This window comes from Coenobita brevimanus, chromosome 92, assembly GCF_032717465.1.
Source record: "Coenobita brevimanus isolate Jiangsu-jjx chromosome 92, ASM3271746v2, whole genome shotgun sequence".
NCBI lineage: Eukaryota > Metazoa > Arthropoda > Malacostraca > Decapoda > Coenobitidae > Coenobita > Coenobita brevimanus.
Window position 1 is genome coordinate 19,158,109 of NC_137045.1, and position 72,089 is coordinate 19,230,197.

Here is a 72,089-nt window from a genome sequence, read left to right on the forward strand (position 1 = left end):
CAGCCCTGGACAAGAACGGAAGCCCCTGCGTGTTATCCCGTGCCCTCTGAGTACGGAGGCCCCTAGTGGTGCTCAGCACCATCAGTATCGGAGCTGTGCCGCCCCTCCGCCCGCACCCCTGGCGCCAGATTCAACGGGAGTGACAATAATCGTGCAATGATAGTGATCAAGAAGGGACAAGGCAGTATAGTGAATTGACAGGATAGTCCCAAAGTGTTGGAGAGAAGAATAGACACAGTGAACAGTGTACGGAACAATTCAGTAATAGCATAAGTATCAAAGCGGTGGAATAAGTGATAATAATTGGTTAAAAGCAAAATACGAGTGGAGGGTAACAAAGTAAATACGCTACCATCAGAAATTATCTCGTACCACTATAATCATAATCAGACCCCAGTGCCTTACACAATCCTCCCCAGTGTGAACTAACCACACGCATAGAAACCCTGGACTTCCCTAATTAAGGGCGCTCTGCCTCAAATACTATTCACTGTGACTCAAAACAGTATCCTGCGAGATACTACTAACCATATCTAGACCTAAGAGTTTATAATCGCACAGTATACTTGTGTTTGTAACATCTACTGATTCTCCTGTCCAACTAAGCAATACACGTGTAGGGTTGTTGCCTGGAGTTTTTATGTTCTGCCTCTCTCTCTTATTTGTCTAAGACCCGGTCTTGAAAGAGAGCCCCACTATACGCTACGCGTTTACGGAATGGGAAGCCGAACCAAAAACACCTAGCATTACAGTAATGGCAGAAAGGGAAAAGATAATGTGGTATTAACGCTGAAATGAGTGATGTTGAAGCTCTTTTACGTCGAAGTTATGGTATTGAAATGGTGTGGGAAGTCCTTAGACTACCCATGTCATGAAACCAAATATCCAGATTTATAAAGGCCGGAACATGGAAATATCTACAAGACAGTGTGACAAGAAGAGAAAAGGACATGAAGAGAAAGACTAGAGATAAATGGGCCCCTTTTAGTAGCCTCATTCATGCGGGGATACTGGAAAAGAATCTTCCTGCCCCACCCATTGGGGCAGTAGCGACAAGACGTATTTCTTGCTTGTGAAATGTAACGCTATCTCTCTTCGATGAACTTCTGTGCCCATTTTTTGTATTCGTAAACTGCACAGTGGACCATGGCACTATACTTTCCGGAATCATCAGCTGCTTTCAAAAACTCACAGAGCAGCTCATTACAAAAACGTGGGCATCAGGCGTGGTGTAACATGGCTGCCGCTACACCAGCGCCTCCCTGGCAACGGCTACATGTACCTTACTCGGTGCTACCCATGGGAAAGCCTCTCCATACTATAGAGCTCAGTGGTCACTGTCAGTGTTTGCAAAATTGCACTGTTCTATGCTCTGTCATTGGCCAGTGGACACAGAGTCAAACTCCACGTAACGAGTAGTATTTTGTTTATTTTCAAATTGTTATGCTGGGTGTTTTTATAGGTCGGCTTCCCGTCCTAGAAACACCTGGCGTGTAGTGGGGTCCTTTTCCAGACCGGGGCTAGAACACAAATGTTATGCAGGATGTTTTTAGGCCGACTTCTCGTCCTAAAGACACGAGCGACTAAACGGGCTCCTCTTTCTAGACCGGAACTAGAACACCTAAACAGAGGAACAGGGCATAAAAACTCGGCAGGCTACCTTAACACATGTACTGCCTTAATTCAACCTTCTTACAATATACATACAATAGTATACAATACAGGGCATGTGGACGGGACAGACTTATTAGTGCGAGTATTTATAGTACACTCTACATACAGTGGGAATACCGTAGGTCAGTTACAGACACCAATAATATAAATGTTTCAGAGATATAGTACGTAGAGTCCTTTCTCTCAGTCCTTGCATATTATTCCCGTTCCTGAACTTAGGTAATTCACACTGTATTTTTAGTTTATAGGCACAGTCACTATTAATTTTCACTGTAACACTGTTCTGGGTTGTAATACTCTATATTGATATGGTCAGTCTATATTCCCGGATTGACACTGGCGTACACTAGAGAAATTCTTAGACAGCTGATCCTGGGTCTTAGTTGAGATGGCGCCCGGGCGTAGTGGGGCGGCCCCGGGGCGTGCCCTCACGTAGGAGGCACGGGACTACTACCGGGGGCGTGGAGGCCCAGGCGTGGTCCTGGTTGGGGGTGCAGGGAGGCTCCCTCCTGGCAGAGCCTCTGCCTGGTGAGTGGCCCTCGGGGCTGGGACCAAATAGGGCCAGGAGTCGTTCCCGGCGCCTTCTGTTCCCGGTGGAGGGCTGGTGTCAGGCAAAGCTGGGAAGATCCCGCCCTGGGGTCTGAGGAGCGTCTCTGGAAGCCTGGGGACTGCGGTCGCCACAAGACTGGGGTGCCATGAGTGGTTGGCTGCGGCTTCCCCTCCGGGTAGCATCTGTCAGGTCCGATTTCCAGCCAGGGGTGATCCGTAGGGCATGGATCCCCTCCCCAGCAATCGGGCCCTGCCACCACTCCTCCAATGGCAGCTCCTCCGGGAGTCCACACCTGGAGGGAGAGGGGAGAGAATGTCCTGCGTGATCCCTGGGTAAAGGGTGGGCCGCGCCAGGGACTTTCTCTGATGGGGAAGCTCTAGAGACTCTGGGCGAAGGGCGGATGGTGGCCAATCCTTCCCCGACCCAGACGGTGACCGAGGTCGCGGTCCCCAAGTCCCCAAGGGCAGCAGCTGAAGGGCGGACGGTGGCTGACTCTTCCCCGGTCCAGACAGTGGCCGAGACCATGGTGCTGACTGGGACTGTGAGTTCACAAGTCCCACCCCGATCCTGATGAGGGCTTGCTCGGGCGAGAAGTAGTTGCCCATCCCTGCTATGGTGGAGTTCGTCGCGTTGAGGACAAGAGGGGCATAACGTAGTGACATCCCGGGGCCCGTCTGGCTCGGACCCGGTGTGAACCCCACTGAGGTGTTGTCCTGCGGTGGGGGTTGGGTGGCAGCTCCATCCTGGTGAGGGGGACTCCGCAGGGGTTCCCGCAGGAGTGTGTATTTCAACAAACGTAAGAGGAACAGGGCATAAAAACTCTGGGCAACAACCTACACGTGTATTCACCATTTCTAAATTACAGGAATGGCAGACAATCTCAATGTTTATGTTACATCAATCTTTGGACTGCAGATCAGTTTGAGCATATCGTGCAGGATACGAGAGACACAATTGGTATAATTATATCAAGGTGAGTGCATGTGTGGATAGCTCACTGTCTCTAACTCAGTGCCGTATGCTGGGGGGGGAGTTTAGATCTAGATATTCCCCCACACAGGGTCTCGCTTTGGTGGCTCCCAGTTCTGTGGGAGTTCCTTGATTCACTGTTAAGCACTCATTCTAAGTGTCTTACCGAGTGTGAGTCAGGTCACTGGGGGGGGGGAGAGCTAGGTTGCACAATAGGTTGGCACAGTCACAAATGGGGAAGGGGGAAAAAGAGAGATCACAGATGGCTTGTCACTATTCCACTGAATAGGAGTTCTTACGTCTTTCCACTTGGCACTGTACGGCACTATAAGTCACTTATTCACATGCACACACCTGAGTCACTTAGTCCTGGCCAAAGGTGAGGGTCGTGTTCTTCGGGTTGGGCGTGGTGAGGGGCCCCTCGTATTGGGGGCGGTGGACAGAGGTCTGGCCCACAGGATACGGGCCAAATAGGCGTTCCCATATATGCCTGGTGGGAGAGCAACGTAGTTTGGGGCGGGAACTGGGGAGGCCTTGCCCCAGGGTGCTGGGGGCGCCGTTGAGATCCTGGAGACTGTGGTCACCTTCCTGGTGCCCCTTCGTCAGGGCAGGGCTGTGGCGTTGTCCGGGGGAAGGGTCACGTCAGCGGCAGGTCATCTTCAGGCACCAGTTGCAGGGAGAACAGCCCTGCAGATAATACAAGGCCTTGCCACCAGTCCACGATCGGGTCACTCTCCATCTGGGGGCTGCCACACTCGACTCTGCTACAGCTGTAGGGGGAGAGACGTTGTGAAGTCACAGGGGTTGATGGGCTTTGTAGCTACCCTCCCTGGTGTGGCAGCAGGCAGTCATTGAGGTCCCTTGGGCAACAGGAGGAGGGCGGCTGGAGGCCGCCCCAACCCCGTTGGCAAGGCAGGAGGCCGTCGCTGTGGCCCGACTTCCTGACACGACTGCAGACGGGGCGCGGCTGGAGGCAGTTGCTTGCCTATGGGCGTGGCTGGAGGCCATCGCCTGAGTCCCGTATGAAGGGTGACGTGTGGGCATGGAGCAGCTGGAGGCCGTCTCCCGTCTGCAGGCGTAGCAGGAGGCCGTCCCCGGAGTCATGCTTTCCATGTCTCCTGCAGGTGGAAAGAGGACGTACTCTTCTTCCCCTGTGTGCAGCTTGAGGCCATCGCAGGCCCTGCAGGTGGAGTGTGTGGTCCATGTGGAGCGGCTGGAGGCCATATCGTGGTATGAGTGGTAGGAGGCCGCCTCTAAGGGGGAGCAGCTGGAGGCCATCTCTGGGGCTCTGTATGGAGTGTAAGGTTCAGCTTCACCCTGACCTTTATGCAAGCCGGGCTGGCGAGAGGGTAATGCACCCGGACTGAGGTGTTCAGGTTGGGCTGGTTCCGCGGAGTAGGGGTGCGTGGCTACTAGGGACTTCTGCCCATATAGCGCGGATGTCTCGCTCGCTCCGACTAACCCTCCATTGTCACCTCCTGGGGGTGTCATGCTGCTGCTGGCTGTTGCCATTTCACCACCATCGGGGTGGGAAAAGTCACGTCCCCGTGCTTGGAGGTAGTACGTTTTAGTGGTGTTGGTGTCGGGAGCAGGCGTCAGGTGTTGCAGTATGGTGGTCCAGTGCTCGGTCATTCTGTCTTCGTTTCTGTGTTGGGCGCAGGTGAGGAAGAGGGTGGATGATTGGGCAGCCGTTTGGAGGATCTTGAGTAGGTGATGTGGTCCGTGGATGCGGTGCTTCTCCCCGAATGCTGGTGCCCAGGTGGGGTGCCTTAGTTTCATGGTTAGGTGTTGCCGTCTTGTTAGGAGCCTCGGCTGAATGCTGGCGAGTGAGGAGGTGGTGGTGGTGGTTTTATGCCGGGGCATCGTGCATAGTGTTGAGGATAGAGATAGTAGAGCGTTGAGCCTGATGTATCATGAGGGTGATAGGAGTTGTGTTAGGAGTGGGAGAGCTGGCGGTGGTTAGATGTTGTGGTGGAGGTTAGGATGGGGGGATGAGGGATGAGGTGGCGATGTATCTGGCGGGAGGCCATGAAGTGCGGCCCGAGCAGGTGACTGTGATTCTGAGGGTGAGTGTGGGCGGTGATGCGGGCATGTGATTTTGGGTTGCTCTGGTCAGGCGTGGTGGGGTGTGGGGGGTGGTGGGGATGGGTGGGAGAGTTTGGGGTGATGGCGGGGAGGCAGTGTGTGTGTAGTCGAGGGCGTCGTGATCTTGGGTGGTGTGGGTGTTGTGGGGGTTGGCGGGCGGGGGGTGGGTGAAGTGGCGGGGGAGGGAGGCAGTGGCAGGGTGGGGTATTTTTGCAGCACTGGTAAGGGTGGCAGTGAGGTGTGATGCCACATGATCAGGGGAGGCGTTAGCGATGATGGGGAGGGGGAGGAGGGGAGGGAGGAGGAAGGGGTGACATAGCAATGGTATGAATCAGGAGGGGGGCCAGGGGTGGCACGGGAGGGTGGGGAGGTGTTGGGGAGAGTGGGATGAATGGGGGAAAAGGCGGGGGCACGGAACGGGCGGACATGACGGTTTCTGTAAGTTTGGGGAGTGTGGTTGTAGTCTATGGTCACCTGGTAGGGGTTGGGAACGTGGGTGACTGTGTAGGGGCCCATGAAGCACGGGGCAAGCTTGTGGGGAACTGGTAGTTTCGCCACCATCACAGTGTCAACTGGCTTGTAGGGGTTGGAGAGGGCAGCATCAGGTTGGAGGTCTGGGCCGCGTTGGAGGTGGTGGAGTCGCCTCTTGAGATGGTGGAGGGGATTGGATGCGGAAGGGGTGGAGGGTGGCTGCAGGTGTCGTCATAGGGGAAGGAGGAGGGGCACTTCCCCAAACATGCGCTCGTGTGGGGAGATGCTGTCTTCCCTGGGGCAGGAGTTCATACCCCATTCCACGATTTTAATGTGGGCCGGCCAGTTTTCATTTTTTGTTTCTTCGATTCGGGCCGGTACTTGATTCGTAAGGGTATGGTGGCTCCTTTCACAAATTCTGTTTCCTTGTGGCCAATACAGGGAGGAATGGGAGAGGCGACAGCTGAAAAGGTCGGCTAGCTCCTTCCAGATGGCGCTGGTGAATTCTAGGGCATAGTCTGAGTTCAGGGCCTGAGGGATCCCCAAATAGGGGAAAACGTGGTGGACTAGGGCGTCAGCCACGGCCACGATGTGGTGTTCCTTGGCTGGGCATGCGATGAGGAACTTGGAGTAGGTATCGATAAAGGTGATGATATATCGATAGCCCGCCTCAGGTGACAAGAGCCGTACTATGTCCACGGACAGCAACTGCCAGGGTTGTGGGCAGTAATGCTCCCTGAAGGTCCGGAGGTGCGGGTGATGTCCTTACCCAGTGCACACGCCTGACAGAATTGGGTGATCTGCTTGACCAGTTGGGAGGGGTTGGGGGTCCAATAAATTTCACTGAAAATTTGGAGAAACCTTTTCATCCCGAGGTGGATCCCATTGTCTGCATGGACATGTTTCATGGCGTCTAGGGCAGTGTCGGGGGCGAAGATGATGTGCCCTGACAGGGTGAACAAATGGTCACCCTGTTGTTGGAGTTTGGTGAACAAATGGGGTGGGATCCAAGGGGGCTGGTCTTTGTTGTGCCACCAGGTGAGGAGTTCCGATCAGGGTTGGGGTGCGTGGATGGGGAGACAGGAGAGCGCGTTGGTGTTAGTGTGGAGTTTGCTCGGGCAGTAGGAAATCTCATACTCGAATTCCTCTAAGGTCTCCCTCCATCTGATGAGCTGGGCTTTGTGAGTGTCGGACTGGCAGAGCCATTGGAGCGACTGGTGATCAGTGATAATCATGACGTGGGTCCCGGAAAGATAGGCCCGGAAATGCTCCAGAGCCCAGACAATGCCCAGGCACTCCCGTTTGGTGGCGGCATACGAGCAATTCCACTCTGCCCGATTTAGGGTGCAGCTGGTGCAGGCAATGATGTGCCCTCGCCCTTCTTGCAGTTGTGCGAAGACGGCACCAATGGTTATCAGGAATACATCTGTATATAGCCAGAAGGGTAGGGTGTAGTCAGGGAAGGTGACGATCGAGGCGGTGGTGAGCTAGTGCTTCAGTTCCTGAAACGCTTCCTGTCATTCTTTGGTCCAAGTAAAAGGTTCCCTATTTCGGGTCAGATTGTGGAGAGGTTTGGCAATATCGGCGAATCCCATAACGAAATGTAGGTAATACAAGGTAACGCTTAGGAAGGCCTGGACTTTGTGGTCGTCCTGGGGTCGGGGAATATCAGCGATGGTGTGCAATTTGTTTGGGTCGGGTGCGATTCCGTCTCATGAGATTACATGCCCCAGGAAGGAGACGGTCCAGGCGGCCAGGAGGCACTTGGAGGGGCATAGTTTCAGGCTGGCCTGATGGATATGTTGGGAGACCCTCCTGAAGAGTTGGAGGTGATTGGCCTATGTCTTGCTGAAAATAATGACGTCCAAGTACACCAGACAAATTTCCCAGGTAAGGCCGCTGAAGATGGACTCCATCAACCGGGAGAAGGTGGTGGGGGCGTTGCAGAGGCTGAAGGGCAGGACGTTGAGTTCACAGAGTTTTCCGTTGCTGGTGGAAAATGCAGTCTTCTGTCTGTCCTCCGGGTGCACTGGGACTTGCCAGTACCCTAGTTGGAGGTTCTGTGTGGAGAACAAGGAGGCACCGTACAGGGAGTTGAGGGAATTGTCGATCCTGGGAAGTGGGAGGGCGTCTTTGATGGTCACGTCGTTTAGGTGGTGGTATCCCACGCAGAATCGCTCGGTGTCGTCCTTTTTCTTTATGAGGACGACGGGGGAGGACCAAGGGCTGGTGGAGGGTGAGATCACACCGGCATTGAGCATTTCCTGGACCTGCCAGTCTTCCTCCACCCGTTGTTTCGAGTTTTTCCGTCAGGATGGTTGGCGGATCGGTGGTCCTGCGATGTGTATCTGATGCGTCAGGTAGGTGGTGTAGCCAATGTCAGAGGGGCCTGATGCAAAGAGGTCCTGAAAGTCCAGGAGGAGGTGGCGGAGAGCGTCAGTCTGGTGGGGTGAGAGGTGCTTGGGTAGAGGGACAGGGGGGTGGGGGTAGAGGGGGTAGTGGTGGGGCAAGGCTCCGCTTCTTCCATTTCTCCCACTACGAGTCCCTTTGGTAGCGTGAGAGGGGTCGTGGTGATTTTGGCAATCTTGACTGCCGTAATGTGTGGGGGGAGGAAGGTGGGGGGCAGGAGACAGGCCGAAAGTGTCCCAGGTGGCAGGTCAGGGGAGAATAGGACTGATGTTCTGGTAGGCCTGTTCAATGGGAGACAAGTTTCGTGATGTATGGGAATCGCTGTGGTGGGGGCATTGACGGCGGGGAAGGTGGGGGAGGGGGTCAGGAGGGGTGGAGGAGGGGTGGGGGAGGGGGGTGCATGTGCATACTGATTCTGGAGGGTTGGGGGCAGGGGTTGGGGAAGGGGGAGGGGGGTGCAGGTGCACACTGATTGTGGAGGATCGGGGGCAAGGGCTGGCGACCTCCTGAACTGGAGTTGCCGCTTGTGGCAAACTATGGTGGTTCGTAGTTTTTGCAGGAGGTCCAACCCCAGGTATCCATCATAGTTGTGACAGGTGGAATCAGAGATAATAAACTTATGTTGAGTAGAGGTGCGCTGGTGGGTGTCAGTGTGTAGGGTCCAGGTTTCCCCATGGATGGGCAGGGGGCCATCCCTGGCGTCTACAAGATGAGTCGACATAGGGAAAAGTGGGCTGAAAGCCAACTTGGACAGGAGTAAAAGTGGTTGTACAGGGGAGATCTGGCTGCTCCCGTGTCGACCAACAGCCTCGCCTTTACCCCGCTCAGTCTCATCTTGTCGTAGACTGGGGGGTGGTACTTGTAAGAAGTGGCCCCCACCACCGTGGGGAGGTGCGGGGGCGGGCCTAAAAATCCAGCTACTGGGGAATTTCCTCTTCCTCTGGCTCCAGTTCCCCTGGGTAGGTGTTCTCAGCAGGTGAGGTGTTGTTCTTAGGGCCCTTATCCTCCAGAGATGACACTTGGCGTTGGTCTGGAGTGCCTAGTTTCCGCCTGGCAGCCTTAAGTTGCTCCCGTATGTGGTGGAGCAGGCTTCAGTGGCTACACGTGGAGAACTCCCAGGAGTTGATTGAGATGAGGTTTTGGCTGTCTTTCTGGCTGGGGCATTTGCTCTGGGGGTAAGCCCTAGGTACATGGGATGCCGGTGTGGGGCTGATGCGGGCTGGGAGCGGTCGGGTCTTGCCGTGCAGTGCTGGTTTGTTGGTCGGGAACTTGCTAACTGCATTGATTGGTGGGGGGGGGGGCGGAGCAGGAGGTCAGGAGCCGTCGTATTAGCTGGATGTCCCTGTCTAGATCCCCATTTGGGCTGTGTATGGTGAAGTACTCCTTGACCATGCTGGGGAGGACTCAGATCAGGGTATTGAAAGTATGTTGATCCCGGGTCTCTGTGTCTGCTTCCGAGTATGTAGCGGTGACGAACCACCTTGCCTGGATCAGTGTGTCGTCCAGGCTGCCATCGTATGTTAAATCCAAATGCGACAGTGCCACTACTTTTCCCAAAGAGGGTGTGATAGCTTGTGTTACTATCTTTGTGAAATTTACGCATGTTAATTCGGTGATGACTGGGCGCAATGTTGCGCTGTTGCCTTGCCCAGCAGGGGTAGGGTTACCGATATTTTCTATCATCCTCATGCCCGATATCGAGCAGTAGTTTGATGATGGATGAATATGTATGGATGTCATACTGTTCCTGATTGAACTTGGGTAACTGAACGTGTGGTTTTGTTGTCATTTTGATATTTTCCCTGTTTTGTTCCTCTTTCAGTATTAATTCTGCCCAGGTCAAGAACCACCGCTGTCCACCAGTGTTAAGGCTCTCTCCCACTTCGGCGTAAATAGGCACGATGAAGCCACGATGAAAATCGTGGCCGAAGTCGGTGATGTGTCGACGATTCTGACCAAGAATCGTGGTGTCGGCGTAATACCGGCGACACCAGTACAACAAAACGCCGAAACCTCGGCGGAGTATACGATATAACTGGCGACTAGTAGCCGACATATTGCCGATATGTCGGCGTAATGCACAAGCATTTTTCTAAATTCAAATTTTAACGTTTTTTTTTAATGGCGACTCAACGGCGATACAGGTACAACGGCGGCGTGCTGTCGACGATGTATCGTTGATGTGTCCGCGAATGCATCGCACGCACCTCACAGACAAAACGCCGAGGCCATCGCAGGTGCCTTGCCGTCATCGGCGTATTTAAGGCGATTAATCGACGGTTCATCCGCGAAATGTCGGCGATATATCACCGACATTCATAAGATGAAATATTACTGTCGCACAACCCGGTACATATCGTACGGTTTACGTAGGCTATGTCGTATTAACCTCACCGATGCATCGCCGATACATTGCCGACACTTCGCTGTATGACCATATGACATCTCAACGTTTTTTTTTCACTGCCGACGCCTCGCCGATGTCGGCAATCATACGCAGTTTATATGCCGGGTAATCGCCGACGTCGCCGAGGTGTCGCCTTGTTGTTTACGACTAATCTGCGAAATTTTACAAAACCGTGGAGGGCCACGACGTTTTCGTGCAGCATGAAAACGTCGTGGTCCCCCACGACAAATTTCCACCTCGTGTGACGTATCGGCGCCATACCACGAATGGACAAGATTTTGATCACGAATACCCACGATTAGGGATTTTTGACACATCGTGACTTTATCTTCCACACTTTCGCTGAAGTGGGAGAGGGCCTTTATGCTGTGTGTTTTTAGGTCGACTTCCCGTCCTAGAAACACCTGGGGTGTAGTGGGGTCCATTTCTAGACAGGGGCTAGAACACAAACATAAGAGGAACAGTGTATAAAAACTCCGGGCAACAACCTACACGTGTATTCACCAATTCTAAATTACAGGAACGGCAGAAAATCTCACAATGTTTGTGTTACATCAATCCTTGGACTGCTGATCAGTTTGAGCGTATCGCGCAGGATACGAGAGACACAATTGGTACTATTATATCAGGGTGAGTGCGTGTGGGGATAGCTCACTGTCTCTAACTCAGTGCCGTATGCTGAGGGGGGTGTTTAGATCTAGATATTCCCTCGCACACAGTCTCTCGCTTCGGTGGCTCCTGGTTCTGTGGAAATTCCTTGATTCACTGTTAAACACTCGTTCTAAGAGTCTTACCGAGTGTGAGTCTGGTCACTCGGGTGGGGGTGGGAGAGCTAAGTTGCACAATAGGTTGGCACAAGGGGGAAAGAGAGAGATCACAGATGGCTTGTCACTATTGTACTGAATGGGAGTTCTCACGTCTTTCCACTTGGTACTGTACGGCACCATGAGTCACTTATTCACATGTACACACCTGAGTCACTAGTCCTGGGCAAGGGTGAGGGTCGTCTCCTTCGGGTTGGGCGTGGTGAGGGGCCCCTCATGTTGGGGGTGGTGGATAGAGGTCTGGCCCACAGGACACAGGCCAAACAGCTTCTCCAGGCGTTCCCATATATACCTGGTGGGATAGCGACGTCGTCTGGGGCGGGAACTGGGGAGGCCTCGCCCCAGGGTGCTGGGGGAGCCGTTGGGATCCTGGAGACTGTGGTCCCCTTCCTGGTGTCCCTCCATCAGGGCAGAGCTGCGGCGTTGTCCCGGGAAGGGGTCCGTCAGGGGCAGATCGTATTCAGGTACTGGTTGCAAGGAGAACAGCCCTGGGGATAATACAGGGCCTTGCCACCAGTCCATGATTGGGTCACTCTCCTTCTAGGGGCTGCCAGACTCGACTCTGCTGCAGCTGTAGGGGGAAGGACGTTGTGAAGTCACAGTGGACGAGGGGCTTTGGTAGCTACCCTCCCTGGTGCAGCAGGAGGCAATCGCCGAGGTCCCTTGGGCAACAGGAGGAGGGCGGCTGGAGGCCATTGCCAGGGCCCGACTTCATGACGGGACTGCAGACGGTGTGCAGCTGGAGGCTGTCGCCTGAGTCCTGTATAAAGGGTGACGTGTGGGCATGGAGTGGCTGGAGGACGTCTTCCATTTGTAGGCGCGGCTGGAGGCTGTCGCCAGTGTCGTGCCCTCCATGTCTCCTACGTACAGGTGGAAAGGGGACGTACCCTTCATCTTCCATGTGCGGCAGGAGGCCATCACAGGCCCTTCAGTGTGTGGTCCAGGTGGATCGGCTGGAGGCCGTCTCCTGGTGTGAGCGGCTGGAGGCCGTCTCTGGGGCGCTGTATGGAGTGTATAAGGTTCAGCTCCACCTCGATCCTGACGCAGGCCGGGCTGGCGAGGGTAATGCGCCCGGGCTGAGGTGTTCGGGTCGGGCCGGTTCCGGTGTCATATGCACGAAGTGACTTTATGCTGGAAGTTACCGTTCCCTTCTCTATTAAGCCTAAATTAACCTAACCTAACCAAACCTAACCTAACCTTACCTTAACCTAACCTTATCCTAAATCAACCTATCTTAAATAAACCTAAATTAAACTAATTTTGATTCACGAAATGACTCATTTCACAATCTGCCTGTAACATACATATATATCTTTAGTTATATATATCCATATATCGACCTATAGTTACCTACAGGTCGATAAGACATGCAACGATCTTCCTGACACATGTATTTCATACAATGTTGTTGATAAATGGCACAAAATTTGAGATAACATGCAGATATTTTCAAAATAGAAGCTAAACGGCCACTCGGCGCATGCGCACTGAGCGGAACGGTAACTTTCAGCATAAGTCACTCCGTGCATAGGACACCCTGGGGAGCAAGATCGAGAAAAAAACCCGGGGAGTAGAGGCGCGCGGCTACTAGGGACTTGCGCCCATATAGCACGGATGTCCTGCTCGCTCCGACTAACCCTCCGTTGTCGTCTCCTAGGGGTGTCGTGCTGCTGCTGGATGTTGTCATTTCACAAATGTATTGGAATAAAAGTATTTGAAAACCATACCTTATCCCATCTGCAGGTGGGAAAAAGAGGCGGGGTGACGTGACACTTTACAGTGGTATGAATGACTACATGAGAAAGAACTTTACAGAACACCAATAAGAAGGAACTTTGTACTACAGTTAGTAGCTGTAACTTAAAAAGATGATATGGTTAAATTATACACAAATATCTCCCACAAAATTCATGGTTGGTTAAAATGTTTTTAAATTGATAAATTCAGATTTGCTGATGTTTTTATTTGCCGAATATAGTTTACATTTCTCCCTATTAAAAAGACTTTATTTGTATATCTGTCTATCTATCTAGCTATCTATAAAATTAAAAGAAAACACTTGCCCCAGAGAGTCAGAGTGCGCATACTGACCGGCACTTGTTTTTCTCGTCTTCGGCCAGGTCAACACAAACGCTGAGTAATTCCTGTCAAGGGGCTGTTGGAAAGGCAATATCCCCGAAATATCAACTAAACGGAACTCGACATCGGTGTTCATCTCGCTGTAGTTACAGAGGTCATAATGGTAAGGAGTTTAGTGATAACGCATTTAGGGCAGTTGTAGAGTACCACATCTGAACAGTGATTAAGAAGTACCATGTTTCTGCTGGGCAATATTTAAATGACAAATTTCTGATGTCTTAAACTGTTTATAAGATTTTGTTATGTATACCTCACTGATTTTTACCAGAATTCAATTTTGAGTTTTTTTTTCATGTTTTTCAGACTGTCTACACTTGCCAAATCGGTAATCTTAAACATGGGGCCACCTCAAATATTACACACACACACAACCGTACCGAGTGTTGCCCCTCTCTTCTGACGTTAGTGGGACTGGTGGGGAATTGGGGATTTTGGGTGGGGTAGCATGGCTTTGGGTCATTTTACAAGAAAATGGTAGTAGAAGTAGATTGAATCACAACAAGAACAAAACCATGTAATTTTTCAGAAATACATATAACAAACGGATACTGAAATTAATATACCATAAACTGGGGTAAATTCAGATATTATTGCAATAAGAAGTGGTAAATTTTTATGAGTGGACAGTACACCCCCCAGGTAGTGCAATATATTTTTCTGGTAGTTTTTGATGCGATTCGAATGTTTTTGACCTTCATTTTTGTCGGAAATGCCTTATTTCCGCTCTTTTCCCATCATGAACTTTGAATGGACAAGTAGGTGAAATCAAACATTTTCCGAAAAAAAATGAAGTAAAAAACAACTCAAATTGCATCAAAAACCACCAGAAAAATATATTGCACCACCGGTTAACATAACGAAACAGACGAAACCTAACCAAACAGACGTAATGTAACCTCACCAAATGCACTAAACCTAACCAAATGTAACCCAACATACGTAACCTATCCTAGGGGAATATGTAACGTAACCTCACCAAACACACTAAACCTAACCATACCTAACCTATCCTGGGGGAATACGTAACGTAACCTCACCAAACACACTAAACCTAACCAAACCAACCCCAGCATACCTAACCTATCCTAGGGGAATGCTTACCTTAGAGATATGATTGTCCAGGACGAGGGTCGTCTGTCAATAACCTTGTGGTTCCAGAACCTTTGAATCCAGTGGTTTATGAACTTATAATTTGCCAAGCCAGAAGGTGTGTGTTGTCCAAAAAAGTTCCTTTGTAGTCAGAAACACAAAAACTACACTGTACCCATTTCTTGGTTTTTGCGTACTTTTTGTACCGACCACAGTACCACTGATGTCTGTCTTTTCTAAATTTACACGGTTCCTGACAGTCTGGGCAATAAACTTCCGAAGGTAATACACCATGTCTTCTAAGAAACTCAATAGCCTTCTCAGATTCCAAGTGAAAACACTCATCACTTGTAAATAATCAATATCACACCCGGGATACACAGCACATTTTTCTTCTTCAGAGACCATACTGAGAAGGATTTGAATTTTTCCATATACAAGAAATCAAAGACTACAATTCAAATTCATTGGTAGAATACCATCACGTGACCTAAAGTAGGTCTACGAGTGGGTGATACAGACCAACGAGACGCATGCAGTCGATGGGAAGAGAAGCACACGTACAAATGCACGTATTTTTAACACGGACTGGCTGAGTGAAGATCCAAGGTTTGTACTTTTTGGAATTTTAAATTAAAATAATTATCTCTGAAAATATCAATTTCCGAATGGGGTTATGAGAGTTCATTATGATCCTTAGGGAATGCACTATACGTTAATGGTGCTAAAATTCCTGAACTGCGTATTGTCCACTTGTAAAATAATACCTAAAATGTTATTTAAATTAAAAAGCAACGTTGGGTCTGGTTAGTACTTGGATGGGTGACCGCCTGGGAACACCAGATGCTGTTGGCATCCCTACGTGTCAAGTGGGGTTGGTGGAGGATTAGTGCCCCTCCCTGTAAAACAATTAACTCTAAGCCCTTGGCCACCCCGTTTGGGATACATGGCGTCTGGCAATGAATGAATGAATGAAAAATTAATGAATAAACATATTAGAAACCTGTTTGCACCCAATTGTAATTCTTTATTGTACTTTTGTGTATAAAGATCTTTAACCCCTAAAGCGCGGCCATGAACAGTCGACCCCCCCCCCCCGAGTGGTGGGGTTGTATCGCGGTCTGAGTACCTGTAGGAAAATATTAGCCAAAAATCAGAGATTAACCCTAGAACATTATACTTGGTATGGCAGATAGTACTTACATTCAGCTTTCTCCAGAGACAGGTGTTGAGCCTTCGTGGACTACCCAAAGACTTGTGGAAACTTGCAAAGTTGGGTAACCAATTCTTCACTTTCACACCTCCAGCAACCCGGTTTCCCCTCTACCACAGCCTCATTCTGTCACAGTAAACTTTATACTACAACGTACAGGTAGTTTGGAATCTGTATTTGTACAATAAGCACTGAAAATAAGGCTAAAATCAACAGAGCGTACGGCCGACATGCAGCGCGGCGGCGGTCTTCCCGTCACTCAACAAACATTTCCATTTTCACAGCTAAAAACATGTATACCACATTATTTTCAATCATATTACTTCCCAAAAGATCACCGCTCATCATTTTGACTTTTTATTTTCTTTGTTTTCTTTTTTTGAACATCATCATCATCATCATCATTGCCAGATGCCATGTATCCCAAACAGGGTGGCCAAGGGCTTAGAGTTAATTGTTTTACAGGGAGGGGCACTAATCCTCCACCAACCCCACTAGACACGTATGGATGCCAACAGCATCTGGTGTTCACAGGCGATCACCCATCCAAGTACTAACCAGACCCAACGTTGCTTAACTTCGCTGATCGGACGGGAAGCGGTGTACTCAACGTGGTATGGCCGTTTACAATGAAGTACAACTGTTCAGCATTAAAATGACACTAAAACTAGAATTCTATCATGAGAACTATATTAACACAACCCAATCAAATAAAAAGATCGGTAAGTGAATATACGGCTGAGAATAATACAAAATTGTGCATTTTTTTTCTTTCATTTTACTGCGCTGTAACATACATAAATTGCCATAAACTATATATCATTATAAAGGTAATTTATTGTAGTTTTGCATGGTGTAAATCAGATTTATATGCTGTATTAAATCTTTATTATTTTTTTTTTTTTTCCAAATATTTTTGTACGACAAGGTATCAAATTTTTTATTTTTGCCTAACTTCAACTTGTCGTTTTGATTTTTTTTTTTCTTTTACTGTTTTTCTTTTATTAACATTCTGTGATAAAGTACAACTACCAGTATTCAGCTTCAGTATAACACCACAATCAGCATCCTATCGTAAAAATCGTACAGGTATACCTCGATGTATGATACCCCGGCATGACAGTGAGGGTAGAAATACCACCTGATGATGGCCAAACTCTAGTTTAATAATGGATTTTGATTTTTTACCAATTTTGATTACATTTAGAGTAAAATTGTGTGTTTAGGTTGATGTATGAACTGTTTTTAGACTTAGATTAATGTGTTTTAGCCATAGATGAAGTGAACATTGTCATTTTGGGGTATAGATTACTAAGCTTGGTTCTTTTAAGACTTATATTTGACGATTTTCAGATTTTATTTGTGGTTTTAGTGAGTTATTTACGGTTGTTAGGCTTATGTTAGCTTCCTTTATTGCTGTTAGGCCATTTGGGTGGGTTATGGACTTGGTTGGGGGAAACCCAAGGCTGAAACACACATCCCATTGTTTTACATGTTAAATCTAGTATCTACCCTGATATACAATACCCCGCCTAATGATGGGTTTATACCTAACCAATTGCATTGTTAAACTGGGATATACCTGTACAGTAATCCCTTATTTATCCAGACATAATAGAGCCAAAGGCATGTCCGGATAGTGGCAGCATCCGGATAATGAACTCTATTCCCCTACCATACCCAGACCCTACCTATGCCCACCTCCAACCTATACCTAAGTTTTTACAGTATCTCTGCATAATTTGGCAGTGACTTCTGGTCATTTAAACATATTTAGACATCAGAACACATATAGGAATATCCAGAATAATACTAAACACCAAGAAAACCATGGAAAAAAAAATGAAAGCCAAAAAACACCGTACCTATACACCACTGTATGTGCACTCGCACCAAAAAGTATCGCGCAGGTAAGGCACGATGATATCTGAAATGACCATGATATCTCATGAATTCTCGGTAAGATTTATTTGTAACTACAGTACTTTGCTATACATACAGTAACAATACGGACTAGAAAATGACATAAACAAGCTATATATTGCATCCCTGAGAGCAAGTTTATCAGCATGGGGAAAAAAATCGTTGTTCAGTTCCCAGTAGCCGTCGTCCGTGTCTCAAATTGCTTTGCGTCATGTGCACCAATACTTTTTGGTGTGAGTGTACAGTACCCCTCCTAATTTTTGGCACTGTTTTCAGGTCAATCTGCCACATTTAGACATCAAAACACACATAGGAATATCCAAAGTAATGCTAAACACCAAGAAAACCATAAAAGAAAACCACTGAAAACCAAAAAACACTCTACCTATAACACGACCGTATGTACAGTACCCCTCTTAATTTTGGCACTGTTTTCAGTTCAGTCACCCTCATTTAGACATCAAAACACACAGGAATATCCAAAGTAATGCTAAACACCAAGAAAACCATGGGGAAAAAATGAAGACCAAAAAACACCTACCCATGCACGACTGTATGTACAGTACCCCTCCTAATCTTGGCACTGTTTTCAGGTCAGTCTGCTATATTTAGACATCAAAACACACATAGGAACATCCAAAGTAATGCTGAACACCATGAAAACCATGAGAAAAAGCCCCTGAAAACCAAAAAACACCCGACTTGTACACAACTGCATGTACAATACCCCTCCTAATTTTGGTACTGTTTTCAGGTCAATCTGCCATTTTTAGACATCAAAACACACATGATTATCCATATTAATGCTAAACATCATGAAAACAATTCGTATACAACAAAAATCCACAAAAAAAAAAAACTGACAACGTTTTGAAAATCTGTTATCTGTGACGAGTGATTGCTCCCGGGACTCAAAAAAAAAAAATCCACGGCTAAATATTCCACCGGAAATTAGTTATATTGGTATAAATCGTATACCGTCATCTTTGCTGGTGTTTATACAATAATGTAAGCTAGTAAAAACACATGAAACTGACAAGTAAGAGTACGAAATTCAAGCAGGAATAAAGTGTTGAAGAGTATAACTTCATGTAACTTCCCATCATCCTATTTCAAAATTTTTCCAGCATCTTCCAAGAGTTAGGCATATGTCTAGATGCAGAATTTCATGAGCTTTCATGTGGACACCACGGAATTTCCATATGACCTTTAATAGTCGAATAAATTGCAAAAAACTTCAAAAACTCGCAAGCCAATGCTATCACCATGGAAGAGGATAAAGACAGAGGGAATGAGGGGGAGCTGGGAGGGTATGGAGGAGGGAAGGGAGGGAGGGGGAGAGGCGAGGCTGTGGGCAGGATACTCCCCCTTCTGTCAACAGGCGGACGGGCACTTTTGTTGCACATTAACTTGTGGCTTGTGGTCTGTTAGACTCCGAATGGCCACGTGGAAACACAACACATCAAGACCGGGGGACTTTCGACCTTTGATAGAGAGGCAGATGGCCGCTGTCGCCGAATATGTACTCTTGGCTTGTTGTCTGTGTTTGATGGAGGTGGTGGTTGGGAAAGACTTAGCCCCCATGGCCGAGCAATATTAGACATTCGGTTGGGAATGTGCTCGTATGTTTTGACACTGCTTGCAGGTTACAGTTGTATTACTCGTGTGTTGGAGGTTCGTTGGGAGTGATAGGACGAGCGCATAATTTTGACCATTGAGTCCAGGGTCAGACTGACATTTTATCTCTGGTTATGGGGTACAGACTACTTCCCGATCACGGCTCGAGCCCAGCGGCCACGGTACCAAATGCTTGGACATGCCGGCTGGCCGGCCGAAATTCTCGGGTACTTTTATGTCTGGGTAATAGCAAGTAAATTCAGATAATGGTTTAACAGAGCCAAGACCCAGTGTCCGGATACTGAATTTGGATAATGAACGTCTGGATAATTGAGGGTCACTTTACACTGACCAGTCAAAGAAAAAGATTGTGAAGCGAATATTCGGCCAAGAATTTAAAAAAATTTGTGCTTCTTTTTACTTTCGCTTTACCACACAGTAAAATGCAGAAATAACCATAATCTATACCGTATCATTTTAAAGGTAATTTATTTTAATTTTGCATGGTTTAAACCAGGTTTATGTATCCATGATTTATTTATTTTTTTATTTTTTTCAAATTAATATCTACAGCAAGGTGTAAAATTTTTGGTTTTCACCTAACTTCAACTTGTCTATCTATCTATCTATCTATTGCCAGACGCCTCAATCCCGTTTGGGGTGGCCACAAACAAATCGCCTCCAAGTCGCCCTGTCCCCCGCCATTTCACTCCCCTGCTCCCAACTCACACCCCCCTCTCTCATATACCTCTCCACCCCATCCCTCCATCTCATCCTCGGCCTCCCCCTCCCTCTTTCCCCCTCCACCTCACTCATATACACTCTCTTCGTCAGTCTTTCACCCTCCATCCTCTCCACATGGCCAAACCACCTCAGTGTATTCCTCATAACGCTTCCTATCACATCCACATCCACACCACAACGTTCCTTTATATCCTCATTCGTCAGCCTGTCTCTCCACGTGACTCCACAGGCTCCTCTTAAATAACTCATTTCCACTGCTCTCACTCTTGACTTGTGTCCTTCCAACAATGTCCAAGCTTCACTTCCGTACGTTAGAGTTGGTATCACAATACTGTCATGTAGTAACTTTTTCACTTCCATGCTCACTTCCCTGTTTCTTATCACTGCTTTCAAGGAACCAGCAACCTTTCTTCCTTGCTGTACCCTTTCAAGCACTTCACCCTCCAAACCTCCATCCTTACTCATCACACTACCCAAATACTTAAACGTACTCACATTTTCCAATTCCTCACCATCCAACCTCGCTGTACATTCACTAACTTCACCTCTCTCAAAGACCATCACTTTACTCTTCCCTACATTCACCTTTAGGTTCCGTTTCTCACACACTCTCTCAAACTCATCCACCAAGCCTTGCAGCTCCCCTTCGTCTTCACTCAACAACACAGTATCATCTGCAAATAACAGTACAGGGAGTTTCCAAACACTATCTTCTCTTACCAGGGCCACTCCAACATCCACTACCCTACCTTGTACCTCTTTTATTACCCCATCCATGTACAGATTGAACAACCATGGAGACATGACACATCCCTGTTTCAACCCAACTTTCAAAGAGAAAAATTCACTTAGTTCACCATCCACACGCACTGCAGCCTTCGCACCATCGTACATACTCTTCACAGCATTCAACAACTTCCCGTCTACTCCATATATTCTTAACACTTTCCACAATCCTTGTCTATCCACCCTGTCATATGCTTTCTCCAAATCCATGAAAGCCGCATACAACTTCTTTCCCTTCTCTAGAAACTTTTCCACTAAAGATCTAAGAATGAATATCTGATCTACACAACCTCTTCCCTTTATTTATTTTTTTATTTTTTTCAAATTAATATCTACAGCAAGGTGTAAAATTTTTGGTTTTCACCTAACTTCAACTTGTCATTTTGACTTTTTCTATTTCTTTGTTTTCCATTTTTGAACATATAGTACTATGATAAAGTACAACTTTTCAGCTTTAAAATGAAACCAAAGTCAACATTCTGTCATGAAAAGTGTATTTACACAGTGATCAAAGATAAATATCACAGCACGAAGATGTGGGTCAGCCCTAGAACAGCTGACCCTAGCACAGACATAATATGCCTGGCCCATAAACCTGATAGGGTTAATACTGGATAAGGCTATAGCTGCATTGTCTTCTTTGAAAAATTTCTTCACAAACATCCAATAATTGTAAGAACAGTCACTACATCAGCCAGCTATTTTTGAACTGTTTTAACCCGTACAATCTTGCTGTTGGCATGGTGCCGACAGTACAAAATGTCTCGATTAATCCCAGTGACGTGATGGTGCCGACGGTAAAATTCAAGAGCTGTAGCACGTCTCAAACTGCTTTAATCTGGCTAATTTTTTGCTAAGGAGTAGCTTAATGTATTGGCAACACTGTGTCCAAGCAGTTGTAGTACTGAGTTTGGTTCTGCGTGGATGGGTAACATCAGTGTGCCACTGTCTGTCATAGCGTCATGATGTCGCGAAAATCACGCCATTTTTCCCCCTCATTGGGCTGGAGGAGGCTGTTGAAATTGTCGCATGGACCCTTCTGTCCCTTCATTTAGTGATTTTTCAGACGAAAAGACCTGGATGACTGTTCTGGGGAGGAATATGAGCCAATGGAGGACCCTGAGAAAGGGGAATCCCCCATTCTCTCCCCCCCCCCGTTCTCTCTCATCCCGCCCAGCTGGGTGGGAAAACGTTGCTCACGGCTTGGGAAATTGGGCTAAAAACACGACGGACAGCCAGCCTGCCCATATTTCTCCTATGAGGAGTACTTTTTTTTTTTTTTTTCCTTGATTTATATGTCCTTTTGGATTGTTTGTAGATTGGCCTGTGAGGAAGGTAGAGTCCCGAAGGATTGGAAGTCAGGTATAATTATTCCCTTCCACAAAGGAAGAGGGGAAAAAGAAGTGTGTGGTAATCATAGGGGCATTTGTCTTCTTAGTATAATAGGAAAAGTGTATGGTACGATACTTATTGACAGAGTTAGAGAAAGAACAGAGGAATTAGTTGGAGAAGAACAGGGAGGCTTTAGGAAGGGAAGAGGTTGTGTAGATCAGATATTCATTCTTAGATCTTTAGTGGAGAAGTTTCTAGAGAAGAGAAAGAAGTTGTATGCGGCTTTCATGGATTTGGAGAAAGCATATGACAGGGTGGATAGACAAGGATTGTGGAAAGTATTAAGAATATATGGAGTAGATGGGAAGTTGTTGAATGCTGTGAAGAGTATGTATGATGGTGCTAAGGCTGCAGTAAGTGTGGATGGTGAACTAAGTGAATTTTCCTCTTTGAAGGTTGGGTTGAAACAGGGATGTGTCATGTCTCCATGGTTGTTCGAATCTGTACATGGATGGGGTAATAAAAGAAGTACAAGGTAGGGTAGTAGATGTTGGAGTGGCCCTGGTGAGAGAGGACAGTGTTTGGAAACTCCCTGTACTGTTGTTTGCAGATGATACTGTGTTGTTGATTGAAGACGAAGGGGAGCTTCAAGGCTTGGTGGATGAGTTTGGGAGAGTGTGTAAGAAACGGAATCTAAAGATGAATGTAGGGAAGAGTAAAGTGATGGTCTTTGAGAGAGGTGAAGTCAGTGAATGTACAGCGAGGTTGGATGGTGAGGAATTGGAAAATGTGAGTACGTTTAAGTACTTGGGTAGTGTAATGAGTAAGGATGGAGGTTTGGAGGGTGAAGTGCTTGAAAGGGTACAGCAAGGAAGAAAGGTTGCTGGTTCTTTGAAAGCAGTGATAAGAAACAGGGAAGTGAGCATGGAAGTGAAAAAGTTATTACGTGACAGTATTGTGATACCAACTCTAACGTATGGAAGTGAAGCTTGGACGTTGTTGGAAGGACACAAGTCAAGAGTGAGAGCAGTGGAAATTAGTTATTTACGAGAAGCCTGTGGAGTCACATGGAGAGACAGGCTGACGAATGAGGATATAAAGGAGCGTTGTGGTGTTGATGTGGATGTGATAGGAAGCGTTATGAGGAACACACTGAGGTGGTTTGGCCATGTGGAGAGGATGGAGGGTGAAAGACTGACGAAGAGAGTGTATGTGAGTGAGGTGGAGGGGGGAAGAGGGAGGGGGAGGGCGAGGATGAGATGGAGGGATGGGGTGGAGAGACATATGAGAGAGGGGGGTGTGAGTTGGGAGCAGGGCGGTGAAATGGCGGGGGACAGGGCGATGTGAAGGCGATTTGTTTGTGACCGCCCCAAACGGGATTGAGGCGTCTGGCAATAGATAGATAGATAGAATTTTTTTTCCGTTTTTCATCTGGGATTGGGTGGGTATAAAATTTCAAAAATGCCTCGGATGGTACAGCTTAAATCCAGTGTTGAGGAGGTTCTGCTGCTTACGTGTGCGTGTTACTGATTATGGTTAGAAGTTCATTTGCCACAAATGCTTGCATTGGAAAAAAGTCAGTAGAAGTTGACAAAAGAAAATTTCTTAATTTTGTGGTTGTCTGATATGAAAAATTTTCCAAAATATTTTGGTATTGTGTTTTCGTTACATCGCCTGTTTTTTTTGGGGGGGAGGGGGGATAATTTGCCATTTTGAACATCCACAGAATTAGGAAATTTTCTTTTGACAGTTTATAGCAGGGTTGGCTTTTTTTTTTTTTTTTTTTTTTTTTTTTTTTAAATAACAAACCCTCCCAGGATTTTTAGAATAAAACCCAGGATTTCTGCAAACTGGGATTTTTATACATTAAATATTCTTATTTCTTTTAAACAATATATTGTACAAAATATATTTTATAGTAGAATACCATACTGTCCTGTAGTACAATGGCAGAAAGATAAATAGACTACAGTGCTGCGAAGAAGTATACAAGGGCAGGGTAAGTTATCCCATCAGTTTTATGTACAATTCATTCTCCATAAATGTGACAAATTATACCTGTGAGGGTGTGTGTGAAGTCAAGAACATTTTAATAAAATAAGAGTTTGTGGGTGATAATTAAATAGAGGCTGTGACTGTGTCAGCCATTGAACTCCCCCCCCCCCACCATTTCCCCCCCCCCCTCCGTGGCCGCTAGCGTCAGATAATGTTTCAGCATAGCACGGCTGCCGGCGTCAATTCAGCGTGGCTTCTAAAAAATGGTGAAATTTATTGGGAAGTGAAAGAATGTTTTGAATGTCATGAGACTGACATACACTACAGTGCTCGTCAGAAGTATTCAGCGATGTCCGCCGGGCGCGCAATACTTATGGCCCAAAAAGAATCACCCCATTTTTGGGGGTAAGAATTGAGCCACAAGTTTGAGCTCCGAGCATGACGTCACGGTAGCCTGAGGCCTTCTGACGCGCTGGTTGGTTCCCGCCTCAGTTGCCCACGGGCTGCCTGAGAGAGAGGAACTCCGCCGAGTGTCCCTCTCAAATTGCGCCATTTTTTACCGAGTGTCCCGCAGTGTTTTGGCCTTCAAAACTTTGTTATGGCACCTATCCGTGAACTATCGAGTGAAATCATATCCCAGATCATTGCTCTAAAGGAGGCAGGCCACCAGACAAAGGAAATTAGTGAATTGGTTGGTGTGGGACGATCGACAGTGCGTCGTTGGTGTGCGCGGTTTCGGGAGGAAAACAGTGGTGAAGTTCCCACAAAGAAACCGAGGTCTGGTAGGCCTAGGAAAACTTCCCCAAGGTCTGTTAATGTTTTAAAACGTGCAGTGGAGTTTAATCCTTGTGTGAGTGCAAGGAAAATTAAGGAGAGCAACCCAGAAGTGTTTGGTGAGGTGTCAGTGAGAACAGTGTCTCGTAGGGTGCATGAGCTTGGTTACACAAGTCACAGGGCTGTGAAAAAGCCTCTTCTCTCTAGCAGCCAGAGAATTCGTAGGCTTGCCTTTGCTAATAAATATCTAAACTGGGGTGAGGAGCAATGGTTGTCAGTGTTGTGGTCTGATGAGGCAACGTTTAGTGTTACCTGTAACAGAGGAGCATGCAAAGGTAGTGACCCACTTGACCCACGGTATGTAGAAAGCACAGTTAAACATCCTGATTCACTCATGGTATGGGGTTGTTGTACTTCCCAAGAACCTCAGAGTGAATCAGGATGTTTACCTGGAGCTTCTGTGTGATCATTTACCAGACTCCTTCGAGCTAACAGGTGCACGAGTGTTTCAGCAGGATGGTGCACCTGCTCACAAGGCCAAATCGGTCACCAATTGGCTTCGTGACTGCGAGGTATCATTCATGACAGACTGGCCAGGAAATAGCCCAGACCTCAACCCGATTGAAAACCTCTGGTACCTCGTAAAGAAGAGTCTCCAAGGGAAGGACGTGAGCTCTCTGCCTAAGCTGGAAGCCGCCATTCGTGACTCCTGGGACAAAATACCCCTCCAGCACCTCAGGAGCCTCGCCCTTTCACTTCCAAGACGTCTCAGGTCCGTGAAGAAACGTAAAGGCTACCCTACGAAGCACTAAAGGTAAATAAAATGCATTATTTATATGTTTTTTCAATGTTGAAAGGTTTGTTTCTCAGGAGGGACGCAGGGCGCCCCATACTTCTGACGAGCACTGTACATGTTTGACAAACCCCATCAAGCATTTCAGAGCCTGCTGCTGTGATGAGTGGATATTCAAATTTTTTACTCCTGGCCATACCTAAACATGCACAGCTACACTCATTATCTCAACCCAGATGAAAATATCAGCTTTCTCCTCCCATGCAAAACACACACAACCACCCTGTTTACGATGATGAATAAATAGAGGCATAAACGAAAAAGACATGAAAATAAGAGAGAAATATTTTTTGTTTTAGCATCTTTATCTCTTTGCTCAGGTTTGTTGTACTGTTTTGGATCATTTGATGCAGTATGATTTGTAGAAAACTGTGTTTTTGGGGAGTGAACTAACATCTTGGACGTGAGATTGACCTCCACTTCACGCTCTCACACCTCATTTGTCAGTTCACCATCTGCTGCTGTGATGAGTGGATGTATGATGTTTTCGCCCATGGCCATGCCTAAACACACACAGTTACACCCATTATCCTGACCCAGACGAAAATATCACCTTTCTTCTCCCTTGCGAAACACACAACTATCTTGTTTACGATTATAAATAAGTACAGGCATAAACGAACAAGACATGAAAATAAGAGAAAAATACATTTTTGTTTGGTATGTCTACCTATTTACTAAGGTTTGTTGTACTGTTTTGGATCATTTTACATATTCATTGCCTTTCACAAGCTTGACAGGAAAGTTTTCCATGTTCACGTGATGTTTTTGTGGGTGGAAAGGTCTTCCTTCCCTTCCTGCTAATCAGCTCTTGTGATATGCGAATCGCAGGTCGTCTCACATTTCAACTCTCACTGTCCAGCCTGTGCACTCAAGGGATGACGTTTAACTCATTTAGGTCTGAAAATAGAAACTTTTGCCTCCCTTTTCCAACAAACGCCATCACCCAGACTACAAAAATAAGTTGATACTACCATAAACACAATAAACACTGAAAAATGCAAAATAAAATCATACTGTAGTATACTGTATCATTTTTTTCATTCAAACTTCGTGTATTATCTACTAAAAAACTTCAAAATACACATATCTAGTCATTTCACACCATTTCAGCAGCATTGACAATGTGTTTTGGTAGAAAAAAAAAAATGTCGCATCACTCCAGTACTGTACGTACATGTGGCTGGTATTAGCTGCCTAAATTTATGCAGCTTCCTTGTTCAATTGCATGGCTCAGGATGGGTCTAGGAAGCTCAAAATTGCACTGCAGGGTGCATCCGGTGTTCCTCTTCAATTTGGCAAGAAAAAAAAATCGGTTTTCAAAACTTCAAGGATTGGCCTCAGGGATGGCAAGTAGATCCTGACAAATTACACACGGTCGGCCACGGAGGGGTTAATAGGTGACAGTACGTACTGTAAAACTGCCTAACTTTGGACTTGAGTTCAACTTTGGACATCTGAGGAAAAAATGTAATGAACCAAAATAATGGGAATATGGCTTTGTATTTTGAAAGCCAAAAAGTATAGGTGGTTAGGTGAAGCATTGAAGTATATTAAAACCACATGAACCTGACATGAATGGAAGTATGTGAAAAAAATTGCAAAACTGGTTGAAAGAAATAATGTTTTTTTTTTTTGTTCCTCTGAAAACTTTGTCTGTGAAGAAATTTTGGAGGTATATGTGTGGACCAGAACAGGCAAATTTTAAAGAACATTTATTGTAGATGACATGCACCAAAGGAATTTACAGAAACGTTGTCACATTATCCTCTAAGAATGAAAACAATAATTTCACCTCAGGTTTTTGTTTTTACAGGCTAACTTCGGACACTGTGTTTAAAGTAAGGTTCTTAAAGGTTCTTAAAGCATGTAAAGGGGACATGCCACACCTTTGTTAATCCCATAGTTGATGACTTTAGTGATGTAGATAGAGAAGACATCATTAAGGTTTTATCAGAGCCTAGACTTGACAGTAAGTGTAGAGTGATCTTTGATGTTGATGTCAATCTCTGGCCTAAATAAATCCCTATAACAATAATAGTACAGTAAAGCCGAAGCACGAGGTTTAAGTTTTGAATGGCTTATATATGGTATACATCTTTGAAATGTGATATTACTATAACTGCAGTGCTCATTATTATGATGTGAAGGAGCACAAAGGAATACATTTTTGTTTATTTTTCATTACCTGGTAGCCTAATATAATAGGCTTAGTGACAGGGTTTAAGTTGCGGTATGGGTAATTTTCATGTGGCTGGTAATGTAATATACCACTACGTTTATCTGAAATGTGATATACAGTACTGTATATATACTACTCGGTATTGTGATGTCAGTGAGTACAAAGGAATAGTTTTTTAGTTCTTTTCGTTACCCAGTATCGGGTACGGTAGCCTAAAGTTATAGGCCTATTCACAGGGTTTCAGTTTAGAAAATTTTCTAATGGTCAGTAATGTACATTAATGTGTTCTCATGTGTTTCATCTCCTAGTTGAAGTTTTTGTATGAATATGGTTAGCATAAAAATCATCAGTAAGGCAGCTTCTTGTGAAGTTTTACAAGAAGAAAAATTTTCATTTCATTAATTTTTTTCAGTATATGGGGTGGGTTTCTTGGTGTGTTTGGGGTCAGGAAAAGTTTATGGATCCTATGTGATTGTTTTCATATGAAAATCACCTGACTGCAGTGATTCATTGCTCAGTTGAGTGCTTTCAATTGTAGAGGTAAAAAACAGAATATTTTTGTACTCAGTCTGTAATTAAACTTCTCACTCACCACAGAAGTGTGCATTTTATTTTTTATTTTTTTTTTTATTTTATTTATTTTTTTTAAAAGCCCCAAGTGTCCGAAGTATTGCTTGGCTTTCTGAATGTAGCCGTCACTGAAGTCTAAAGGTACGTATGTGGTAAAGACTATGAGTGTCCGAAATTAGCCACAGCTGTCCAAAGTTAGCCGATATCAGTGATAACATCGGACGCTCGAAAATTTTGAATAACGCTGACGGTTTTGGCATTAATTTTTTTTCATTACTTGGTTTCAACTGTCACATCCCTGGACTATATATGGGTACCAACAGGGATTAGATAATGCAAATCTACATGAAGTTATATGCACAAAACCCTAAAAAATATCTGAAGTTAGGCAGTTTTATGGCAACTCACTCACTTTCCATTCATTCATCATTCGTCATCCAATCCTACGTTGCCCCATTAGGAGCGTAGGAGCCCAGGGCTAGGCACGTTGGTCCTGATATTTGAGATGAGAGTGACCAACCTCACTCATCCCTGCATGGCATCACATGAGCAGTAAACACTAACCATCCCTTGGATATAAACCTTCATAGACTCAGTCCAATTGGAGCGCCTAATTACCCACTATACCACCAGGTGCCAAAATTTGCTTATATGGTTACCACCCAGCTTAGTAAGTGGTTTCCTGGTGTACAGGAAACCATTTAGCTTGTCACTCAGTGTAGAGTCACCCACAGGCAGAAGGAAGAGGAGAGAATGAAGGAGACAGAAGAGGGAGTGTAAAGTCACCTGTCAGCAGAAAGACAAGGAAAGAAAGACAAGAGGGTGGAAGGAAAGAAGGATGGAGGAGAGGAAAGGGCAGACACCTGAGAGCAGCACTACATCGACTCACTTTCCAACATTCTAAAATCACCTGTTCAGTTTAAAGTGGCACATGGCATAGACAAGCTGTCTGCACAAACCTTTCTGGGCCAATATCACTTGTTCTCCCCAGGGCTGAGGCACATCCAAAACAATCACTCTTTTATGTACATGCTAAATTGGATGACGGCGTTCAGTAGTAGTATCAGAATCCGAATCTTGCCAGCTGTGTTCAGTAGTACTATTAGGATTTGTTTACAAAGCATAACCATGCTCTTTACCATTTGTTCGTTCTTCCTACCTCGGTGCGCATCACTTCTACTGAAGCAATTTTCGTGCTGTATATTTTTTTTTCGTGCTTTAAGTTTTACTGTACAGTACTTCACAATATCATGTATCCTGTAGTTAATACATCTTTTGCTTGCTGTAACTATGTCTCTGTTTTGAGTTGGCTGTTACTGTCACAAAAGTCAAGAACTTGTACCTGTGAATGATGTCTGTTCCGTTGTATTGTGCTTGGGAGTAGAAGGTGTAGCTGATGGATCAGTCTTTAGCATTAAATGCTACCAGTACACAAAAATATGGTGTTAATAAGTGATTTTACTTGAGAAGATGGCATTGTAAGTAGTTACCGGTATTTACCGTGTGTGTATGGTCAGATATATATCAAAGGCACTGTATATATGACCAAATGCGTTGCGTGCACACACACACACACACACACACACACACACACACACACACACACACACACACACACACACACACACACACACACACACAAATCCAGACCAAGTTGCACAATAAAGAATACCTGTACTATATGATTACTGCTGAACTGATACTCATTACCAAATAAATATACAGGGTTTTTATCTTCAAAAACTTGGAAAAAAAAGAATCTGCATTTTCAGATTATTGCTTTTTGTTTCGATAATGAGAAGAAGATGGTGGATGCAAGAAACAAACTAAAGAAAACACTTGAAGAAAGAAAGAAAGAGGGAACCGAGGGTGGGTGTGATCTCATAGTTTACGGTTGTGCAGCACATTACTTAAATCTAATAGAAAATGAAGTTTTCCCCAAAACAGTGCTCAGCTGAGTTTTAGAAGTTTAAAACAACTTCAGGACCATCACCAGCCTCGAGCTTGGCTTAGTGAAGAAGGGGGCTGAAAACGACAACTTCCAAGTGATACATATTGGACTGGTCAAGATGCCTGCATAGGCACATTTTTAAAAACTACCAGAAATACTTTGAGATTTGCTGTGAATACCCAGAAGACATTGTTAAGAACATAAAATCCGCTGTTGAAAATGCAGGCATACAAATGGAAACTCTGCACTTGAGCCAGCAGTTGAAAATAGTGTCTGCAGATTTTAATAAGTTTCAGCAAGATGACTGCACAAACTATGTTACAAAGTTACAAACAGTTAATTGAGAAAAAATTCCAACAGTGTGTGACATAAGGAAGAAAATTGACTTGTGAGCAAGATGAAGAAGTCAGCACTACCCCCTTCCTTTTCCCTTGTGAAGGGGGCATTATCATACACCCTAGGAAGAGACATGCAAGGAATAGCAAGGCCAAAAGCAGGTAGGGAACAACCACAAAAACCACCACATGTGCCACTATAACAACTGTTTACATCGCCGTGTGGGAACTAAGAGTGAGCGTGGGGTGGAGGGGAGGATCTCTATTGGATGCTGGGTAAACTAACCAGCCAGACACAGTAACGTCACTGGGCTATTCCTTAGGAGCTTGTCTGGGCGGTAATTTTTCGTGTGACTGTAATTTCCAAACGGATGCAGTCATTATGTGTGGATAGTGGGATACAATGTACGAATAATGGTATGGAAACAAGCCAGATCACAGTGTCTGATTAATGGATTGTCCAGGTAGTAGTTGTCTGGATAATTGAGAGATTGCCGAATATAAATAGGGAAGGTAAGGTAAGCCGAGTCTCAAGCATTTTCATTGGCATGTAAATAGAACACCTGTATAATGATATACTTTGTTGTGGATAATAAAATTTTTTACATTGTATGAGGCATCACCTAAGATTAAGACAAATAAAAAGTTAGCTGTTGAATTTAAGACAGAGTTATTCCTGTATTTAGATCCAGAGTCTCCACCTCTTTACTTCCATGCTTATGGTAGTTACAGTAGAAGTTTGAACACTACTTTGTAAATAGACCCTACAGTCCACTAATCTCCATTTACTAGCCATGTATGTGAGTTGATCTTTTCCCTATCACAGTACAGTATTAATACTGTTTACAACATGTTTCTTACAATACAGGTGCCATAGAGGTATGCTTTCACATGGTTGCACTGATATAACTGAGCAGTTCCACTGTCCAGTTATACAGTATAAGTATCCCACACCTATCTCCTTATCCCCTGAAAGGAGGTTGGTGGACTGTAGAAGGGCAGTTTATGCAGTCCACTGGGTTCACATTCAGATGGGCCTGGGGCAGCACCAACAACAACAGCTTATACACTGTTTGGCTGTACTGTACTTAAAAGAAAATACAGTAGGAGAACCAGCAATACTGGTTCAGAGTGGGTTAGCGAGTGACTATTCTCCTACATGTTCCTAACCACCTCCCTCCCTCCTGAACAAAGTTCACACGTAAGAAATTGAAGCTATTGATAACTCGGAATGTTCATTCGGCACCTAAGCCTGTGTTTTAGGTAGGACCTCGTTCTGATATTTTTCCCCCCATCATATCTACTGCCCTTGAGGACCTTACTCAGTTTTTTGTGAATGCTGCTATATAAAATATCTTAGGTGCTCATAGTTGATTTTTGTCTTTTCTAGGCTCGTCGTTATGATTCCAAAACCACCATCTTCTCTCCAGAGGGAAGGTTATACCAAGTGGAATATGCCATGGAAGCTATTGGCCATGCCGGTACTTGTCTTGGCATCTTGGCAAATGATGGCATCGTCTTGGCTGCTGAGAGACGCAACACCAATAAGCTGCTGGATGATGTCTTCCTTTCAGATAAAATCTACGTAATTAATGAGTAAGTTTAACCTGCCTTTTAGTAACAGTAGAATAAGCTTTGTTCAGTAGTATGTAGATTCCAAAATTAAATAATATGTTTTTGAATCATCACTACCTTCATATCACAGGAATGTGAGATGGGATGGTCAAATTGGCTATTTGCCTTTTAACCCCTACGGGGTGGGTGCCGTTACATAACGTTTGTACGAGAGAAGGCGGGCATTGATACTGAATGTTTGGCCATTTTTTTGTTATAATTCATTGGTTAAACTGGGTGATATGGCAGCGCTGTTGCGTACTGTATAATCCTTGACACAGTACCCTCACATCCAACACACATTTGTCCAATTTGTTTTGAGCCTAACATGGTCACCAGAAAAATACACGACGCACAATTTCCCGGATGTCGGATTTCCTGGACATGGGCTGAGGCCAGACAGTACAGGTAAGCCCGTAATTCACGCGAGGGTTAGGTTTCCAGACCCTTCGCGTGTGTGATAAATTCGCGTATATGTTCTGCCCTTGTGTGCACATAATTACTCATGTCTATACGTATATTACATCTGAATAATACTGTTTATGCACTACATACACCTAATAAACTAGCATAAAGTATTAAAAACAACAAAAATGTAAGAAATTTAACTGAAACCTGACAAGCACAGGCTTAGGTGGAGACACTTCAGCAGTCCAGTGCACTAGCCCTCACTGCCTCCCGTATGCTACATTCTGCCTTCTTTATTGTATGAACAGTTGACTCATTCACGCCAAACATGCAGTTACAAGACAATTCACAGGCGTAGGTGGAGACATTTTGGCACAGTCTTGTGCACTGGCCCTCACTGTCTCCCGTATGCTACGTTCTCCTTTATTGTATGAACAGTTGACTCACCCCAAACATACGGTTCTGAGACAATTCACCATCAAGTCAATTCACTGTCAAAACATGGACAATTCCCCGTCATTCTATTAATATACTTATTATTGATTAATTAATACTTTAATAACTAATATTCAGGGGGATTTTATGACTCATATAAGTAAAAAACTAGTGTACTGTACTTGCTAAATAAACTGGTATGTAAATAAATGACGGGGAACCGTCCTGACGGAGAATTGTCGCCGACATTCCTCCCTGAAGTTTGTCCAACACTTTAACTTTGTCAGCAACATCACTTTACAAGTCAGTTTTGGTGTGTTACCACATGCATCACTAGCACTACGCTTATGCCCCATGTTGACAGACAAGGCAAGCAATTACTGGAAGGCAGAAAAATAAGCCACAAATAACGATTTGCAAGTCATGCATGGTTCGACCGTCGGATTCAAACTGACTATGTGGTGCGTGGTAGACCGACCTCCCAGGCTCCCACACACACATACACACACACACACATATATGTGTGCACACGGGCAGCAGGTAGGCATTTTTTATATTTATTTCTCGTATATTGAAATTACTTATTTGAATACTATAATTTTGTTTTAATTATTGTATGAAAAATCGTGGATAATCGAAATCGCGTGAAAAAAGTTCGCGTGAATTAAGGGATAACCTGTATTATCAAATGCTGGACAAGTGCCCGTACAAGTCCGGGATTCCCACAGAAGTCTGGCCATTATTCTTGCATATGAAACTATAAGCAGTCTGCTACTTAACACAGTATAATTTTAGCAAGGTTATGACTCAAAGGCCATTTTTAACACATTCAAGAAGATATTTTCATACATGAAACGCACCTTGGCCACCGACCTGCTTCACCCCACCAGTTCATTCTAACTCATGGCAATATCCCATTTGCTTCTTACCTTTCTCAAATGCCACTGTAAATAGTTTATTGCTTAACGCTGTAAAATTTAAGGAAGGCTTGGAGACAATAAAATTCATAAGTAATAAAAAAAATATATATTTTCATACGGACAAAGTCAGTGGGATCAGCTGATGAGTGGTTGGCCACTGTTAGCAGATATTTCCCCTTCAAATCATCAGCATGCCTTGACAGACTTCCATTTTGCATAAATATTTGAGTATAGTAAAATGTATCTGCATTGTAAATTGATATTTGTACAAAACAAAAGTCCGTCAAGGTGAGTTGTTAGGTTAGAGGCAAAACACTCCTGCTGACTTTAAGAAATTTTCGCTCTGAATCCGGATTTTCTGTTCATAATTAATTTAAGCACAAATTTTTGACTGAGTTTCAGACAATCAGGTGTGCAAACCTACATGATGATAAAGCTTTAAATATCTTCCTATTAAGAATACCAACTCAGTCCAAGATCGAGATCACATTCGATGATTGCGTGTTTGTACATCGGTCAGCTGATGATTGGTTGGTTCACCTTGTGATGTTCCACTCCTTATTCATTTTCCTCTTTTTCCTCAGCTTTCTGGTCATCTTCTATCATATGCTCCACGTTCTCGTCATCAGCTGTCTAAATGACCATTCTTAGGGTTGTAGCTAGCAAAATACCACTAGCGTGTCAGTTATTGTTATTGTGTCAGTGTTATTACTTTATGTACTATGTATGTTAGTTATGTTGGTATAGGTAGCCTACTTTCCAGAATGCTCTAGAATATTGGAATGATTGCCGGACAGTATTGGAGAATTCGGACAAAGTATGGTAATTGTCCGGGGAATGGTATGTGGGGCTGGACTTTTGGGGTTCCCGGACTGGTCTCCCCCGCCTTTTAGTCCGGGAAATCAAAGGTCAATTGTATTAACATCATCATCATCATCATCAGCCATTACAAGTCCACTGCTGAATAAAGGCCTCCCCCAACCTTTTCCACGAATTCCTTGACTGAGCCAATCTTTGCCACATTTTCTCTGCAAATTTCTCTATCTCATCTCTCCACCTCCTGTCTGGCCTTTTCCTGCTACGCTTACCATCTCTTGGTGTCCAGTCAGTCAACCTCTTGCTCCATCGATTATCCCTTGTTCTTGCTACATGGCCTGCCCACCTCCATTTCAGTTCTTTTATAACTTCTATAATATCTTTGACTTTAGTCTGCTGTCTCACCCAAGTTGATCTTTTTCTGTCTCTTAAGGATATTCCCAACATTGACCTTTCCATTTCTCTCTGAGAACGAATTAATTTATTTTCCATCGATTTTGTCAGTTTCCAAGTCTCACAACCATACGTCATAGCTGGAATTATACCGTACATTCGATATATTGATACTTTTCGTTTCATACAAACTGGCAAGCTATTTTTCATAATGTCTCTATGTTTACCGAAAGCTTTCCATCCAATTGTAAAGCGTCTTTTTATTTCGCTATCATTATCTTTCGTTAATTTTAGTATTTATCCCAGGTAATTGTACTCCTCAACTTCATCAAGAATTTCTCCACTTATTCTTATGATGCTCTTTTGTGTTTGAGGATTAAACATCACTTTAGTTTTACTTCGGTTCATCTTTAGCCCTACTTTGAGACTTTCTCTGTTCAGGTCATTTAACATTTCTTGCAATGTCCCTGCTTTTTCTGAGATTAGGACAATGTCATCTGCAAATCTTAAATGGTTTAGCTTTTCTCCATCTATGTTTACTCCTTTGTTTGGTGAAATTGTATCTCCCTGACGCACGCCCTTCTCAATCTTAATTTTCTCAGAGTCCTTATGTAATTTAACTGTAGCAGTTCCTTCTTTATATATGTTTTCGAACAGTTTTACAATGTTCTCGTTCACTCCTTGTTCTCGCAATGAATTTATAATTGCTAAGTGCTCCACTGAGTTGAAAGCCTTTTCGTGATCAACAAAACCTAAGCACAGTGGTTTATTATATTCTGTCGTTTTCTCAGTTAGCTGATTCATTGTGTGCAGATGATCAGTAGTCGAGTACCCGCTTCGGAATCCTGCCTGTTCACGAGATTGGTTTTCCTCCAAATTTGTAGCTATTCTGTTTGTAAGGACTTTAGTGAAAAGTTTGTAAATTGACTGATAGCAAGCTAATGGGTCTATACTTACGAAGGTCTTTTGAGTCGCCTTTTTTATAAAGTAGAATAACAATTGCATTACACCATGTTTTGGGAATTTTCTTCTGTTTTATACATTGGGTAAATAAGTGAGCAAGCCTATTTTTACTTCTGCTCCTGCATCCAACAGTAAATCTGCTACTATTCCATCTTCTCCTGGAGCATTCCCTCTTTTCATATTTTTAAGAGAAATATTTACTTTGTCTGGTGTTACCACAAGTATTTCACTTGTGTCAACAGAAAAGTTAGCTATTGGTACTATTGTTTTCGATGCATACAGTTCTTTGTAAAATTCTTCAACCCACGAATTCGTGAACCCACGAATAGTGGGTTTTGACTATATACTGATGACTAGGAAATAGCTTCACAACACACCGAAGCTTAACAAGCAGTAGTCCAGCTCCAAATATAACTATACAGTTTACCACCAGAAAATTGTCTTGGACTAAACAAAATGAGTTTCACTACCCAAATCAGTCATTGTTCTTTTCACTCGACAGACATGAATCTCAGTTACACTCAGATACACTACTGTGAAAAATAGCAAATATGAAATTCAAAGTAAGGCAGCATATAATGAGAATTTTCTCTATGTATGAAACATAGTACCTGTTCACAGAGACATGGCATGTTGTGTAGCTGGTATCACTTCGGATGCTAATGTTTTAACCAATGAACTACGAGCCATTGCCCAGCGCCACACACTGCAGTTTGGAGAGCCAATACCCTGTGAACAACTGGTTATGAGGCTGTGTGACATCAAGCAGGCTTACACACAATATGGAGGTTAGTGTCCTCTCAGCTCTGTCAGTTTAGAATAAGGTACCATCCACTCACTTAAAGTAGTGCTGCTCTCGGGTGTCTGCCCTTTCCTCTCCTCTCTCCATTCCTTCCTTCCTTTTCTGTCTTTCTTTACTTCATTCTTTCCTCGTCCTTCTGCCCACAGGCGACTTTACACTCCCACTTTTGTCTTTCTTTCCTTCATTCTTTCCTCTTCCTTCTGCCTATGGGTGACTCTACACTGAGTGACAAGCCTAATGGTTTCCTGTACACCAGGAAACCATTTACTATGCTGGGTGGTAACCATATAACCAAATTATGGCACCTGGTGATTTAGTGGGTAATTATAGCACTCCATTCGGATTGAGCCGGTGAAGGTTTATATCCAAAGGGCAGTTGGGGTTATTGCTCATGTAATGCCACTCAGGGATGAGTGAGGCTAGTCACTCTTATCTTCAATGTCAGGACCAAATTGCCTAGCCCCGGGCTTCTACGCTCCTCATGGGGCAACGTAGAATTGGATGATGGATGGATGGATGGATTTAATATAATGAGTGGTAGGATCCCCTGAATACATGCTTGGCAACTGCCAACATGTAATTCCTAAATTCAGTCTCAGCAGTTAGTGAATGGATTTAGATAGTTTTTAATATTTTGTGTGTTACTGTTTTTTCAAGGCAGTATTAAATTAACAGATAGTAGCCAGAATGAAATACCTGAGTACATTTTTCATGGTTACAGATTGAGTGGAACTGAAAGTCATATGTACAGAGAGATGGTACAAGAGTTCTGATGGTAAATTTAATTTTATAGCCTACTGAATTATTTTGCATTACATCAGTTTCTGTATAGAATGCAGTTCACACACTTCAGTCTGCCCTCACTGAAATACTGACTATCCCATCAAAAGATTATTTTCCTTCATGCACTTTCTTCCCTTTGGGTTCACATCAAAATAGGTGGGGCTGGGACTGTTGAGAATTGTACCTGTCAAACCAGCACTAATACTGATAAGAGTAATCGTAAAATTTTTAATGAACAGTATATACAATGATCCCATGGTTACTGCAGATAATTGCTACTGCGCCTAGTGCGTGACAACAGAGGCACAGAACCTATGGGATTTATCATGATTGGTATCAAGTACCTCACTTATAAACCCCAATTTTTCCCTTTTCAGCAATTTATACTCCACTAATACATATATACAGTTATGGTAATTATCAGAAACACACATAGGCATGGTTAGGTTAATAGAAAATGTTAAAAAGGGCATAATACGGAAGAAACATGTTTCATATAGACATGAAATAGGCTTGAGGTTAAAGGTTCTGAACAGAGCTGGCACATCTGCAATCACTTCCACAAACTGCAAATTCTGCACTTGCGAAAGTGTGTTTCATTTGGGTTTGCGACAAATTTTACATAAATTTGGGGTGTTGCGTTTGTGGAAGTACTTCTACAAACTCAGACTTGCCCACAAACCAGCTTGGCCTCAGAGATCTTTGAGCAGTTTGTTTTTATGATGGGCAACATGGACTTGCTCAAGATGGAGTTGTCTCACTTGTCGGAGGAGTCTGACTGACTGAGGAGTGAGGACTGAGGAGGTTAGAGCTGAGGAATAGAGGTGAACTGGTGTGTCAACTTTTCAGGTGTGAGTTGTGAGCTGTAATAATGTAATTCATTTATCTACAGTAGTGAATGATTTATCCTTGTTTTGCTGTAAAAACAGTCTGTTACACTAATACAGCATACAGGTAGGTCCCGTTATACGACCATTCAACATATGAGAAACCAATGATACAACCTGAGTAAATCAGGGACTATTTTCAATATACAATCTTGAAAATCCAATGATATGACATTCAGTCTGGGGCGATTAAAATTTCAAAGTTGAAAATGCATGCCCTACCGCTAATGTTCCTGGGCTGTATGATGATGTACGATGATTCGGATGTGCAGAGACGAGTTTGTTGACGGTGTAAGAGAACCGCGCACCCCTCCCTTGTCCCCTACCTGCCGTACCATCTCTATCACTCAGCGTCCCCCATTATTATGCAAGGTTGTTCTTACATCCTTATTTGTGTCCTGCCTTGTGACTTTCCCAACAGTGATTTTAGTGACTTTGCTGGCATATTTATGGTGCTTTTTGTGACTTATTTGGTGCTCTGTGCTACGGTGCTGTTACGTAGCTAGACTACATGCTCTTAATTCACTGTGTTTTGTGTGGTGTTTTGCCTGTGATTGAGCACGTGGTATATAACTGTGCCTTTTTTTTACCTCTCTAATGCTTTACCTGTGTTAACTGTGCCTCCCGAGTGTGCAATGTCTTCAAGTGCGAGTCCCAGTGGTAGTGCTAAGCGGGCTAGAGTGCCAGTAACACCTGCTAAAATGTTAGAAATTGTTAAAAGGCACAGCCTGGGTGAGTGAGTGTCAGACCTCTGTCATATTTTTTACCTATCCCTGTCTGCTGTGAGCATTATCATTTAGTCGAGTGATAAAGTGCTGGAAATGGCAGGTAGTGTGGCATTAAGTACGAGTGTGCAATCTACTCCCTCCGCATATTGACTTAGGACCTACACACAGAATTGCTATGGGAGAGTTGTCTGTGCTTTGTGTTTCCATCTCTACCAAGTGAACTTTTTGGGCAAGAAGTAACTGGCAACTCCTCTGGTATTGGTGAGAGGTGATGAAACACTGAGCACATCAGTGCTTGCCCAGAAACAAGAGTGGGAGTATATGTTCCCGTCGCTTCAAGCTTGCACCACCCTCTTTTTTCGTACGCATTACTGTTTTCCCTGTTATTTTCCTAGAGTTGAGTTGTCATGCCTGGAAATTAATGCTCAAGGTATGAGAGGGTCTATATCATAGCATGGAGACAGGATAATGTCCCTATCAACACTATTTGTGAATGTACTGGATGCGCAAAGTCGACCATCACGAAGATTTTTGCTGCAGTGCGCCACCTGCCACCTGATTTCGTACCAGAGCACATGCATGGCGATGAAGAGAAGAGGACAATTTCCAGAGGTACAGATACGCTTCTGAAGAGGGAAGTAATCAAGAATCCTCGACTGACAGCAGTAGAATTGAAGAGAATGCATCCCCAGCTGTTACAAGACATCTCAATTCGAACTATTCAGCACCGCTTGCAGAAGGAGCTGGGTTTGCCAAGTCGCACCGCAGCCAAGAAACCACTTCTCACTGACCGCGTGAAGAAGCAGCACATTCAGCTTGCCAAGAAGTATGCACACTGGATGTTGGATGAGTGAATAAAAGTTATGTTTTCCGATGAAAGCACATTTCAGGTGTTTCAGGTGCATTCTGCCAAGGTTCGTCACCCTGCCTCCCATAGTTGATATGACCCTGCATACACGGTGCCGACTGTTAAGCACCCACAGTCAGTAATGGTATGGGAGTGTTTCTCAGGTGAAATGGGAAGGGGAGGCCTCTACTTTCTTCCTAAGAACTTGATGATGAATGGTGGCCGGTACATTAAAGTTCTGAAAGATCATTTGTTAAACTTTTTTGCTATTCATGGGTGCGACTTTTTCATGCACGATTCAGCTTCATGTCACAAGTCAAGAAAGGTGACCAAATGGCTTCAGGATAATCGGATTGAGATCCTTGACTGGCCTGGCAACAGTCTGGATCTAAATCCGATAGAAAACTACTGGACAAAGATGAAGAAAATCATGGCGGAGAAGACGACACCTAACCTGGACAACCTCAAGACTGAACTGACAAATGTTTGATGCAAAGAAGTGTCCTTAGATTACGTTAGAGATCTAAGTGATTCCATGCTAAAATGCATCCAACTGGTTCTGAAAAGCAAGGGAAACATGATTTCATATTAATGAATGGCATTTCATGAACAAACGTTGTGATATACTATGATTTCTGTGTTTTTTAATACCATTTGGGGGGAGTTCCTGAGTCAGTTTGTGGTAGCTCTACTTGTTCCCATGACTCCGTCATGGAGAAGATGGAGCGACTGCTGTGAGCTTGGTTGGAAGACCAGAACCAAGCTCGTGCGCCTATCTCCAAGGCCTTTATCACGGAGAAGGCACTTGCATTCTGGAAAAAGTGCAAGGAGGAGCATGATGCGAGTGTCAAGACGACGATTGGGGAGAGCAATGAGGCTAAGGCGTCGACTGGCGCAAGGCCTCATGCACCTGTGGGTACACAGGTACCAGTGAGTGACCTTTTCGATGCTAATGATGATAGGTTAGCACTCTTCAGGAAACGTGCTAATCTCCATAACATTAGAATTCAAGGAGAAGCTGCAAGTGCTGACACAGAGGCTGCTTGAAATTTTCTAGAGGAATTTTGCCAGGATTGTTGAGGAGGGAGGATACTCTCCTAAACAAGTTTTTACCCTTGATGAAACTGTCCTCTTCTGGAAGTGGGTAATTACGGCGCTCCAGTCGGATTGAACCGGGGAAGGTTTATATGCAAGGGGTGGTTGGGGTTATTGCTCACATAATGCCACTCAGGGATGAGTGAGGCTGGTCACTTTCATCTGAAATGTCAGGACCAATTTCCTATCCCTGAGCTCCTACACTCCTCATGGGGCAATGTAGGATTGGATGATGGATGGATATACAGTATACTGTATATATATATATATATATATATATATATATATATTTATAAATGTATATATTTATATATATATATATATATATATATATATATATTTGTAAATATATATTTATAAATATATATATATATATATATATATATATATATGTAATAAATATATATATATATATATATATATATATATATATATATATATATATACAGGAAACTCGCACGGAACACGATCTCACGGAACGCGCTCGCAATTATACACGGTAAGGGCTGGGATACATATAAGACAACGTAAGATTAAAGAACCATTATGAAAACTACAAATTAACGCAGGAGAGGCCTTTGAAAGATCAAATCCTCGAACGTCACCGCAGCGAGCGGTTTGTTTTGATTACGTGACGATCTAGGCTGGAAATTATTCAGTGGGTGAGACATTCCCGAGTACAGTAGCAAAGTATTTGTAAGTTAAATATTTACAGTACTGTACTGTTCTGGTAAGTTTATGTGCAACTTAAAGTACTATTAAATAACGTTAAAGCAAGAAATAAAGTCTTATAACCAGTTTACCTGATAGGCGTCAGAATATTGCATTTTTTATTTGTTTGTTTTTTCCACAGTACTGTACAGTATTTGTAAGTTAAATATTTACTGTTCTCGTATGTACTGTACTTGTAAGCACCGAAATAAAGTTAAATAATTAAATAAAGCCTTGTAACCAGTTAACCCGAATTATATGATTACCCATGAACGGCGTCGGAATATTGCCTTTTTTGTTTGTTCGTTAAACTCTTACTGTACTGCTTTTCTACAGTACTGTATTTGTAAGTTAAATATTTACTGTTCTGGTATGTACTTGTAAGCAATTAAAGCATTAAATAAAGCCTTGTAACCAGTTAACCTGATTTATATGATTACCCATGATCGGCGTCGGAATATTGCCTTTTTTGTTTTGTCTTGGTATCTTTACCTATTTGCTCAGGTTTGCTGTAATGGTTTGGATCATTTGATGCAATGCAACGTCTAGAAAACTGAAAACTTTCGGAAAGTGAACGAAAATCTGGGACATGAGACTGACCTTGACTTCACCCTCTCATGTATCATCTGTCACTCTGTCAGTTCACCACCTGCTATCGTGATGAGTGGATGTACGATTTTTTCGCTCGTGGCCATGCCTAACCACACATAGTTACACCCATTATCTCGACCCAGACAGAAAATACAATCTTTTTCCTCCCTTGCAAAACACAAACAACCACCCTGTTTACGAGACAGCAATATATATTGCGAAAATAACAAGGTAAAATCTATCTATCTATCTATATACCTAGGCTGCTTCCCCCAAGGAAAGGGAGGTAGCCGAGACAGGACGACTCACTCCATTTACTCATCCATTCAAACACATTCATTCGCATCTTAGCCCCAAAAGGGAGAACGGACAGATCCTCACCGCACCACACCGCACAAGGGTCAACTGGGCAATGCAATCAGTGACATCCGCAGCAGGGCCCGACAGCAGAACTGGTTTACCCCTGCCACATCATAACAGACCCATCCCCTTACCCGCACCTGACCTGACTAGCTGATCAGACCAAATGCGGGAGAATATCCCCTCAGGGCTGCGTCATCACTTATTCATTCACAATTTCTCTCCATTTATTTCTGTCACGCACAGAATGATGAACGTAAAATGATAGAGAAAGATGAACATGTTATGACGGAAGAAGTACGTTTTCCCCATCTGTAAACGTATTTATTTCTGCTTTGTATCTGTATTCGTAATAATTAGACAATGTTAGTTCTGAAACTGCATTACGATTCTATTTTTAGCCATTCTCGTGGTAAGAGAGCTGGAAGTTGTGACACAACTTCCTTATTGGTAATGGGACTGACCCTCCACTTTATTCTCCCGTGGCAGAGTCTAGCCTTGGAGGACGTGCAGTTTTCTCATTTAGGACTGAAAATTAACTCTTTCGCTCCCTCTTCCAAGCATGGGCACAACGATAACGTAAAAAATAACTCGAAACTACCATAAACGCATATCAAAAAGGTGAAAATGTATTCATAACATTTTTTTTTTTTTCCAGCCATTCCTAACAGATTATGTACTGAAATCATTCAATATCACAGTACTGCATTTCTAAGTTAAATATGTACTGTTCTGGTATGTACTTGTAAGTTAAAGCACTGGTACCAGTTAACCTGATTTATATGATTACCTATGATCGGCGTCGGAATGTTTCCTTGTGTTTACGTACAGTATTTGTGTGTTGAAGTTTTGCTCTGGAGTACTGTATTTGTGAGTTATAACATTAAATAAACCTTCTAACCACTTAAAGTGCTTTCTAGTGATTACCAGTGACAGATAACAGCAAAACAACACATTTGGGGGGTCTAGGGAGCAAAATACGGAGTAGTTTAAATATACGCGATTTCGCACCTAACACGGCACGGTAGGAACGAAACCCACGTGTTCCGTGCGAGTTACCTGTATATATATATATATATACATATGTATATATACAGTAAATCCCCCTAGTATGTGCCTATATGGGCGGTAGAGGACGTTGCCTACTAGGAATTTGCGTACTGTGAATACATAAACTTAGGGGAAAAATTACATATGGGCGGCACCCCACTTCATGGGCAACCCTTGAGATGCCTTTCAGACCTAAGTATTGTACTATACAGGGAAACTATCTACGACATATTACCTAAGATAAAGTAAACCTACAAGATTATGGCTTTACTAGGTAAATCATTGGTGGTAGGTGGTGGCAACCATCATGCACTCACTTGATGTAGTGCTGCCTACTTCTTCTTTAGCCTTTATCATTCTTTTTCTGTGCCTGCCCTCCTCTCTTCCTATATCTCCCATCTTTCCTGTCACTTCTTATTGCTCTTCTTTCCTTTACAGGTGGCTTTACATTGAGTGACAAGCCAAATGGTTTCTGGTAAGCCAAGGAACCATTTACAACGCAGGGTGGTAACCATATAACCAACCCACACGTACTCCCGACGTGTCAGCAAGTGGGTTGGTGGAGGGTTAGTGCCCCTCCCCGTAAAACCAATAACTCAAAGTCAAATGGCCACCCCTTACGGGATTATGGTGTCTGGCAATAGATAGATAGATAGACCTTTATCGGTTATCGCTTCTTGGGGGGTCAATGTCTCGTACTCGGGGTAACCCCGGATTTGGGCCACTCTTCACTACCCGTCTTGCTTACAAGGAGTTCAGTTCGCGTTAAAAACACACACACACACACACACACACACACACACACACACACACACACACACACACACACACACACACACATACACACACACACACACACACACACATGTACAAGGGGAATCGCGTATTCGGAACTCACCTACTATGGGGATGTACTGTATATTTGTATATGTATACAGTATATACACATATATATATATATATATATATATATATATATGTATATATATATATCTATATATATATGTATATATATATATATGTGTGTATATATGTATATATATATATACACATATATATATATATATATATATATATCATCTCATCTCATCAGCCGTTTGAGTGTCCACTGCAGGACCGGCCTATCCCAACCGAAGTCGAAACGATACAGCCAATGCATCTCTACCAAGTGGCTTAGGTTGTCTGGTGGAGATTGTATGTAGGGTGAGAAGTGCTTGAAAGTGTAACTGTAGTGTTGGAGTGGCTTTAGATGTGTGTGTAGTCTGTGAACCAAGTGTAATCGGCCCACGCAAGCCGACTGGGTACAAGCATACTTTATAGTATGCGACACTGGTTCAACCACAGCACCCCTTATGTCCGCCAATGCAGTACGTGGCCAGAAGAACGCTCCCAAAGTTTATTACCCTGGCGGGGTGTGAACCCTCGTTCTTTGTTGTACAAAAACACACACTTTACCACTGTACCACAGAGGCTCCATATATATATATATATATATATATATATATATATATGTAAATTCATATAAATTTGTGTATTTATCCTCTGTTGTCCCATTGTAAACATCCACCTGCAAACATTTTCAGTATCATTCTGGTAATTACTCATCTCGAACTTAGTCAAGGGTAGTTTGCAATAATAATACAAAAAAAAAAAAAAACTTATATGAGCAATTAACAGGTGTTACATTTTCCTATAGATATAATGACATGGAAAGTCCTAATTATAAGATCAGTCCCTGTAACTATCCTTCCTATTGAACATTACAAAACGAAGCCAAAGAAGCATATCTTTGACAGTAAACATGTATTAAAACTGTGACATGAGCAACTCTCCAAACCCTCCCACTCCCGGCCGCCCTCCCATTCACTCACAGTTACCAGACAAATGGAGTCTGGCTACTGCTTCGTGACTATTTATCGACCACCAATGCTCCGAACAGTGGTTAATGTGGAACTTTCCCTGACTGTACAGTACCCCTCCTAATTTTGACACTGTTTTCAGGTCAGTCTGCCTCATTTAGACATCAGAATACACAAAGGAATATCCAGAGTAAGCTAGACACCAAGAAAACCATGAAAGAAAACCACTGAAAACCAAAAAAACATCCTACCTATACATTACTGTATGTACAATACCCCTCCTAATTTTGGCACTGTTTTCAGGTCAGTCTACCCTACTTAGACATCAAAACACACATAGGAATATCCAAAGTAATGCAAAACACCAAGAAAACCATAAAAAAAAAAATTATCGATCTATCTATCTATTGCCAGATGCCTCAATCCCGTTTGGGGTGGCCACAAACAAATCGCCTCCAAGTCGCCCTGTCCCCCACCATTTCACTGCCCTGCTCCCAACTCACACCCCCCTCTCTCATATACCTCTCCACCCCATCCCTCCATCTCATCCTCGGCCTCCCCCTCCCTCTTCCCCCCTCCACCTCACCCACATACACTCTCTTCGTCAGTCTTTCACCCTCCATCCTCTCCACATGGCCAAACCACCTCATTGTGTTCCTCATAACGCTTCCTATCACATCCACATCCACATCCACACCACAACGCTTCTTTATATCCTCATTTGTCAGCCTGTCTCTCCATGTGACTCCACAGGCTCCTCGTAAATAACTCATTTCCACTGCTCTCACTCTTGACTTGTGTCCCTCCAACAACGTCCAAGCTTCACTTCCATACGTTAGAGTTGGTTTTACAATACTGTCATGTAGTAACTTTTTCACTTCCATGCTCACTTCTCTGTTTCTTATCACTGCTTTCAAAGAACCAGCAACCTTTCTTCCCTGCTGTACCCTTTCAAGCACTTCACCCTCCAAACCTCCATCCTTACTCATCACACTACCCAAGTACTTAAACGTACTCACATTTTCCAATTCCTCACCATCCAACCTCGCTGTAGATTCACTGACTTCACCTCTTTCAAAGACCATCACTTTACTCTTCCCTACATTCACCTTTAGATTCCGTTTCTTACACACTCTCCCAAACTCATCCACCAAGCCTTGGAACTCCCCTTCGTCTTCACTCAACAACACAGTATCATCTGCAAACAACAGTAGAGGGAGTTCCAAACACTATCCTCTCTCACCAGGGCCACTCCAACATCCACTACCTTACCTTGTACCTCTTTTATTACCCCATCCATGTACAGATTGAACAACCATGGAGACATGACACATCCGTGTTTCAGCCCAACTTTCAGAGAGAAAAATTCACTTAGTTCACCATCCACACGTACTGCAGCCTTCACACCATCGTCCATACTCTTCACAGCATTCAACAACTTCCCATCTACTCCATATATTCTTAACACTTTCCACAATCCTTGTCTATCCACCCTGTCATATGCTTTCTCCAAATCTATGAAAGCCGCATACAACTTCTTTCTCTTCTCTAGAAACTTTTCCACTAAAGATCTAAGAATGAATATCTGATCTACACAACCTCTTCCCTTCCTAAAGCCTCCCTGTTCTTCTCCAACTAATTTTTCTGTTCTTTCTCTAACTCTGTCAATAAGTATCCTACCATACACTTTTCCTATTGTACTAAGAAGACAAATGCCCCTATGATTACCACACACTTCTTTTTCCTTTTTTCTTTTGTGGAAGGGAATAATTATACCTGACTTCCAATCCTCCGTGACTCTACCTTCCTTCCAGGCCAATCTGCACATCTTCCACATCCATTCTACTAATCTCTCCCCCATGCTTCAGCATTTCACCACACACTCCATCAATTCCAGGGGCTTTCCCCGATTTAACTTTCTTCATTGCTTCCACAACTTCTATTCTACTGATTTCTCCCTGTCTTCTCACCTCCCTCCTTCTCCCAGCCATTCCCCAGCCACTTATACTCGCATTACTTCCATCCTCTATGTTCAACAATTCCTTAAAGTGTTCTCTCCATCTGCTCACTTTTTCTCCCTTCTCGACTAGTAATCTACCATTTTTATCCTTCACTCCCCTGCTAACTTCACTTCCACCATGTCTTACTCTTTTCACCTCTTTCCAGAACATTTTCTTACAGTCCCTCCACTTTACACTCAAATTCCTTCCAAATTCCTCATCCACTCTCTTCTTACTCTCTCTTACTAATCTTTTGACCTCTCTCTTTCTACATATAACTCTCTCTTCTGCCACTCAACTTCTTCCACACCCCTATTTCTCATCCATTCATTGTATGCTTTCTTCTTTTGTGCCTCAGCCTGTCTCACCTCTTCAGTCCACCTCGCTGTTCCTTGCACCCCCCTCCGTCTTCTCTTCCTTCCACACACCACATCACATGCTGCACATATTTCTTCTGTAAATATCTTACACACACCTTCCACGTCTCCCATCTGCTCCAATTCATATTTGCCCAATCGTTCCTCCACTTCTCTCTTATACTCTGCCTTTTTCTCATCCTCTTGTAACCTTTCCACTCTCCTTGCAACTACTCCTTCCTCTCGTCTTTCCCTTCTTCTATTCCTCTATCTTACTTGAATCCTAATTCTGGCCACCACCAAGTAGTGGTCGGAAAGTCCACTCCCCCAACCTCTATAAGCTCTTGCATCCATTACACATCTTCGCATCCTTTCATCCACACACACATAATGAATCATTGGCTTCCTTTCATTCAGTTCATCACCCCAAAAATATGCGACCAATACTCGACTGTTATGTACAGTACCCCTCCTAATTTTGGCACTGTTTTCAGGTCAGTCTGCCATATTTAGACATCAAAACACACATGATTATCCATATTAATGCTAAACATCTTGGAAAAATGCATGAACAACAAAAATCCACAAAATAACTGACGACAGTTTGAAAATCTGTTGTCCGTGAGAAGTGATTGCTTCTGGAGCTATATATATATATATATATATATATATATATATATATATAATTAAAAAAAAAAAAAAATATTCCACTGTAAATTAGTTATATTGGTAGATGGTAGCAACCATCATCCACTCACTTGATGTAGTGCTGCCAACATCTTCCTTAGCCTTTATCATTCTTTTTCTGTGCCTCCCCTCCTGTCTTTCTATTTCTTCCACCTTTCCTGTCACTTCTTGTTGCTTTTCTTTCCTTTACAGGTGGCTTTACATTGAGTGACAAGGCAAATGGTTTCCTGTAAGCCAAAAAACCATTTACAACGCTGGGTGGTAACGATATAACCAAACCATACGTGCTCCCTACGTGTCAACAAATGGGTTGGTGGAGGGTTAGTGCCCCTCCCCGTAAAACAAATAACAAAGTCAAATGGCCACCCCTTACGGGATTATGGCGTCTGGCAATAGATAGATTGATTGATAGGTATAAATTGTATACCATCATCTTCGCTGGTGTACTATAAGCTAATAAAAACACATAATTGACAAATAAGAGTACGAAATTCAAGCAGGAATAAAGTATTTAAGAGTAAAACTTACCTTCATATAACTTCCCGTCATCCTAATTCAATATTTTTCCACCATCTTCAAAGAGTTAAGCGTATGTTTAGATGCTTAGTTTCATGAGCTTTCTCGTGGACACCATGGAATTTCCATACGACCAAGAGTAGTAGAATAAATTGCAAAAAAATTCAAAAACTCATGAGCCAATTCTATCACTACGGAAGAGAGTAAAGACTGAGGGAGGGAAGGGGGAGAGCTGGGAGGATATGGAGGAGGGAAGGAAGGTGGGGGAGAGGTGAAGCTGTGGGCAGGATGCTCCCCCTTCTGTCAGCAGGCAGACAGGCGCTTTTGCTGTACATTTGCTTGTGGCTTGCGGTCTGTTAGATGCCGAGTGGCCATGTGGAAACACAACGCATCGAGACTGGGGGACTTTTGACCTTTGATAGAGAGGCGGACAGCCAATGTCGCCGAACATGTACTCGTGACTTGTTGTCTGATGGAGGTGGCACTTGGGAAAGACAGCCCTCTTGGCCATCTGATATTAGAGATTCGGTGGGGAATGCGCATGGATGTTTTGACACTGCTTGCAGGTTACAGCCGTATTACTTGGGTACTGGAGGTTCATCGGGAGTGATAGGACGAGCGTGCAATTTTGACCATTCAGAACTGGGTCAGGTGGACATTTTATCTCTGGATGTGGGGTACAGACTAATTCCTACTCACGGCTCGAGCCCAGCGACCACAGCACCGAGTGTTTGGACTTGTCGGCTGGCCGGCCGAAGTTCTCGGGCACTTTTTCGACCGGATAATAGCAAGTAAATTCAAATGATGGTTTAGTGGTAGGTGGTGGTGACCATCATCCACTCACTTGATGTAGTGCTGCCTGCTTCTTCCCTGGCCTTTATCATTCTTTTTCTGTGCCTGCCCTCCTCTCTTCCTATTTCTTCCATCTTTCCTGTCACTTCTTAATGCTTTTCTTTCCTTTACAGGTGGCTTTACGTTGAGTGACAAGCCAAATGGTTTCCTGCAAGCCAAGAAACCATTTACAATGCTGGGTGGTAACCATATAACCAAACCATACGTGCTTCCTACATGTCTGCAAGTGGGTTGGTGGAGGGTTAGTGCCCCTCCCCGTAAAACAAATAACTCAAAGTCAAATGGCCACCCTTACAGGATTATGGTGTCTGGCAATAGATAGATAGATAATTTAATAGCGCCAAGGTCCAGCGTCCAGATAATGAATATGTTCAGATAATGAATGTCTGGATAATTGAGGGATCATTGTATATGTTTCATGGACTGTGAAGAAGTAATGTAAACCAGTGTCAATAAATCATTCACATTGGGAATTGAAACTCAGGGTGAACTAGATTGAAAAGCAGCAACAGCACATAGCTTGTTTTTTTAGTAGTGAAGTAGTTGTTTTCGTTAGTGTAGGTACAATGACGTACTTAAGTTATGAGCACGTATTGGGAGGCTGAATATTCACTTATAGAAATATTTTTTGTGGCTTTTCCCGATCAACAGATCGAGAGAACAGGCCAAACTCAGTAAAGAAAGAGAACAAGTATCTCTGTTGGAGATGTGAAGAATGAGATGCAATGTAGTATGATAAGATCTGTATGTGGTTCTGGAAAATTTGTGCTGTACTTAAAATGATGTTTGCAGAACAGTTCATTCACTTTAACTTGACCCAAATTTTCCTCATTTTGCAGCTTATTTCACATAGCTCAGGGAGGAAAGAGTGTTGTGGCTCTACATCCATTCCATAGCACTTCATTATGACTAGTATCACTGAGTCAAGTGTTAAATCTCTGTTACAGTTCAGCATTCAAGATGGAGAGATGGAAATTTTAGACCAAGTTACAGTATACAGTGTGTAGTGTGATGCAGTGTAGCCTTATTGTAGGATACCTTCTTTTGTGATAAATTGCTACGATGGTAATTAAAAAGTTGTACCCTGTCTCGGTACAGTGTTAAGAAAGTAATTGCGATTCCACTATAGTCTGTTCCGTATAAACTGGCGGAGAGAAACCTGTATTTTCCTTCCCAAGTCTGGGTCAAACATAGAATGCAGGTGACCTTTGAAGGTTTATCCCCCTCTTTCCTCCAGCCCCTCCCTTCTCCTTCCTCTGCACACGTGCGTGTAGGTGCATGTGTGTGTTTCTTTATTATCTGTGGTGAGCCTTCTTCTGTGCTATCCTTATGTTATTCTTGTAGATTAGTCTTATTCCTGTTGGAGCTGCCAAGCATGGACCAAAAGGCCTACTGCAGTTATCCTCTCTTATGTGTGACTTTTAACAACTTACATGATTGTTGTATTAATACAGGTATTTTAAAACTAAGACCTGTTTCAAAATTTCCCATTCATCACACACACACACACACACACACACACACACACACACACACACACACACACACACACACACACACACACACACACACACACACACACACACACACACACACACACACACACACACACACACACACACACACACACACACACACACACACACACACACACACACACACACACACACACACACACACACACACACACACACACACACACACACACACACACACACACACACACACACACACACACACACACACACACACACACACACACACACACACACACACACACACACACACACACACACACACACACACACACACACACACACACACACACACACACACACACACACACACACACACACACACACACACACACACACACACACACACACACACACACACACAACTTACATACTTATATGAAGACCTGCAGATAGAAAATTTTAACTGAGCTTGTATTGCTCTTAACAGGCAAGCGACCATTTGGTGTTTCAATCCTGTACATGGGCTGGGATAATAGGCATGGTTACCAGCTGTACCAGAGTGACCCATCTGGCAACTACTCTGGCTGGAAGGCCACCTGCATTGGCAACAGTAGTGCTGTAAGTACATCGTATAATGGCACATTGCTACTAGAAATTTAAGTTGATTGAACCATGTTGTTCTTGTGGCCCTAGGCTCATCTAGAGTATGAACACTGCTCCTGCTGTCTACCATTGGGGGTTAGGTTAATAACTGAGGGATGTTTGTATAACCAGGCTGTTGAGCTACACAGTTATATTGTCATCACCACATGGTGTTCCTGTCCATCATAGTTGTGTCAGAGTTATTTAATGTATGCAGATATTGTACATGTATAATTATTTTGAACATTTCTGCTTAATTTAGCTGTACAGTATAGAGCTGATACTATATTGTGGTTGTCACTTAACCCTGGCCTGTCTCATCAGGCACCCCCCATCAACCACAGGTAAACAGCTGCATATCTGGGGCCATTGTCCAGGTACAGTACAGTACATACACTGTGTAGGGCTCATACACCCCAGTTGTAGCAGACAGTGCCTCACCATAGATAGACCAGGATTCTGCCCACAGTGAGGTGTAGGGAATGTTGTTTGGCCTAGGTGGATGCTGCAGCTGCACCGCCCAGGATGCCTAGTACCACTACATGTAGGTTCATCAGCACCACAGTATATTGTAATGTCACAGATCAACGTGTCAGAAAGGAATAGATTTGATATTCTTCAGTCTAAATTTTCAACTTCAAAACTTCAGATCTCTCTCAGAACTCTAAGGGCGCATCCACACGTACCCTAGAATGTACGTTGACAACACAGTTGGCAGCATGTTTGGGTACATGTATGCAGCAGTATTTGGACAGATGTATGCAAACCTGTTTCGAACACTGGGAGGAAAGGCGATGGGATATGAGTGTCCATACCAGGCGGCTGAGACTTCATCATGATGTTGCCAACATGATGTGGACACTGCTGTTCCCAACATGTTTGCAGCATGTTTGTTACTTTGTTGCATACATGTTGCCAGCACTTGTTCAAGAACATGTGTGGACTCCCCCTTTAGCTGCTTGTACAGTATTTAAACCACATACATACCCAGCACCATGCAGTAGGTCAGAACTGCTTAGCAGTCATCCCACTTGCACTCAAGTTATGCCCAGAGTGAAACTTGTCTGATTGCCAAGAATGCTGGGGTTGAGCCAACTCTTCATGAGAGTAACCAGTGATTTAGTTATACAGTATTGTATATACAGTACTGTTTTTGTTACTGTATGTTACAGATGGATGCCTGGCTGCCTAGTTGTACAAACTTCCCTCATCTTTCCCTCCTATGTCCCAGAAGGAGGATGGTAGGCTGCAAGAGAAGGGCTGCTTTAAGCCTGCAGCCCACCAGTCTCTCATTCAAGTGAGCCTGGGGCCACATCATCATCATTGTTAATCAGTGGGTCAGAATGGTGTCTTTCTTCCTCTTAGGTAACTTCCATACTTAGTTATGGTTTTCTGAGACTGGAAGCCTAATCAAGCACCTGAACCAGGCTTTGGAGACATAACTTGCACTACTCCTGGGTGCGGCTCAGAATGTTTATTGCAGCTTACTGAAAGTAGCTGGGACATACAGGGTTGGTAGTGGTTACTAATCATCGGGACAAGGTGAATGAAAGTAGACTTATAGCATGAAGAAATTATGCCAGTTGACAGAGGCAAAAGTTTGCTTATGTAGGGTGTCAGGAGAGACTTCTAAAGAAATTAGTTACGGGTATAAGGAAGCTTTTGTTTGGGAAGTTCTTTATTTTTGGGATGCTTGAAGGTTTTGACTAGAGAAGCAGATTTTAGTAAAATTCTGGGAAGATGTATAAAGTGTGCAGTTCAGGGGTTAGTTGGTACCTTTTGAAAGCCACATCTTTGTCATGAACAGCATTAGAATATTCATGATTCAATCAAAGCTGTTAGGCATTACTTAGTTGGTGAGAGAAATTAGAGTGATTCCATGCCTGAGAGGATGACCTCCATGTATTCTAAAGCACACTCAGATGGTTCTTATCAGTAGAAGTAGTATAGAGAAGTACTGCCTGAGGGCCCCTCAGTTGAGGGGCTCAGACATTAGTGATGTCAGGAAGGTCATCATGCCTTGTAAGGCATTTTAACTGAAGACACGAAACAAAACACCATTTCCTCATTACTCTGAGTCTAGGTTGTTTCCTTTCTTCACCACTTCTAATGCCAATATGGTGTTAAAAGTGGTTTTAAGCCCCTTTAGGGTGCCTCCAAGCTCCCCGGCTGTGAATGACAATAGATTTTTGCCTTGTAAACATCTTTTCATGTGGTTACTGTAGTTACTATACCTTAATCTAAATGTTGTACTTGTGGATGTCTTAACATTACTGTAAGTTAGTACTGTTTATACAGGTTTAAATTTTATTGACTTCATTTACAGGCAGCTGTCTCAATCCTAAAGCAAGAATACAAGGAAGGGGAGACAGACCTTCATGAAGCACAACTTCTGGCATTGAAAGTGATGAGCAAAACTTTAGATATGACAAAGCTTAATGCAGAAAAGCTTGAGTTGGCCACTCTTGTGAGGCAGGACAATAAAACAGAGATTCTGGTCAAGCCTGCTGACCAGGTCCAAGAACTTATCAAGGAACATGAGCAGCGAGAAGCTGAAGCAGAGGCAGCCAAGCAGGACAAATCTAGCTCTAGCAAGTCATCAGATAAGTAGCCACAAGGCAGGTATTAAGGAGTGTTCAAGTGCAGTATACAAGTAGTATGGTAGATGTATTACATGTGAAGGTAATATGAGTGACTACATTGGATTATTCAAAAGTGATAAAGATACCTAGGCAATTTTTAATGGACATACATAAAGTTTAGTTAAATGCTGGCAACTTCTTAACTGGGTTAGAATTAGTGATTTATTTTCATAAATTCACGTTCACTCAAAAACACGTGTGTAAGGCCATGTAACATCCATCTGATACTGGGTAGTCTTTGCATAACTCTTTGACAGTGACATTAGAGGTCAGTTTTTATGTATGTGTAAAACCAGAGTGTAAAACTGAACCCATTGTAAAGTAATTAATTTTCATGGTTAAAAAAATAAAAAATAAAAGAGAGAGAGAAGAGGCAGAAACAACCTTGTGTAATTTCCCATCTGCGTTAAGCTTTCGTAAAGGAAGTTACTGTGTTAGTGCTGAGGAATAACAGTGGATTTGATTGATAGCATTGCTACCATTGTGTGACCATTGGTGAAGTTCCATCCAACCATCCATCACCACCATTGTGTGACCATTGGCGAAGTTTCATCCAACCATCCATCGCCCAGTCCTTTTCTGTCCCATCATCTGTAAAGAGGCTAGACCTAGACTACTTGGTCCCGACATTTAAGGTGAGGGCGACCAGCCTCACTTGCCCCTGATAAGCATTATGTGAACAATAAACCGCAGCTACCCCTCAGATATAAATACTTCTGGGCTCCATCCAGTTGAAGCACCTTAACCCACTAGGCTATACCACCAGGTGTCATTTGGTTATGTGGTTACCACCCAGTGTAGTAAATGATTTCCTGGATTTCAGTAAACTGTTTGGTTGAGTTTTCTGGGTTATATTTATCTTTATAATTTAGGTCTAAAACAACAACAAGAGGGATAATGAGAATCCTTAGCCCACCAGAAACTTAAATTCTTGGCATGAAGTATTGGAGCTTGATTTCTGCACAACTGACCTGTTCGGTTGATTTTCATGTGATTTGTGACATGAAAATATTAAGGAACAATATTTTTGGCAGTTTTGTTGCTGCACAAATGATGTGAATAGGTCCATATGTATTCATTCATTCATTCATTCATCATGCAATCCTATGTTGCCCCGTGAAGAGTGTAGGAGCCCTGGGCTAGGCAAGTTGGTCCTGACATTTAAGATGAGGGTGACCAGCCTCACTCATCCCTGAGTGGCATTATGTGAGCAATAAACCCCAACCACCCGTTGAATATAAACCTTCACTGATTCAATCTTATTGGAGCGCCGGAATTACTCACAAAAACACCAGGCACCAAAATTTGGTTACATGGTTACCACCCAACGTAGTAAGTGGTTTCCTGGTGTACAGGAAACCAATTGGCATGCCACTCAGTATAGAGTCACCCACAGGCAGAAGGAATAGGAAGAATGAAGGAAAGAAAGACAGAAGAGGAAGTCCAAAGTCACCCATAGGCAGAAAGATGAGGAAAAAAGGAAGGAAAGAGAGACAGAAGAGGACATACATATATATATACACTGGGCTGAGTTCTGTGATCTAAATGTGGGACTGAAACAGGGATGTGTGATGCCTCCATGGTTGTCTAATATATACATGGATGGGGTTGTAAAGGAGGTGCAAGGTAGGGCAGTGGATGTGGGGGTGGCTCTAATGAATGAGGGTGAGCTTTGGAAGATTCCGGTGTTGCTGTTTGCTGATGATACAGTATTGTTGAGTGAAGATGAATGGGAGTTGCAAGGTTTGGTGAATGAATCTGGGACAGCGTTTAGGAAGAGGAATCTGAAAGTTAATGTAAATAAGAGTAAAGTTATGGTGTTTGGAGGAATGAAATCACAGAATGCTCAGTGAGGTTGGATGGTGAGGATATGGAGGGTGTGAGTGCATTCAAGTACTTGGGTAGTGTGATGAGTAAGGTTGGAACTTTTGGGGATGAAGTGCTTGAGGTACAACAGGGAAGGAAGGTTGCTGGTTCACTGAAAGCAGTGATGAGAAATAGGGAAGTGAGTATGGAAGTTAAGAAGTCACTGCATGATAGTATTGTGATCCCTACCCTGACGTACGGAAGCAAGGCATGGACCTTGCTAGAGGGGAACAAGTCAAGAGTGAGAGCAGTAGAAATGAGTTACATGAGAGGAGCATGTGGAGTGACATGGAGGGACAGGTTGACAAATGAAGAAGTGAAGGAACGTTGTGGGGTGGATGTGGATGTGGCTGAGAAAATTAGGAGAAATACACTGAGGTGGTTTGGATATGTGGGGAGAATGGAGAATGAAAGACTGACTAAGGGGATGTATGTAGATGAAGTGGAGGGAGGGAGAGAGAGGGGAACTCTGAGGATGACGTGGAGGGATGGAGTTGAGAGGTATAAGAGGAAGAGGGGAGTGAGCTGGGGGGAGGGCAGTCAAATCGTGGGTGACAGAGCGACTTGGAGGCGTTTTGTCTGCAGCCACCCTTTGCGGGATTAGTGTCGGGCTATAGATAGATAGATAGATCCCCATTATAATGATGAGATGCATTTGGGAAAACCCATTGCTGAGCCAGAGTATCGGTTACTGGGGACGATAAAACGTAGAAAGTATAGGGATGCATTTGGGAGCCTTGGGATCCCCCTTCCACCCCAACCAAGCCCAAAATCCACCCAAATGAGTCCAAAAACAAGTTTCTAGCTCACCAAATCCCAATATAGCTTTAAAACAAGCTAAACTATGCCTAAAACCAGTTTATAACTACCTAAACCCAAAAGTCTGGAACAAAAATCAAACTTAGTAAACTGTACCCCAAAATGACAGTATTCACCTCACCTATGACTAAAGCATTAAGTCTAAAAACAGTTTATTAAAAAAAAAGTTCAAAATATCATCAAAATCGGTAAAATAAAAAAGTTGGATAACCGGGAACTGGCCAGCAATAGGCGGGGAAGGGTGTTATTTTTTTTACATCGCAAAGGCAGGGTATCACATAGAAGGGTATTACTGTATATATAGAGAGAAAGAGGCATCCCATGGAACAAGGAGGTATCGGTCAAAATATAGTTTCGAGATAAATGCTTGTAAAGGTTTCAGTGTTAATTATTCTGCAATGGCTCTGTCAACTCCATTCAAACACCCACCCCCCAAATTGGCAATTTTGTAGACTTTCAAAATATTAATTGTTTACATATAAATGTTATTTAATAATGAATCAGGGTTTAATGAGCAGATGTGCAACTGTGGTTGCTTATTATTGTTTGCTGTGAAGCCAGTACCCACTAAAATTTAAAGATTTGGATGTGAGAATATACAAAATAGTGAGTAACAGTGGTTGTCACCCCAACATTCTCAGCACTTAATAGTAAATATCACACAATAGACATTAGTAAAGCCTTTGATGCCATGCCCCAGTGCAAACTAATCACCGAAATCTACAGCACTGACATCTTCCCACACCCCAATCGTCCACTAACATTGCCTCATAGGCAAATGATAATTATTACTCTAACAACTTCAAACCACACTGCAGACACAACCTGGGGGAGATGGTGGCTGAATCGGTAGAGAGGCGGTTTGCAGACCTGATGGACCCAGGTTCGAATCCTGGCTGGGGCAGGGGATAGTTTAAGGATTTCTATCTATCTATCTATTGCCAGACGCCTCAATCCCGTTTGGGGTGGCCACAAACAAATCACCTCCAAGTCGCCCTGTCCCCTGCCATTTCACTGCCCTGCTCCCAGCTCACACCCCCCTCTCTCATATACCTCTCCACCCCATCCCTCCATCTCATCCTCGGCCTCCCCCTCCCTCTTCCCCCCTCCACCTCACTCACATACACTCTCTTCGTCAGTCTTTCACCCTCCATCCTCTCCACATGGCCAAACCACCTCAGTGTGTTCCTCATAACGCTTCCTATCACATCCACATCAACACCACAACACTCCTTTATATCCTCATTCGTCAGCCTGTCTCTCCATGTGACTCCACAGGCTTCTCTTAAATAACTCATTTCCACTGCTCTCACTCTTGACTTGTGTCCTTCCAGCAACGTCCAAGCTTCACTTCCGTATGTTAGAGTTGGTATCACAATACTGTCATGTAGTAACTTTTTCACTTCCATGCTCACTTCCCTGTTTCTTATCACTGCTTTCAAAGAACCAGCAACCTTTCTTCTCTGCTGTACCCTTTCAAACACTTCACCCTCCAAACCTCCATCCTTACTCATCACGCTACCAAATTACTTAAACGTACTCACATTTTCCAATTCCTCACCATCCAACCTCGCTGTATATTCACTGACTTCACCTCTCTCAAAGACCATCACTTTACTCTTCCCTGCATTCACCTTTAGATTCCGTTTCTTACACACTCTCCCAAACTCATCCACCAAGCCTTGCAGCTCCCCTTCGTCTTCACTCAACAACACAGTATCATCTGCAAACAACAGTACAGGGAGTTTCCAAATACTATCCTCTCTCACCAGGGCCACTCCAACATCCACTACCCTACCTTGTACCTCTTTTATTACCCCATCCATGTACAGATTGAACAACCATGGAGACATGACACATCCGTGTTTGAACCCAACTTTCAGAGAGAAAAATTCACTTAGTTCACCATCCACACGCACTGCAGCCTTCGCACCATCGTCCATACTCTTCACAGCATTCAACAACTTCCCATCTACTCCATATATTCTTAACACTTTCCACAATCCTTGTCTATCCACCCTGTCGTATGCTTTCTCCAAATCCATGAAAGCCGCATACAACTTCTTTCTCTTCTCTAGAAACTTTTCCTCTAAAGATCTAAGAATGAATATCTGATTACACAACCTCTTCCCTTCCTAAAGCCTCCCTGTTCTTCTCCAACTAATTTTTCTGTTCTTTCTCTAACTCTGTCAATAAGTATCCTACCATACACTTTTCCTATTATACTAAGAAGACAAACGCCCCTATGATTACCACACACTTCCTTTTCCCCTTTTCCTTTGTACAAGGGAATAATTATACCTGACTACCAATCCTCCGGGACTGTACCTTCCTCCCAGGCCAATCTGCACATCTTCCACATCCATTCTACTACTATCTCTCCCCCATGCTTCAGCATTTCACCACACACAAAAAAAGCAGACTTTCCTGATCTACCTGATGACCTGCCGACATGTCGTAAAAATACTCCTGCTAATATCAATACACCAGTCCTGTATGAGACAGCCCTAGCATGTATTCAGTATGGACAGTGGGTGTTAGCGCTGAAGTGGTGACATGTGGAGGTGTAGGAGGACTACTGGGCCTTGGGATAGATATAGGTCCTGAAGGCTTTGCCCAGAGTCGGACACATTAAAAAAAAAAAAAAAAAAAATTAAATGCTTCAGGCATGGGTTGAGGAAAACATGGCCGCTGCAGTCAAATCCAGCACCACACTCATCACCAGCAACAATCATGTAAACAGGTACATCCCAAATATCACACTATGCAGTGTACTTATGCCATACAACCACTTCACTAAGTTCCTTGGTCTCACATACAGTATATGACACCGGACTCACCCTTCAAGGACCACCTCAACAAGAGGTGGTGCACCCTCAGAGTCAGTGCATTCCTGGCACTTATAGAGACAGATTGTAGCCAGGAAAAAGAAATACTCTGTCAGCTCTACAAGCATTTTATCAAATCAGTGATGTCCTATGCACCCCTGGCATGGGCCCCCATCCTACCTAAACCCTCTTTACAATACCTTGCAAACCATAATGAACATCCTCTACGCATCATCACTGGCTTCACCGATACCACTCCCACAGCTCACCTACTTTTAAACTAAAGCCAACCCTCTAATAGAATCCTTTTTCTAACACACAACACCCCTGTCATCATCTGACACCCACAACACAAAAGCAATCGCCATGCAAATATTACCAGACTCTCCTAAAAAACATCCCCCCTCCACACATTCTTATACCATAAGTTAAGAAATACCTACATACTGAACTCAGTTCACTGTGGGCAATGCAGCACCTTGATCAGATCACTGTACCATAAGTCCTCTCCCGACATCCACTCATCAGAGATATCTTTAAATGGAGCTGATCGAGTTCACCTAGCTAGGCTTAGATCAGGATACAACACTGTATTACCAGCTTAGATTTGGATTGGGTGGAATCACAGGAGACATGTGCCTCGCATGAAGAATAAGCCCACACGGCATATAATGGAGTATTGCACAGCACATGCCATAGTTGGATGTGGATACAGCATCATCGATGTAAGGAATCTATTAGGTGACCCCACAGGAAAGGTTGCTTACCTACGGATGACGGGTATTCTGGATCAGGTGGAACAACAAGAACAATTCTTCCTAATATCAATGTCGACATGCTCTGTAGAGTGTAGACTCGGTCTGAGCTGATGATCCTTGTCAGTGCATCCAGACTTTAAAACATCTGCAGTTTATTCACAAAGCAAATAATCAACTGACTGGGAAGAAAATATGTCTTAAAATCGGTAACAGTGCTATAATTGACCAAGAGATGATATACACTTGACAGATGGCCTAACAGTAAGTCAGCGTGGCCTTCACAAGTGCTCACCAGAGAACCAGCTGCTTATAAACTTCTCACATTCCCATCTGATGGGCAGATGCGGCTTGCAGCTGGAATGTCCACATTGAAAATGAATCTACAAGTGAAGCTATGAAACCTGTAATGCTAGGTGTTTTAGGGTCGGCTTCCCGTCCCTTTAACGCCTAATGTGTAGCTGGGTTCTCTTTCTAGACCGGAGCCTAGACAAATAGGAGAGAGGCAGGACACAAAAATTCAAGGCAACAACCTTACATGTGTATTACTAAATTCTACAGCAGAACGGGTAGATGTCACAATTACAGGTATACTGGACAATTATAATTCTTAGGCCTAGATATGGGGTGTTAGTATTGCGCAGGATACTACTCGGGACAAGGTCGGGTAAGGTAAAAAGCACTTAGGGCGGAGGGGTTATGCACTATTATTGCAGGAAGTCTAGGTTCTGTATATTGGTGGCACTGTTTCACTGTGGGTAATTATTACTTTAACACTGGGACCTGCGTATGATCATAGTGTGCGGCATTACTATTTGGTAGCATGTTCACTGTGATAGACCCGTGTTTCACTGCCTTGACGTGTTCACTGTTTCACTGTTACCTTGCTTATTCCACCACTCTTTTATATTGTCACTGATGCTTTTCTCACTGACTTCCTTTATACTGTTAACTCACTGTTCTGCCTTTACTTCACTATGTCACGGGCACTATGCTTTCACTGTCGCTCCTTTCGGGTCTGGGCGTTGTGACAGTCAGGCACAAGGGCGGCGGAGGTGACTCAGCCTCACTACTGACGGGGCTGGGTTCCACCAGAGGCATCTGTGTTCAGGGGCCATGGGATCACACATAGGGGCGTCCTCTCTCCTCCGGGGCTGCTGGTGGCGAAGGGTCCCACGCTTTCGGGGCTTGGGGCGGGAGTCTGGCCCTTAGGGCTGGGGCCGAATAACTGCCTAAATTTCTCGCTTAGGTGCCTGACGAAGGACGAAGATTTCCGGCGTCTGGGTGTAGGGAGGTCCCGCCTGGGGATCCTGGGGGTGGTCTGGAGGCCCCAAGGGCTGCGGTCCCTGGTGGTCGGGGACGCCGGCAGGAAGGGGCTGCAGCGTCGGCCTACGTCGGGGTCCGTCAGGCGAGTCCTCTCAGGATCCGGCTGCAGGAAGGAGAGCTTGGTGGTGTTCACAGGGCCTCTCCTGTACTCCTCCAGGCTGGGGGCTCCCTCTGGGTCGTAGGTTGGTGGGCAGGAGTCAGCACCTGACAGAGGAGCGGCTACCGGTCATCTCCTATTGTAGGGCCTGGCTACTGGCCGTGGCCTTCTAGGGGCGCGGCTGCCAGCCATCGCCAAGGCCTGGCTACTGGCCGTGGCCTGGGGGAGGGAGCAGCTGCAGGCCGACTCAGGGGCACCTTCAGAGTGGCTACCGGCCGTCTCCTGGTTACCTCCGGAGCGGCTGCAGGCCATCTCCTGTAAGAGGGTCGAGTGGCTACTGGCCATCTCCTGAAGAAGGCAGGAGCGGCAACCAGCCATCTCCTGGTTACCTCCAGAGCTGCTGCAGGCCGTCTCCTGTAGGAGGGTCGAGCGGCTAGAGGCTGTCTCTCGAGGGGCACCTTCAGAGCCGCTGCTGGCCATCTCCTGACGAAGGCGGGAGTGGCTACCGGCCGTCTCCCGTTTACCTCCAGAGCGGCTGGAAGCCATCTCCTGTAGGAGAGTTTAGCGGCTACCGGCCATCTCAGGGGTTCTGACTGGAGTTCGGAGTAACAGCTCCACCCCGTGGTTGTCGGTGGTCGTCTCACCCGGAAGGTAGTCTCGTATTCCTGCTATGGTGGCGGCGGGCGAGCTTCGGGTCATAGGGGCGCTCGGCCCAGGCGAACTTATGTCCCTGTCGCCCAGAGTCCAGGCGCACTGTATATGCTCCTTAGTGGGGTCCTTCTGGGGGTGTTGGGTTTTTATTTTTTTTATGTGACCGACTCTGGGCATAGGCTTCACAGCCTGCTTTCAAGGCCCAGTAGTCCTTCCTACGTACCACACACCTCTACATTTCACCACTTCGGCACTAACACTCACCGTCCATACTGAATACATGCTAGGGCTGTGTCATACAGGACTGGTGTATTGGTATTAGCGGGGGTACTTTTACATTTCGGCGGGCCTTCTGGTAGATCAGTAAAGTCTGATTTTATGAAATTGAAATCCTTAAACTGTTCCCTGCCTCAGCGAGATTTGAACCTGGGTCCGTCAGGACTGCAGGCCAACTCCCTACCGATTGAGCCACCGCCTCCCTCATTGACATTATATTTCATTATTAAAAACGTTTTCCCCAACCACTACAGTTACTGATGTGTCAGCCATTCTATGGTCAACTCATGGAAACGTTTACATGTTCACCTCGGGCTTCAAAGTGTGCCTCACTTTTAGGGTGCCTTGAAGATCATGTCCATACATCTTTTGACTGATATTTTGACAGCCAAGAGTGCTACCAGTAGCAAACACCACCCGGGTCTATCAGCTTATTAAAAAAAAAAAATGCCTGCCTGGGATGCAGTGCTCAATAACTCTGCCAACTAAACTCAGCTATATGGACTCAGTTGTGATCAAATCCGAAGAGACGAGGTACATCTTACTGAATGTGTCAGCACCCTAAGTTGGTAATCATCCATGACAAGGCAGTATGCACCTAACAATTCAAGGGACACAAAACACCTTACCTGAATCTTGTCTTAGCGGATGAAGCAGACTTTATTATTCAACAAGCTGCCAAAGATCCAACATGATAAACGCGTGCGATGTGCTTCTGAAGTGAGACGCTTCAGTCCTCCCTGACTATGAAGTCAAATCCGAACTTTTGCCACTCCATGCCGTAAATGGCATGGATTTGGCTGTTGTGATTTATTGTGCTGGCAAAACAAAAGCAATTATTGTAGTCCGAAAAGGTACAATATGGATCAGTTTGGGCAGCCCACTGAAGATATCAGCAGAATCATTAAACAAGTAACAGGTTTCATGGATGCATGCTACGGCATTAACACCATCGTCATCCATGACGAAGTTGTGTCAGTGACATTGGACTCAGGTTTCTGGGAAATCAGCAACAACCACAGATTTACGTACTTCGCACTCAGCATCTGAAACATTTGAACAAAGTCCGTAGAGTATAATGCCATGCCGCTCAATGGTGCAATGCCTTGCGTGGAGATCCAGCTCCTTTAAATCCACCACAGTATGGGTGAAAAGCGGATAACACGAACAAAGTTCCAGATCCCGTGAATCGTAGAAGATGGCGTAGACTACGCTCCAAAGCGTATCAAACAAATGTATCAAGTGTGGCTGTTCATATAAGAGCAAGCATGCAGACGTTCTAGTTGTCGCTGTGTGGGGCGCCAACTTATATATATGCACAATGCACTGTTGCCGTGCCAGTGGTGCAGCCCACTCCAGTTCCTTCATCATAAAGGAGTGTGCAACACTATCACCGACGACCGACGACGAGAGTGAGGCTTATTACCATGTTTGGAATAACAGGGATAAGGGAGACAACGACTAATTCCCTTATGTACTAATTGCTGTCATCCATAGAGCAGAAATAGTCACTGGTATGGATATATTTTTTGAAATATATCTTCGTTTTGAAAAAAGGCATTTCTACTTTTATACTGAATCATATTAGGAATTTTACCGATGATATTTTATTTAGTATTCACGATTTCGTCCACCTAAACTAGCATCAGTTAGAAAATTTATCGTTACATAAGTTTTGGAACTCAAGAGTTTTTGGTGGCCATCTTGGACTTTTGTCATTCATATGTCTGACAAACAGTTAATTTCATAATCGGATTTCGTGACCTGGAAGGTGTACATATAGATACCGTAAATAGAATTCCAGTGTCTTTAGAACAGAAGTTATGGGGAAATATAGATTTTGGTTCTGTGAACCTCACATATTGGGGGCCATCTCGGATTAAAAAAAAAAAAATGCTGAGAGGGTGGTAAGTGGTCACCCAAGCAAAATTTCATCCAGACGCAGAAAACTCGGAAAAACAAACACAAACACTTGAAGGTAGGCTACGGTGGTCATACTACCTCACCAAATGAAAGAAGAGAGCAGAAACCCCCATGTCTTTCGTTCACCCTTAAAAAAAAAAAAAAAAAAAAAAAAAAAAAAAAAGTGAAGTAAGAAGTGATAGTAGGTTTGTTGGTGAATCCAGTCCCCACCTTTTTATGCTGTTACAGGATACATACCATATTCATATCGTATCCTTAGCCCATCAATACTAGGTCGTGTTTTTGTATTTTATTATTGCTGCCTCCAGATCAATAACCAAACTTATTTAGGACGAGTAGTATCCCAGTGCAGTCCCTCAGAGGTACTGCCATTGGTTGGCCCCGGTACTTGGCTTTCACTACACTGAAAGTCGGGGAACAGCCATATATGTACAAAGTCTGGATTGAGATTACTACTAATACATGTCTTATACACAGTTACAGATTGTCCCATGGATAAGCTGGACTCTTTACTTTTGGATGATATCTGACCTAGGAAAAGGAAAACTCGGAATTTAAACCCGAGGCCCAAGGTATACTTGGCGACAGTTAAGAGCTTGCGATCAGTGAAAAACTTGTTCAAGCTGCTTGCTGGTAGCTTTCTTGTGGTTCTGAAGCTGCATGACGCTTAGCATCACCGTTAAATGCCATTAATAGGTGAAAATGGCTTAGATATGCATAGCCTACATGACCGAGGCATTCATAAACATAAACGTAAACAAAGAAATGTTTATAGAGAAAAAATGATAGCATCAGCCCAACTCCATAAAAATATACAGAAAATGATCAGAGGTTCTAGACAGGGAGACACAATTACACTCAAGTTGTTCACTGCATGTTATAGAAATTTGGACTGGGAGGGCAAAGAACGAACATAATCGATGAGCGATTGAACAGTGTTCATTTTGCTCATAAATCTTGTTGAATCACATATGTTACACTTTATATAGGCTACCAGTGACTGAAGAACTTATTATGAGAATTGGTACGCTGACGATACGGTGTTAATTGGAAAAATTAAGGATGTGAATGAGTGTAACAACCTAGCTCAGGTAAATAATTCTGTCAAATGGTGTGGTGTTTACTACTAACAGCTAGATGTCAGAGAGACAAAGTAAATTGTAACTAACTTTCACTGGAAGCTTACGATTAAAGGGGAAGTTGTGGACATTGTTGACGACTATAAATACAGTACTTAGGTTTGGTTATTGATGATAGAACAAATGGGAACTCAGTTCATTAATAAGATCTAAGGTAAATCTATGCAGAGGAGTAATTTCTTAAGAATTCTGATGTGTAAAAAAAAAAAATACAGAACTATTTCATTATTTTATTTAAAATCAATTGTTGAGTCAACTCTGTTTTTGTATAACTTCTTTTATGAAGGGTTGAGTATATAAGTCAAGATTAAGGAAAACTGTTACGACAGCCAAGAGACTGGGTGCAGATGTAACATTCCTAGGTGACATACACTCGATATGTATTTAGAATCAACAAAGAAAATAATGGGAGACATATATCATCCTCTGTTTGAAAACCGTGTCCTTACGTTTTAGAAAGCGACTGAATGTACCAGGTTGAAATATATCTAGAATAAAGAAGAAATTCATACCATTAAGCATCAAGTTCCACAACTTTTTCCACTCAAAACAAATTTCCATCTCGATAGCAGTAATGATGTTTGAAAGTAATGGATGAAATTTTGTGTTTTGCAAATGAGCAAATATGATCTTATGTTATGCATTTGTGTTGTATATTATTTGTATGTTTCTTGTAAACAGAACAGACCAGTTTTTGTAAGTTCTCAATATTTTGTAAACATGTTTTTGTGACTATGTTTTGTATGTTTTTGTAATGGATTTGATTGGTATCTTTATTCGATCCTATTGCTTGCCTTCAAAAATTTTGCTGCAGGACTAACTAATAGCCTTTCCATACAAAAATGTTTGCAAATACCATTATCTTTCTTTCCATACCATTACAGAGTTCACAATGACCAGTCCCAATCAAAAACCGAAATAATTATATTCGCACACTATTGCTTATCGCTATTTCCGACAATTTCGCACAGTTACATCGCACGCGGTAGCCATTTCTGTTGTATCTTTCTGACACTCGTGAACTTACCCCGACGTAATGCGAAAAGAATGAGGTCAGTATCTATTACCGTTCTCATGAAAGAAATGAACAAACGCGCAGACATTTTCGCGTGTCACCGTTTCCGACAATTTTGCGCTCACGTGTCGGGTGCGATCACCAAAGTTTTTGTTTGGTATTTTTCTGACACACCGTGGACTTATTTTGACCTAATGCAAAAAGAATTAGGTCGATATCTATTACCTTTCTCGTGAAAGAAACGAGCAAACGCACACAGACACACACGCATACGGAGCTTTTTGTTTATGCAAGGAAGAAGGAACCAAAGACCAGAAGCCCACAAGATTGTTCCCTCCGAGAAAAAAAAAAAAAAACAGCAAAATTCAAGCTCTGTTCATTTCAAGATGCCTGGACACACTGCGTTTGAAGACTGGTTGTCATAGGCAGTAGGAAATACAAAGGAAGACGGTTCCAGAGTTGATCTGTTCCATACAAGAAGGATTGGGAGTAACAGTTAACTCTTGCAGTAGGGGAGTTAGTCAGAAAAGGGATGAGAGTTTGTTGCAAGATGGGTGCTACCTATAGGTTATTTACACTGGCTAGGATGATGATAGTGATGACTATTTCTTAAAGTGTGAAAAATAGGTAGGAATATGATGATGATTGATGGTAATACTGATGATGGCGATAACGATGCTGCTGCTGCTGATGATGATGATGGTGCCAATGATAAGGATGATGATGACGAATATGTTGATAGTAATGATGAAAATGATGATGATGACGATAATGACAGTAAAGATGATGACGTCCCCCCCCTTCCCCACCAGGTGTTCTACTTCCCCCCGAGTGAACCTCTTGGGAATACATGGTGGGCCTGTGGGGATGTGTGGAGGGGCACTAGGCAACTTTTCTCCTTCACTAGTACAGTACCATGTCATCTTCACTTTCTCATTTCACCAGATGAGTGACGTTAATTAGATTACCTGATATCTGGACGTTTGGAGCATACCTGAACTGAGACTAGGTACATAACTTGAGTTAACTGATAGAGTGTCCAGGATGTATCAGTTTGTCATTACTAGGAGAGGGGTCGATGGTGGGGGAAATGAGCCTCTCCTTCTGACGGCTTGGCCTCATCTGTTTCATAAATTAGAAAACACAGTGTAACTCATAATATGAATACAGTCTGGTGTAGATAACTAGAGGAGAATGTTCAGAAAAATATGCTACACTGCTCTCCATTTTACTGAAGCACTGAAAGTCATGAAAAGATGGTAACAAGCTGGGCCCCGAGAGCTGGCTAAACAGGAGCCCCTGCTCACCCTGACACCAGCGTTCTGTCCACTTCCAAAGTACTGCCGTCTTCGGCTGCTGCTATAGCAGAAGAGTCTCCCTTGTTTGCGTTGGTGTTGTTGTTGTTTTTGTTATTATTATTATTATTATTATTATTATTATCATTATCATTATTATCATTATTTTACATCCGACCCATATTAACTCACTGATATATCCCTGATAACATGTAATCCAGTACTACTTGTTTCATGGTCGGATCGTCAGCAACCCCACTGGCCTAGGCCAGTGAGGAGGGTGATTAGACACCCTAAAGGACGAAAAACAAGACCTATTGAAGGACAGATGAGCCACTTAAGCCAACGGCCATCTAACAGGTGGGTGGAGATCGTTAGCCTTGGTTGACAGTGCACCCAGGGGAAGAAAAACTGTGAATCAAACCTAAATAGCCTCGTTAGGAATCCCACACCCCTGTCCTTAGGCTAGTGGTGAGTTCTCCCCTAACTTGAGAGGTTCAGGTGGGGTCTGCGTCTCCTTTCTGTAAAAACTTACATCTCATGCAATTTAAGAAGAGGGATCAGAGTCAGCGCGTGTTGCCTGGCTCTGACCCAGTTTTGCTGAGCGATCCCCCTTCAGATACCAGCCTGACAGGGCTTTTTCGGCCCTGTCATGCTAGTGCCAATTATGGTGGCTGCTGGGTAAAGCCTGCATAGCCCCAGTAGCTTGATGACGGGGATGAACCCTCCAGCCCCAATCCTGTTTTTAACTCGCGCTGACGTGGCGTAGAGGACACACGAACCCACAGAACCATGCACAGGTTTAACCTTTGGAAGGGAGTCTGAGGGAGGGCTTGAAACGTTCAAGGATGATCGACCGCCTTTGTTGTCATGTGGGTTGAGGTGATTGAGGGTTGGCATAGGTGCACTGTTTGAAGTGAGGTGGCCCAGGCATGACAAGATCAGTAGGGGTGGTTATACTGTACAGACCAATTGTCTGGCTGTGACAGTGGTGCCCAGCTTACAGATGTTGCTGTGGCTACTGCGTCCAGGGTTACGATGACTGATGAGTGCATAATGCTGGTGAAGTTCAAGCTTTCCTTGGGCTTCATCTGTCTTATTGTTTTGGATTCTTCAAGTGAGATAAATGGTCTTGAAGACAAGCACCTGCTCTATGCTACACTTGACTCAATTGTGGAACAACGTTGTTTGTGGTATACATTCATGGTCCTGGGTGACTTCATTGTGGTTACTGACACTGATAGTGAAGGCACTGGAGCCATGAATTCCTATTGTCCTTATATCCCGAATTTCGCAAAGTCCTGTAAGTTGAAAACTGCTGGGTCCAGGTTCCAGTGGCCAGATCACCACTCCGGGGCTTGGTATTCCAATACCTGAGGGGTTGCAAAGAAAACTGTCCCCATCCTTGTTAGTACTTGCTGGAAGATCCTTCGGAACTGCACGGTTTTCAGGAGTGCAGAGTACTTTGCTACTAATCGCGGACAAGTTGTTGCTACTCTAAGGCTACAACTCAGAACTGAAACTCAAGATGCTACCAAAAATAGTTCCATCATGAGAAAATCAGGGATGAGGAGCGTGCTTGTAAGTATGTAGTGGAAGTCTCGAATAGGTTTAAATTATTCTCTACCGTCAAGGACCCTGTTGAACGTGTTACCCTGGCAGTGTGAATGAGTGTGCTGGAAAGTGCCCAACATCAAGGTTGGGTTTTATCTCACGGGGGACACTGGCCACAACTGAGGAGCGTCATGGTGCCAGACAGGCTAGGAATTGGGAGCAGCATGGACTTCTGTCTCGATGGGTATGAATCTTGCTGAGAAGGAACAAGATGAAAGTGTATATCAGGGAAATCACCGCGGTGGTGGTCAGCCATTTTCATGTAAATGACCTTCGACCTACTTACCGAGCCCTGACAAAGCTCCCACCTTTCACCTTAACTCTGCTTTGACAGCAGATAAACGGCTTGTGTCGGGAATGGGTGAGTATAGGGCTCATTGGGCTGAGTATTTTGAGCATCTGTAACATGTAATACATTCATATGGCAGAGCCTTGCAGTAGAGAGCTTCCTTCAGCTGGTGTAAAACCACTGACTGCTCCCCCAGCAGTTGATGATATCGTGCCTTCTCTAGAGGAAATCAAGAGGGCAGTGGGTAGCTTGAGAAGTGGTAGAGCATCTTGAGTTGTAGCATCCCACTGAAGTTTATCAAAACGGAGTGAAGCCATGATCAGCGCATTGCATGCAGCCATAGAAACCACATGGTGACTTTGTATCATTCCCTCTGACTGGACAAGCGGTTTGGTCACCCATATCTGGAATGGGAAAGGAGACCAGCGTGATTGTAGTATTAAAGTACTCAGTGTGCCAGGCAAAGTTCTTGCTCACATTCCTGGTGCGTATCTGAGACCATTTGCTGAAGTTTCAGAGGCTTAAGCAATCCGGGTTCACGCCTAAGAAGTCTACAGTTGACTGCATCCTAGCTCTTCGTGTTATTATGGAACGCCGCCTTGAGTATCGATAAGGTCTACTTGCAGCCTATGTGGATCTCAAGAAGGCATTTGATTCAGTAAATCGCGAGATACTTTGGGAACTGTGATTCTGTGGGATCCCCGCAGGGATAATCCCCCTGATTGCTTGCCTGTATTCGAACACTGAGAGTCCTCTCAAGGGTGGAGGGGGAATATCTGACTTTGTCCCAGTAAGTACTGGAGTAGGATAGGAATGTGTCCTTGCTCCCACGTTTTTCAACATGTGCATGGATTGTGTATTTGGCTGGG

The 72,089-nt window shown here is 44.0% G+C and overlaps 1 protein-coding gene and 1 non-coding gene across 2 annotated transcripts; one reads left to right on the top strand and one right to left on the bottom strand.

Moving 5' to 3' along the window:
- The first annotated feature begins 13,505 nt into the window (after positions 1–13,505).
- Prosalpha3 (proteasome alpha3 subunit) lies at positions 13,506–55,684 on the top strand. The gene is made up of 5 exons (XM_080282082.1): positions 13,506–13,631; positions 32,283–32,488; positions 37,063–37,229; positions 52,531–52,661; positions 55,012–55,684. Exons 1-5 carry the CDS (start codon positions 13,629–13,631, stop codon positions 55,294–55,296), a joined length of 792 nt encoding a protein of 263 aa, XP_080138208.1. The 5' UTR covers positions 13,506–13,628; the 3' UTR covers positions 55,297–55,684.
- On the bottom strand, positions 16,340–16,458 carry LOC145412310 (5S ribosomal RNA). The gene has a single exon (XR_013899569.1). It is a non-coding gene; the product is annotated as a 5S ribosomal RNA (ribosomal RNA).
- Positions 55,685–72,089: the final 16,405 nt, after the last annotated feature.

Excerpts from the sequence above, each read along its gene's own strand:
- Prosalpha3 (XM_080282082.1), top strand. Across the intron at positions 37,230-52,530 it reads GGCTTACACACAATATGGAG|GCAAGCGACCATTTGGTGTT; the intron begins GTTAGTGTCCTC and ends TGCTCTTAACAG. Across the intron at positions 52,662-55,011 it reads GCATTGGCAACAGTAGTGCT|GCAGCTGTCTCAATCCTAAA; the intron begins GTAAGTACATCG and ends CTTCATTTACAG.